The sequence below is a fragment of the Anser anser genome, assembly GCF_964211835.1.
Source record: "Anser anser genome assembly, chromosome: 1".
In the NCBI taxonomy this organism is placed as follows: domain Eukaryota; kingdom Metazoa; phylum Chordata; class Aves; order Anseriformes; family Anatidae; genus Anser; species Anser anser.
Genome location: NC_139720.1, coordinates 34183177 through 34255265, shown reverse-complemented (window position 1 = coordinate 34255265; position 72089 = coordinate 34183177). Strand labels below are relative to the sequence as shown.

General features: G+C 39.1%; 2 protein-coding genes across 6 annotated transcripts; one reads left to right on the top strand and one right to left on the bottom strand.

The window, feature by feature from the left end:
• Positions 1 to 39075: 39075 nt before the first annotated feature.
• On the bottom strand, positions 39076 to 45607 carry ATP23 (ATP23 metallopeptidase and ATP synthase assembly factor homolog). Of its 3 annotated transcripts, none has more exons than XM_083850022.1 (6): positions 45407 to 45607; positions 44967 to 45012; positions 44780 to 44861; positions 44350 to 44487; positions 42032 to 42115; positions 39076 to 39461 (listed from the first exon to the last, which is right to left on the bottom strand). In XM_083850022.1, exons 1-6 carry the CDS (start codon positions 45585 to 45587, stop codon positions 39258 to 39260), a joined length of 735 nt encoding a protein of 244 aa, XP_083706148.1. In that variant the 5' UTR covers positions 45588 to 45607; the 3' UTR covers positions 39076 to 39257. The 3 variants fall into 3 exon arrangements, with proteins under 3 accessions (XP_083706148.1, XP_083706150.1, XP_083706149.1); XM_083850024.1 differs by having other exon boundaries at positions 44967 to 45039; positions 45407 to 45602; XM_083850023.1 differs by having other exon boundaries at positions 44967 to 45065; positions 45407 to 45543.
• A 67-nt stretch (positions 45608 to 45674) lies between these two features.
• On the top strand, positions 45675 to 65733 carry RPAP3 (RNA polymerase II associated protein 3). 3 transcript variants are annotated; one of them, XM_083849991.1, is made up of 17 exons: positions 45675 to 45814; positions 47869 to 48027; positions 48794 to 48934; positions 49388 to 49510; positions 51717 to 51844; positions 52447 to 52568; positions 52937 to 53007; positions 53925 to 54056; positions 55313 to 55440; positions 56822 to 56943; positions 57391 to 57461; positions 57591 to 57713; positions 59606 to 59814; positions 61818 to 62013; positions 62664 to 62761; positions 63983 to 64083; positions 65219 to 65733. In XM_083849991.1, the coding sequence occupies exons 2-17, from the start codon at positions 47875 to 47877 to the stop codon at positions 65308 to 65310; spliced, it is 2010 nt and encodes a 669-aa protein (XP_083706117.1). In that variant the 5' UTR covers positions 45675 to 45814; positions 47869 to 47874; the 3' UTR covers positions 65311 to 65733. The 3 variants fall into 3 exon arrangements, with proteins under 3 accessions (XP_083706117.1, XP_083706115.1, XP_083706116.1); XM_083849989.1 differs by having other exon boundaries at positions 59603 to 59814; XM_083849990.1 differs by having other exon boundaries at positions 45800 to 46658; positions 59603 to 59814.
• The last annotated feature ends 6356 nt before the right edge of the window (positions 65734 to 72089 follow it).

The window sequence follows — 72089 nt, the reverse complement described above, 5'->3', positions numbered from 1 at the left end:
GTACTTATCTTTCATTTAGTGATTATCTTCAAATTAATTGAATAGTTTGTATGCTACTAACATAATGTGTTATAGTTATATAGCCATATCTATCCTTAAAATAATGAGTAGATTTTTAATTAGACCCTGAGCCAATACAAATTTCAGCAGATGGATAATCCTATTGTTAATTATCAAAGCACTTAACAAGTGAAATTAGTACCTTAATACTTATCCAGTAGAAATTTATGTACCTTTTACACTTGCTGTGATGTAACCAAATAGCACGGTCGAAGACTATGGCTTTATTTTTCAGTAGATTGGAGATGAATAAATGCCCAAAACAAAACAACAACCCCCCCCCCACACACACAAACAAACCAAAACAAAACAAAAAACACACCACAATCACTGTTTAACTGGCAGGATCTAATACTACAAAGTGCACTGAGGTGAAATACAGAAGACATATTAAACGAAAAACATCAGGTATATTTTTCCAACTGTGCCAAAAGGTAGAGTCTGGACTTTATAGTCATAATAGCACTTTTTCAGAGAACTAAGCTTTTTGAATAATATGTTTCATTAAATGCAATTAGTTCAATGACTCTCTAGTGAAACGTAAATATAATTCCACTGCAGCCCTGCTACCTTATTCCCTGTGCAATGGGAGTCAGGTTTTTTCACCTGTGATTCCCGAGTTCCCACTAGGAAAAGGTGTGGGAACAAAAACACAAGCATTTTCAGGTATCTGTATATAAACTAAATACCTGAAAGCTCAACTGCAAGTGCGATGAAAGCAAAGGCATGCTCTCTCTTCTTGCCCTTCTCACTTTCCCACAACACAAACACATTGGAAGAAGGAGCAGATATAGTCTTCACTACAGAATGAATATATAGTAGAAACATGATCTCGAGAACAGTTTTCATACATGAGTCCATGCGTCTCTTTATTGTCTTGTAGATCCAGCTTTACCTTATGTCCATAAGAATAAATATTCTGGTATTTGTTGGTGTACATTTATGTTATAATAGTACTGGAAACTAGAAATAGTTGATTTGGCTTTTGTCATTGTAAGCCACTCACTATTTCCTTTGTGTTCCTTTCCTTTTAATCAGGTTTGTTTTATAACACAAAACATTACTGGAATTAATATGAAATTCTGCCAGTTATTTCTCTACTTATTGTCTGTCAGATGAAACTAAAAGCCTTCTGAAGTAAGAGAACACACAAAAGACGACTGGAAAATACTTCTGGTGTTTGGGGTTAGTTTGTTGTTTTTGTTTTCTGATGGATTACTCTGCTATTAAGAGGAATGCTGTTTGCATATTGTTGGTCTCTAAGGATTGTTTCGTTACTTCTCCCATAAAAGGAAATAACTTTCATTAATCCTTACCTTATTTCCATTAGAATCTGTTCAGAGGAAACTGCATTTAAAATAACAAGGTATTAAGATCAGAAGTGAAGTTAATTTATTGCAGTTTTCATGAAAACACACAGAGAATTCCGTAGAAGTTGCATAGAAACATGATAAATGCTTTAATTCTTTATTCAAAATGATAGTAGAACACTTTAAAGTTCACAAAACCAAGGCAGATTATCACAGTGGAACAATATGTATCATGGCCTAGGGCTAAATGACAACTCTTTTGATAGCTGGATGCATGAGAAGAAAACATTTTTTCCAAGGATGTGAAAGCACATGTGACTAATGGAAGCTAATAAACAGGTTCTGCTGGGAACTGGCTGGAAACTGGAAATCCTCTTTTAATGGAAATTTCAATTACATTTTAAAAAACTATGCTGAAACAAGCAAACAAAAACTATCTTTTATTCTCTCTTCCTCCATGGTAAAGGGATTTTGAAGGTTTTACTAGTTGTTCAAAAGCCATACAGACCACAAAGGTTGGAGGCAAGGAGTAAGTTTTTTTCTAGAATTAGCAAAAAACTGGATGTCTTGTGGACCCTGTTTGTGTGTGCTTCCCTTCAGAGTATCCCAGGATCACTCAGCCCAGACAGCCTGTCTCCAGAAAGCATGGCAGCTATGGATTTGAGAAAAACTACCTGACTAAACAATATCTTATGGGGAAAAAAAAAAGGAATTTTGTACTTTATTTTTTTCCAATGTGTAGAAAATTAAATTTCCAACGCAAAGTCACTCTTACTCAAAGCCCATATTATCTCTGTTCTTGATATACTTCAAATGCTGAGTTTTACCTTATATACTGAAGATTCAGAATGATGACAATGCTCCTTTCCTAACAAAAGACATTTCTCATTGAATAAGCTCACCCTTGCTGGCTCCTTTATATAATCTGTGAGCGTTTAACCGGTCAAGTTAGTTAGGATCCGCTGTGAAAAAACACATCTTAAAATATCTGATCCAAATTTAAATTACATATATACTAAATCTTTGCTGAGATCTGGCATAGATTCAGGAATAAATGTGAACATCAATTCCAGCTACTGACTGCATTGCAACAACATTTAGATGATTTCAGTGTTGGTATTACATGACACTTCCAAGTATCAAGAGGTTAAGGAAATATTTATGTTCTCTAAATCACCTTGACATCCAGTGCTCATTTATAGTCTTGTATTTCCTGTATCTTCCAATATTTCTTGTCTTCTGTGCAAAACCCCAACTGTCCACCTCCTGGAATTTACACCACCTCAGAAGGCCTCTAGCATAACCTCCTGCTAAAAGCAGAGTCACATCTGAGCTCAGACCAGGTTGCTGAGGGCTTTTCCATTTGGGTCTTGAAAACCTCCAGGGAAGGAGATTGCACAACCTCTCAGGGCAGCCTCTTCTACTGTCTGACTCTCTCCATACTGTTTTTTTTTTCTACTTACATCAAGTCAGAATCTTCTCTGTTACAATTTACAATCCCTGTCTCTCATCCACCTGCCATATGAAGAGATTTTTCCATCTTATCAATAACCTCCTCTTAGTTCACAGAACGGCTGAGGCTGGCAGGCCCTCAGGAGCCCACCTGCTCCAGCCCCTGCCCAAGCAGGGACACCCAGAGCGGGCTGCCCAGGACCACGTCCAGGTGGCTTTTGAAGAACTCCAAGGAGGAGACCCCACAGCCTCTCTGGGCAGGCTGTGCCAGTGCTCATACACATGGATAAGATCTCGCCTGAGCTTCCCCTTGTTGGAAGACTGCTCCTACACCCCTCCCAGACTTCCCTTCTCAGGTTGTTGTGGCTTAACCTGGCAGGCAGCTAAGCACCACACAGCTGTTTGTTACTCCCGCCCCCCGTGGGATGGGGGAGAGAATCGGTGAAAAAAAAGGAAAAAGCTTGTGGGTTGAGATAAAGACAGTTTAATAGGATAGAAAAAGGAAGATTAATAATGATAATAATAGTAGTAGCAATACTACTACTAATAGTATGTACAAAGCAAGTGATGCACAATGCAATTGCTCACCACCTGCCCACTCCTGCCAGCCACCCCACATAATTGTTCAGCATGACTCCACATGGTATGGAATATCTCTTTGGCCAATTGGGGTCAGCTGTCCTGGTTCTGTGGCTTCCCAGCTGCTTGTGACCCCCAGCATCCTTGCTGACAGGGTGGTATGAGAAGCTGAAATGTCCCTGACATGTAAGCACAGCTCAGCAAAAATTAAAACATCAGTATGATATCAACATTATTCTCACCCTAAATCCAAAACACAGCACGCTACCAGCTACTATGAGGAAAAGTAACTCTACTCTAGATGAAACCAGGACACCAGTTTTCATGAGTCCTCGTATTTAGTAACTCTCCTACCAGACTTTTAACATCAACTACCTAATATAAAAATATTTTATTAATTCCACTGGCATCATAATGAGCCATCTGCTTTTCATAAATCCTTCAGATTTTACTGGATTATTTTTCCTGTAAAGTATTAGGAATAAGGAAAACCAAACAAGTATACCTCTAGGCTATTTTTTGTGCCAGAAGTTGTAAAATATGATGTGACAATGACAAAGAAAGAAATATCTGTGGGTTTGTTTCAATGATGTAAACATCATTTTCTCTTAGTAGACTTGTACACTATTTTTAGCATGAGAATATTTTTGTTTGTCACTATACTTCTGGTATTTGCTTCCACTAGGCAGATTCCAAGCATGAAATTTGGGTCCTTTAGATGCAAGCAGGAGTTCTGCTACTGACAAAAGGGAATCTCACAGTTGACTCCATGTGAATTTTTCAAAACTGTTGCATGCTTTTGTTCTTTTATCTCCTTTTGTATATCAGAATGATTTTTTTATGTTATTTTATTGAAGAATTTGAAATCCCTGCAGGAAAGGCCATACTTTAAAACATTTAACTTGAAAAAATTACTATGCAGATAGAGTTTAAGTATTATTTACGTGACCAATTGGGTTAAGTTTTCATCAGCATTTGCTTGAGTTTCCATGTTTTTTCTTCCAGATGGGGAGTTACCAGGAATTCATACTGTATTTCTTGAAATAGTTGCAAAAGATGTTGTGCCAATGTGAATTGTACTGATAGGAATTCTGGGGAATGGTGCTGCTGAATGGCATAGGAGACGCTGGTTTTGAAACAGAGTATGTGTGCACACAATGTGAGTACATTCTTAATTTGCAATCATTGTATAAAATACATAACTTTGGGGAAAGAAAACCTAGATGTGTACTTTAAGTGAAATAGGGCTGACCTAAATCACAATGCTTAATATAATGGAAGACACAGTATACTGCCATATCAATGAACTATTTTTCCAGATAATTAAAGTACTCCTTACAAGGAAATCCACTATTCTATTCTTCAAGGCCTTATTTTGAAAATCTTATTTCCTTAGTTATATTCTGTTACTTTTTTTCTTGTTCTTTTTACATTTTTTTTTGAGTAAAGCCGAATGTTTATCAAGAATAATTTATATTTCCTAGGTGTCAGCTGCATTACAAAGCTGATACTGAATCTTTCTTGCCACTTGATATGCAGTCATTCCTCTTCTCATTATTACATTGCTACCCTATCTGACTTGTTTATTGTCCATTCAAGTAATTTATAAAGATAAGAAATTGCAAAAGTCATTTGGATGCCTGCAGACATCCCACACGGTAAAGCCTCAAATGGATGCAGTCTTTTTCCTGTCAAATAAACTCATGCTATATGCTCACTGTTTCTTTTGCAATCCTTGATTTTATTTAGCCTCTAATTTATGGATGAGTCACTTGTGAAGATCTTCATCAATCAGCCAGTTATTCCATCATTGGTGATGTCCTTCTCTTCAAATGAGTATCTTCAGGCAAATAAAAATAAAATAAATCTGCAATTGCATCAGATCATAAAAAAAGAGACAATAAATAGGTAAAGTTTAAAATGTGGTTAAGATAGTTTCAGTAGATGACCTAAAACCAAATGAGACAGACTTAATACAATGAACACACAACACAAATCATACCAGATCAAAGCTTATTAATGCCTCTGGGAACTGTGCTGGCCTCATTCTGCTTCCTGTTAAAACTTCCCATAATAAACTCCCCACTATCAACTGGTAATGCTTGTCAATGCTGCTTGCAAACTGAAGACCAATAAGAATGGGCCAAGCCTGAAAAAGATCCTTAAAGATGAGCTGAAATAGTTTGGCACGTCAGTAGATCCACACACAGCTTTGCTGTCTTAGAACAGGCTTTGCAGGACATAGCAAAACAATAATGAGTAACTGCTACCCTGCTAATTAGAAGTCAAGCTGGAGTTTAGAGCTCTAATCAGATTGTAAATAAGGAAAGAGACATGCAGAAGAGCCACCAATAGCTCTTGTGGTGACACTTGTACAGATGGTTTGGGCACTGAGCATGGCATACTTATACATATTTATGTGCATATTATCTTGATGTGAAGAATAAAATATTGCCTACACTTCAGTTTACCTGTGAGATATTATCTTGCCCAGAGGCTGTAGTGGGTTTACGTGGCAAGGTTTTGGTAGCAGGGGGCCATAGGGGTGGCTTCTGTGAGAAGGATCTAGAAGCTGCCCTGTGTTTGCTAAGGGCCCCACTGCTGACCAGAGCTGAGCCAATAAGTGAGGTTGTTTTGCACCTCTGTGAGAGTATATTTAAGACAGGGAAAAAAAAACACTGCGCCACACAGCAGCTGGGAGAGTGAGAGGAGTGAGGAACAGCCTTGCAGGCGCCAAGGTCAGTGAAGAAGGAGGGGGAGAGGTGCTCCGGGTGCTGGAGCGGAAGTCCCCTGCGGCCTGTGGTGAGGACCATGGTGAAGCAGGCTGTCCCCCTGCAGCCCATGGAGTACCACGGTGGAGCAGGGTTCCACACTGCAGCCCGTGAAGGAGACCACGGTGGAGCAGGTGGACCTGCACCGACGGAGGCTGCGGCCTGTGGAAGACCCCTGCCGGAGCAGATTCCGGGCAGGACCTGTAGCCCGTGGAGAGGAGCCCACGCAGGAGCAGGTGACCTGGCAGGAGCTGCTGCCCGTGGGGGATCCAGGTTGGAGCAGTTTGCTCCTGAGGGATGGACCCTGTGGTACGGACCCATATCTGGAGCAGTTCTTGAAGAGCTAATGCCTGTGGGCAGCCCACGCCGGATCAGTTCAGCAAGGACTGCATCCCGTGGGAGGGACCCCACGTGGCACAGGGGACGAGAGTGACTGAGAAGGAGCGGTGGAGAAGCGCTATAGACTGACCATAACCCCCATTCCCCCGTTCCCCTGCGCTTCTCGGGGGGAGGAGGTGGAAGATGGGGGGGAAGGTGCTCTTGGTTTCTTTCCTTTGTTTCTCACTTCTCTAGCTTGTTAGTAACAAGCAATAAATCTTACTATCTCCCTATGCTGGGTCTGTTTTGCCCGTTACAATAATTACTGCGTGATCTCCCTGTCCTTATCTCAACCCTTGAGCCCTTTTCATCGTATTTTCTCCCCATTCCTCTTTGAGGAGAGGGAGTGAGAGAGTGGTTGTGGTGGAGCTTGGCCACCCACCCGAGTAAAACCACCACAGAGGCAAAGAACGAAATCGGGGGATGCTGCTAGAGAAGATGATGAACAGAGATCTCTCTGTGGAATCTCCTAGTCAATGACTAGCAACCAGGCTATTCCATGTGAAGAAGTTACTGGCCTAATACCCAGCTATACTGGAGAATGTATTTTACGTGCTGGTTTAGAGAATGTGTGAAGGGGAGCATCAGACATAATTGTTCAAAACAAACCTCTGACAGAAAGAGGAGAGGCACGGGTTTTCTCTTTCAGTCCATTCATGGACCTAACCTGGATCTGCTGGGGCTGCAGAAAGAAACCAGGATGAGGAGACGGATGAGGAGTTCTACAGGCAGCTGGCAGAAGTTGCAAAATCATCAGCGCTTGTTCTTGTGGGGGACTTCAACTTCCCAGACATATCCTGGAAGCACAACACAGCCCAGAGAAAGCAGTCTAGGAGGTTTCTGGAGAGCGTGGAAGATAGCTTCCTGATGCAGCTGGTTAGAGAGCCTACCAGGGGAGGTGCCCCACTAGACCTTCGGTTCACAAACAGAGAAGGACTGGTGGGAGATGTGGTGGTTGGGAGCTGTCTTGGGCAGAGTGACCACGAAATGGTAGAGTTCTCTATTCTTGGCGAAGTCAGGAAGGGGACCAGTAAAACTGCTGTCTTGGACTTCCGGAGGGCTGACTTTGAGCTGTTCAGGACACTGTTTGGCAGAGTCCCTTGGGAGGTGGTTCTGAAGGGCAGAGGAGTCCAGGAAGGCTGGGCACTCTTCAAGAAGGAAATCTTAATGGCTCAGGAGCGGTCTGTCCCCACGTGCCCAAAGACGAGCCGGCGCAGAAGAAGACTGGCCTGGCTGAACAGAGAGTTGTGGCTCGGACTTAGGAGAAAAAAGAGGGTTTATAATCTTTGGAAAAGAGGGCGCGCCATTCAGTAGGACTATAAGGATGTTGCGAGGCTGTCCAGGGACAAAATTAGAAAGGCCAAAGCTCATCTGGAGCTCAATCTGGCTACTGCCGTTAAAGATAACAAAAAATGTTTTTACAAATACGTCAACACAAAAAGGAGGACTAAGGAGAATCTCCATCCTTTACTGCATGCGGGGGGAAACTTAGTTACAAAAGATGAGGAAAAGGCTGAGGTGCTTAATGTCTTCTTTGCCTCAGTCTTTAGCGGCAAAACCAGTTGTTCTCTGGATACCCAGTCCCTGAGCTGGTGGAAGGGGATGGGGAGCAGGATGTGGCCCTCACTATCCATGAGGAAATGGTTGGTGACCTGCTACAGCACTTAACATGTACGCAAGTCAAAGGGGCCGGATGGGATCCACCCGAGGGTACTGAGAGAACCGGGGGAGGAGCTGGCCAAGCCCCTTTCTATCATGTATTGGCAGTCCTGGCTATCAGGGGAGGTCCCAGTCGACTGGTGGCTAGCAAACGTGACGCCCATCTACAAGAAGGGCCGAAGGGTAGACCCGGGGAACTATAGGCCTGTTAGTTTGCCCTCAGTGCCAGGGAAGCTCATTGAGCAGATTATCTTGAGTGTCATCACGCGGCACTTGCAGGGCAACCAGGCGATCAGGCCCAGTCAGCATGGGTTTATGAAAGGCAGGTCGTGCTTAACGAACCTGATCTCCTTCTATGACAAAGTGACACGCTTAGTGGATGAGGGAAAGGCTGCGGATGTGGTCTACCTTGACTTCAGTGAGGCTTTTGATACCATTTACCACAACATTCTCCTCAAAAAACTGGCTGCTTGTGGCTTGGACTGGCGTAAGCTTCATTGGGTTAAAAACTGGCTGGATGGCCGGGCCCAGAGAGTTGTGGTGAATGGAGTCAAATCCATTTGGAGGCCGGTCACTAGTGGAGTCCCCCAGGGCTCAGTACTGGGGCCAGTCCTCTTTAATATCTTTATCGATGATCTGGATGAGGGGATTGAGTGCACCCTCAGTAAGTTTTCAGATGACACCAAGTTAGGTGCGTGTGTCGATCTGCTCAAGGGTAGGAAGGCTCTGCAGGAGGATCTGGATAGGCTGGACCGATGGGCTGAGGTCAACTGCATGAAGTTCAACAAGGCCAAGTGCTGGCTCCTGCACGTGGGGCGCAACAACCCCAAGCAGCGCTACAGGCTGGGAGATGAGTGGTTGGAAAGCTGCCTGGCAGAGAAGGACCTGGGAGTACTGGTTGATAGTCGGCTGAATATGAGCCAGCAGTGTGCTCAGGTGGCCAAGAAGGCCAACAGCATCCTGGCTTGTATAAGAAACAGTGTGGCCAGCAGGTCTAGGGAAGTGATTGTCCCCCTGTACTCGGCTCTGGTGAGGCCGCACCTCGAGTACTGTGTTCAGTTTTGGGCCCCTCGCTACAAGAAGGACATGGACGTGCTCGAGAGAGTCCAGACAAGGGCAACGAAGCTGGTGAGGGGTCTGGAGAACAAGTCTTATGAGGAGCAGCTGAGGGAGCTGGGATTGTTCAGCCTGGAGAAGAGGAGGCTCAGGGGCCATCTTATCACTCTCTGTGTATGTACCTTAAAGGAGGCTGTAGCGAGGTGGGGCTTGGTCTATTCTCCCACGTGCCTGGTGACAGGACAAGGGGGAATGGGCTAAAGTTGCGCCAGGGGAGGTTTAGGTTGGATATTAGGAGGAACTTCTTTACTGAAAGGGTTGTTAGGCATTGGAATAGGCTGCCCAGGGAAGTGGTTGAGTCACCATCCCTGGAGGTCTTTAAGAGATGTTTAGATGTTGAGCTTAGTGATATGGTTTAGTTGAGGACTTGTTAGTGTTAGGTCAGAGGTTGGACTAGGTGATCTTGGAGGTCTCTTCCAACCTAGACGATTCTGTGATTCTGTGAAAGATGTGAAGGAAATTACACATTTTACTGTTTTAATTAACTTGTCAAGATGCCCTGTTCCAACTAAGACATTTTACCAACACATACTGGATTAACAGAATGGAGGAATTCTGGTACCAGCCCTGAACAAAAGCTCTTCTTGGTGACTGGGGAACCACAGTGAGACACCTTTACCATCCCACATGTACATCACTTACCAAGCACATGGCAACTCTGTAAGCAAAGAGTGATGCAATGAAATGTGGATGAAAGCAACCTGACAAGTGTTGATGACACTCGTGGAGGTCATATGCCTCTGAAGTACTAGGAAAGCCATCCCGCATAATGGACACATTTCCTAAGAGTACTTTCATGTCCCATTTCCCTAAAATTCTGCAATTCCATTTGATATGCAAGATGTCAGGGACAGAACCCACAAACAGTGTCTTTGTTCCTCAGGACATAGCATGACACATGGCACTAAGTGACCTTCAGTCCTGGAAGCAATACTTTCTCCTTCTCAAGATTATACACCACTCAGCAGATGCATGCAAAGAAATAGTAGTATACTGTTAAGTATTCAGGGGCTGGCTGTGTTTTCACAGCATTGGTTAGAACCAGGAGTCTTACAATGTTGCTCTGTTTCAGAGGGAATTCTGGAAAACACAGGAATTTATATTGGTAAGAGAAATTTAATGGAAGATCAGAAAATGGCACCTCACCCATATATTTCTGCAGAAAGCAGGTATCTCTTTTATACAGTACTACAATCTTTTATGGTTCTAAGACCCTTCTCTTTCCCCCATTTCCTCCCATCTGGTGACCAAGCACACATGGCACTGCTCACCAGACTGCTTCATTTCTATGCTGTGTCAGAACTCCTCCACCCTCAGTCTCTTTATCCAATGCAAACATTTAAATGCTTAATAATAGCTGGGGGAGAAAGAAGGGAATTTCCAATCAAAATTTAAGCTAAAGTCCTGGCTTCTTACCAACCACTCTAATTAATAATAAGGAAAAATATAAAAGATGGAATTTCTAAAGGCAGTATTTAAAGGAGTTAATATGTCTTTCCTAGCCAGCAATCATAGTGCCATATTAAGAGCCCAGACAGCTAAGAAAGTCACATAGAAGGGCAGATGAAATCTTATTAAAAAAAAATCATATTAATTTGCCATGTTAATGATGTGTATCTGAACAGTTTCTTCAGACTGGTAAGCCTGAGTCAGGGTTCTCTAAGTGTACAGAACATTTTTGTACATTTTTCTACAAAGACATTTTTTTGCAATATGCCACACTGCCTTTGGATAAGTGTATATGCATGTCAGAGTCCTCTGAAATGAAGGTTTATGTTCACAAGCCATAGGCCTAGGAAATCTTTTTTCATTTGTAGGAAGCTAGTCAGGAAAACCTGCCTGATAAGAGAGACATAGATTTACATTTCATGTGGGTCTCTTTGTTGTAACCATGATGGACCATTAAAATCTGCTTTTATAAGGATGGGCACTGAGAAACATGGTTTCCTTAAGTGTGTGTATGTGTGTGTGTGTGTGTGTATACACTAATAAATACTAATCCAGTCGCAGGCACCATAAACTGCTTCTTGCTGTAGCTTTATCTATCACCCTGTAACAGGTGGTCTTCAGTATTTGGAACTTATTTACATCTATTTGAAATTCTTGTTTGAAAGCAAAACTAGTGCTGAGGAAAGGGTTTTGCCTGAGTGCTGTTTTTATGCGGCCATCCCCAGCTAGCACACTTGCCTCCTGGCCTATAAACCAGTTTTGGAATATTATTCACAGCAACTAGCTAAAAAAGTCAGTTTTTACTTTATCATTCATTGTTTGGTTCTATTAATGGATTTTAAGCTCATTTTACAGCACATTTTCAACACACATATTTACTAGTCACTAGACAATAAGAATTGTTTAATAACATAATTAGTTCAGCTTCAATTTGCAAGACATATGACTTGAAACCATATGATTTCCAGGTTTTCAGAAATTATTTTAAATTCAGGCTGTAAAAACTCTATGCCATACTAAATGGCAAGGCTGGGAAAGAAGCCAAAGATGCAGTTTAACATTTTATGATTAAAAAAATAATAATCTTTTTCAAACTCTGTTCAAATCCTGTTTTAATAGACAAGTTTCTATGAAGATATTTTAGTATAAAATCTGTGAAGGCTAGTCAACACAGGATGAAAATGAAACAGAATCTGGTGAGTAATGTCCAGACTGTATCTTTCAAGGACCATCTGCTCTATGTATACAGTATGAGAAGGTTCAAAAGGCTCCAGCACTGGTGCAGCAACAGGAGGGACTCAGCAAAGCAAGTTATTGTAACCAGTGGGTTACTGAAAGATGCTTTGAAAGAGTTGAGTGAATTCAGCAGACATCTACAAAACCAGGACTTGCTGCATTTCATGTTCTGCCCTGAAGGGTGCATGTGAATCGCTTTCTCAGCTAAAGCCCCCTTAGACTGATTGCATGGACACACCCATTTCACCAATGCTTATTGCTCTTATTGTTCTGACTGCTTCTCACCTTCAGCTTCCCCCATCTAAATACTTTTAAAAAATTGTTTACATGAATAGCATCTATCTTAGGGAAATACTCAAAACCTAAGAGTGAATTTTTGGTTGTCAATGGGCAACTCCTCCAATGTTCCCTCAGGATGTACAGATAACAAAGTCAGTTTTCAGAGAGCATATTTCTCCTGTGCAAGAGGAAGTTCATCTGTTGAGAGGACAGCTTCAAAGTCAGTACTCATTTTAAGCAACTACTTGCCCAAAAGAAGCAACTACTCTGGATCTGTAGTATTAGAATGATGGTGCTCAACTTGCTCTGTGGGTATTTTCAGCACTCAAAAGAATTTAAAGGATGACCCCAATTACTTGTGTAGGAAGAAAGCACTGCTCTTTGATAGATACTCATTAATCAAACACATGGGGAAAAAAAATAATAAAAATGTAAATACATTTTGAAATACGTCTAATTTTTTAGTGCTAAACTTGAAGAAAATTATATGCATATTCAATAAGCACTATGTGCATAGATGTATCCTGACCAAAAGCCTGGTGAATTCAGTTGGTTCATCTGGAATACATCCAAAGTTTTTGATTTGAAAGTTGAGCAGAATTCTACCTATGAATTCATGATTTCCATCCATGACCATACTACTCAGCTGCAATTTTTCTGATTCCACTACATGGAACAGTTAACACGATAAAACTTAGTGTGAAAGAGTCTTGTTCTCAAGGAACAAAAGAATGTTTACTTCCAAAATGTTTAAGCAAGTTGATTTTATGTGCATGCTCACTCACTCATTTGCTCCTAGGTTTTATTCACTCACACACTCATATCCACATATGCACAAGCACAATGCATGTACTCCCAGGTAGTTAGCCCACAGAAGAGCAGGGGATGATGGCTGTAAAGAAATGTCTGGGGCTCTTCTTGATTGGCAACGATGAACTAGTCTTTGGACAGACCTTTCATTTCTTTCAGGAGCTGTCAGGTCTGATGGGGTCTTCCTTAGTTCAAATTTTTGCTTGTTCTTTAACTCTTGGAACATGTTGATTAGACCCATTGTCTGCTTTCCCTTGTTTGGAATGTAGGCCTGTAGTTTATTTTGATATTGGGGCAGAGGGAAAGGAAATTCTAAATGAGTTATGCTGCATACTTGGTGCCATCCTCCTGGTGTAAGGGTACAAGGCCTCCTGTTGGCAAGACTTCTGTACTGGGATCTTGTCAGAGTGCAAGGCCTGTGATTTTGACATAAGCATCTCACTCCTCGACCTTATTGCTGGGAATGGGGTGCTGGCAATCGGGGCCTGGGGCCATATCAACACAGGCCATTCATTCAACCTTTCTAATCTTTCCTTCTGGTGCTTGCACGCACTTTCCAACTCCCATTTACACTTCATTCATGCTAATCTTAATATATCTCTTAGAAATCTCTGCAGCTTAATAAAAGTTGTCAAATATGACATAAAAAAGGGAGGTTTTATCATGTACTTAAATTCTTTGAAATGCTGACCAACAGCTAAAATAGGAGTTTCTTGGTGGTTAATGGTGCATTTCTAATTCTTAGTATCTTGCTATAGCTGTACTTATTTTATTTATTTCATATCTTGCTAGATCCTGCTTTTCAGTTCCAATTTAATTTAATAAATATCTTGTTTATTTAAGGTTGATCTCCCATGTTAGAATTTTACTTTTTAACTCATGCTAAACTCTTACCTTTTATAATCTGAAACACTGATTTATAACGCACTTTTCAGGAGTAAACACATTTTGAGTTTCCAACTCCATTTTCTTTTCTCCTAATTATTAACAGTGTAGGGGCAACACTATCAGAATGTGTGTAATCTGTTGTTAGGTGCTTTGAGTTTGCTTATGATTATAGGACACACCAAATCGCTTGGTAAATTTGCATGTTAAAGAACAGTACTGATACAAGTCTTGTTGATCAATAAGCTTCTCTTAAGTGTCAGTAAACTTTTCTGAATCACATAAACTTACAGTTTAAGAATTAAATAAACTAAAATCTTCCTTTACTCTTTCTGTAACAGAAAATTGAAAAATCTGTGTTAGGTAGACTTCAAACATGATATTTTCTGTCTTGCTTCCCTCAGCTCCAGACAACCTAACTTATCCTCTTTAATTTTTGCAAGTGTGGCAAAAATCTTCATTAAATTTCTCTCTTTTTTTCCCCAGTTTTAGACAGGAATTGCTTATCACTTTCTTACTTTATTTGCTGAGCAGAATGGAACAAACATACCTGACTTTATGCATAAAAATTCTGAAAATGCACTTTGTGATAAAGTGTGTTATGTTATTAAGAATTGTAAAAGTATTACTGCACATCAGTTTCATTATGTAGCTTATTTTAAATGGGGCAGAATATTTTAATAGTCCAAGAAAAGACATATTTTATAATCCAAAACTGGAGATATATCTGTAATTTTTTCCATAAAATATGCATGAATGATTTTCAGCTCCATTTAACTAAAGTGTTTTGGAAAGTCTTTGCAATAGCAAATGCAAAAAATCTCAGGCAAGATGGGAAGTAATATGTTAGTGTGATTAAGAGTAACTTTTCATTTTGCCATTCAAATTTTGGACCAAGTATTTCTTTAGATAATAGAAACAGTATTGCTTTGGAATGTGACAGAGTGATCAACAGGTATAAAATTGCAAACTGTAAGAAAATAAAAATGATGTTCAAACATCATAAATGACTCAAAAGTCATTTATTAATAGAAAAAAAAAAAAGAGAGAAGTATATCCACCCTTGAATTGACTATAGAGCCTCCAGGAACTATCAGTTGTTGTACAAGTGGATGCAAAAGAGAGTGTTGGTGTCCTGATCAAAGATCTACTGAACACTGAGTGAAAGATAACACAAGACACTAAGGCAAAGCAGGGATTAATGGGTAGTGCCTCGTGCAGATGAGAGTAGTCTATGGTATGCAAAGGTCTCAAAATCCATAAGGTATCAGCACCTGCAAGAGTGCATTGCCTTCTGCCCTCCTCTCACACACCTACTATACAAACTACATCACACTTTTCCTTTGATGTTATCCAGACACAAAGAAGCAGTGCTGAGGATGGCAGAGTTGACCACATGCTTTTTGAAATACAGGGAACAAGCCTGGTTCCAAAAATTGCACAAAGAGCTACAAATGTAAATAATTGATGAGACCCACCAAAGCACCTTACAGATGCTAATAGTAACTAATCTAGCTGAAACAGGGGAAGTTGTTACACCAGAAGCTGACGGTTAGGATCTCAAGCTGCAAGCAGAATTTCCAATTGCACAGTCATCCCACTTAACTCAGGAATGAGTGTCTCCAGTGTTTGCTATGATCACTAACTAGAGCTAATCACCTCCATGGAGCTCTTCATCATACCTAAAATCTTAATCTGTTAGGGCCGGGGCTCTTGGAGGAGAGATTATTTTTACAATAGACCATGGATAAAAAATAACAGTCCCAGGCAGAGTTCCCAGTTCTGCTCCATCCCTAATGAATTTGTGTAGTGGTTTCACACTGACGGGCAGCTAAACTCTACCGCACCACTCTTTCACTCCCCCTCCTCAAAGGAACAGGGTGAGGAAATATGATGATACAGGGCTCAAGAATTGAGATAAGGATGGGAAGATCACTCAACAATTACCCTCATAGGCCAAACAGACTTAGGGAGATTAATATAATTTATTACCTATCACCAGCAGCCTAGAGAAGTGAGAACTAAAAGCAAACTAAAAACGCCTTCCCTCCAATGACCCTCCCCTACCTCCTACCCCCAGCAGCACAGGGGAACAGAATGGGAAATGGGGGCTGTGGTCAGTCCCCAATGCTTCTTCAGTCCGTGCTGCTCCTTCACGGTCCCTCTCTGCCCCTGCTCCACGTGGGGTCCCTCCCACGGGATGCCGTCCTTCCCAAACTGATCCTGCGGGGGCTGCCCACAGGCAGCAGCTCTTCAAGAACTGCTCCCACATGGCTCCGTACCACGGGGTCCATCCCCCAGGAGCAAACTGCTCCAGCACGGGTCCCCCACGGGCGGCAGCTCCCCCCAGACCCCTGCTCCTGCGTGGGCTCCTCTCCACGGGCTGCAGCTCCGGCCCGGGGCCTGCTCCTGCGGGGGCTCTCCATGGGCCGCAGCCTCCTCCAGGCCACATCCACCTGCTCCAGCGGGGGCTCCTCCACGGGCTGCAGCGTGGAGATCTGCTCCGTGTGGGACCCATGGGCTGCAGGGGGACAGCCTGCTCCACCAGGGGCCTCTCCACAGGCCGCAGGGGAGCTTCTGCTGTGTGCCTGGAGCACCTCCTGCCCTCCTGCTGCACTGACCTTGCGGGCTGCAGGGCTGCTTCTCTCTCCCAGCTGCTGTTGCACAGCAGTTTTTTCCCCTTTCTCCAACCTGCTCTCCCAGAGTCCCAGCCAGCGTCGCTCACTGGCTTGGCTCTCGCCAATGGTGGGTCCCTTTTTGGAGCCGTCTGAAGCAGGCTCTACTCTGACATGGGGCAGCTGCTGGGCTCTGCTCACAGAGGCTAGCCCTGCATCACTCCTCCAGCCACCATTGCTCCCCAAAACAGCCTCAAGACTTGCAAGGTTTAGTCCTCTGTATTTCAAACAGCAATGTTTTTGCTATCAAATGTTGTGTAGCTGCCTCACAAAATTTCTACATCTTAAAACGTTGTCAATATATAGATTTTTGTCAATGTTTGAAAGGCTACCTTGATATATTCTGTTTTCAGATGTTATAACAAGAAATGAAGAAACACCATGAGAAGCCTAACATTACACTTCACATGATTGGTAGTATTGAAGTGAAAACACAATTATACTGTCATCTTACTTCATTTTAAAAACCTGAGCAATACTATTCATGGAAAAGTGGGACTGAAAATACAGCAAGCTGAAATCCAGATAGTAGAAGAAATATAACACATGCAGTGGCAATGCACTATTTATTACATGCTAAATTGCCTCATTAACATGACTTTTTTTCTGACCTTGAAATATCACAGTAAATACAGAAAGGTAGTTCTGCCTCAATGTTTGCTTGATTTTTGTGTTTTATGTGGAAAATGACAAGATATCTGTGATATCTGGCCATTTTAAGTGTCTCTGTTGCAACTCCTTGTCAAGAACATACATTCAGCTTAATCTTCAGATAAGTAATGTGTGAAAGAAAGGTGAACTAAACAATACTTGAGCAAATACAGACTAGACATTGATCTAAAATTCAATTTCCTAGGATGAGAAAAATATCTGAGGATTAAAAGACTATACATTTGGCATGCATTTTGCATGTGTCACCTCTGCGCATAACAGGTTTTAAGATCCAAAAAGCGAAAGTCACCACTACCCTGAACATAGACCTAACATTTGCTTTCTTGTATAAGTGGCAGATCAAGGTAGTATGTATCACAACACCTGTTTGTTCCCCCCCCCCCCCAAAAAAAAAAATCAGAACACTTGTTTCTTTTTATACTTCTACTATAAATGGTGGTTTAGTTCCATTCTATCCACTATTTAATTGGTACAGTGCTAGCCACCTTGGATTCAGAATTTAGCTATTTTAGTGTATATAAATCAGGTGACTAAGAATTATGTCAACAATGCTAAATATTACAGTGTTATGACCATAAAGGAATGAATGGAATAAAATTATGGAAATATTTTGCAGCTAGTAATTAATTTTATTATTATGGATGATGGTGTTGGTGGGTGATACTTTCTTTTTTTCTTTCCACTCAGTAGTCAGTTAGTAGTCTTGAAGAGCACTTGGCTGATTTCCCCATGTTACTCTCCTCCAAAGGCAAAATTAACTTCAAGAAGTAAGATACAGTGCATGACAACAACTGGGATAGAGCCAAGGTGTGAATGTTCTAGGCATATTGCCTGGATATATTCAGATTTCAAGAAGCTGGTGTCAGCTTCACTGAGTGTTTCGGCAGATGCTTATACTGTGTTAACAATTTACTCAGACCAGAATCCTGTGGTAGACACTGACCTAGCATTGTTTGTTTGTTTGTTTGTTTGTTTCCCAATAAAAACTATTAACAAAAACTTGTTTCATATATATATACAAAAAACAAAAACAAAAACAAAACACACAACGCTTGTTCAAAGTCTTGCAGCATCAGTATTACAAGATAAAGCTTCAATCCAACTCCCATTTGATATTCTAAGGACCTTATGTGGGTATGCATATTTTTGTATCTGTGTGGGAGAGAGAGAAGGAGAAAGAAAAGGAGAGAGAAAGAGTGTGTGTGTTTGCAGCTGCATATAAAATAAAAGGTACATAGAAGATAGTAAAGGGCAGTTTAAAAAACAGTGACATTGAGCTGTTGATTTGAAACTGAAATAAATATAAAATATAAATATCTCTTTGATACCACAGGAGTACGAATATTTTATTCTAGACCAAAAAGACACATACAGCAATGCCAGTAACAAGACATTTCATTTACATGTGAATTATATTCTCTCTCTACCCCAAGAGATTTTTTTTTTCCCGCCTGAGGAGTATATTTGAAGATAGCATAGGAATGCAGTTTGCAAATGATATTTTTGAAGATTTTTTTCACAGTGAGATTGAAAGGTATTAAAGTCATTAATTATCCACAGATTAAGATATGGATTTATAGAGGATATAAAAATCAATTTGTTGAGAGAATGTGAGGTAAAGGCTGTAGGATATTTATTTATTTATTTATTTATTTTTAGGAGGGGAGTTATCTTACATATTATTCTAACATATGAGAGCTGTGATTATTTTCTAATATGAGATTAGTATACTGTTAGTATAGTTTCTAAACTGAATTATTGGGCTTCACTGAAGTCCTTGAGAATTTTTATTGCTAACTTGAATAAGGTCATCACTTCACCTTTGACTTTTCTCACTGATACATCTGATCTACAAAGTTCTAACAAGTGATACCCTTTTCAATTATTATTTATGTTAATATGTTAATTAATAGAATATAACAGTGTAATATTGTTCATATTGTTCTCTTCCCCTCATCTCCTCTATGACATTCAAAAACTTTTGTTTCATCATACTACTGTGCTGGTTTTACCCAGCTGGGCAGCTGAGCTCCACCACAACTGCTCTCTCACTCCCCCTCCTCAAAGGGAAAGGGGGAGAAAATGTGATGGAAAGGGCTCAGGGGTTGAGATAAGGACAGCGAGACCACTCAGCAATTATCATCATGGGCAAAACAGACTCAGCATAAGGAGATCAATGTAATTTATTACCTCTCACTAACAAGCTAGAGAAGTGAGGAAAAAAAAAAAAAGTCCTTAAAAAAAAATAATAAAAATGTATATGTCCTCCTCCAAGGGCTGCAGCGTGGAACCCTGCTCCCCCATGGTACTCCATGGGCTGCAGGGGGACAGCCTGCTTCACCAGGGGCCTCTCCACAGGCCGCAGGGGAACTGCTGCTCCTTGCCTGGAGCACCTCCTGCCCTCCTTCTTCACTGACCTGGGGGTCTGCTGGGCTGGTTCTCTCACGTTTTCTCACTCCTCTCTCCCAGCTGCTGCTGTGCGGCATTTTTTTTCCCTTTCTCCAACCTGCCCTCCCAGAGGCCCACCCAGCATTGCTCACTGGCTCGGCTTTGGCCAGCAGCGGGTCCCTTTTTGGAGCCGTCTGGAGCTGGCTCTGATCTGACATGGGGCAGCTGCTGGGTTCTGCTCACTGAGGTCACCCCTGCAGTCGCTCACATAAACCTTGCCACGTAAACCCAATACAACTACACGTACTGTAACACATGAGCATCTTTCTTTTTTTCTGTCTTATTGTGCTCTGCTGAAGCCCCTGAGTTTTGTATAATATTTCTTGGATCTAAGAAGGGATAAGGTGGTAATAAACTCTTAATATGTCATCATAACAATGAATGTAAATTGGGGATTTGTGAGGTCACCTGATATTTGCATGAAGTAGAAATATTAACATACTCCTAAAAGTAATAGTAAAAATATTTGAAAATGGTGAGGATATTTATCATTTTGCTTTATCTGTAAAGAGATCTTAAAGCATTTTGTAACCACCATATCTTTGTTCAAATCTCACACTCTGTGAAATTGTATTTATAAAGGTTCCATGTGGTGTATGAATGGCTGAGCCTAAGTGAGAATTTAAGTGTGAATTCTTGAAAATTGACTAATCAAACCCCACAACACTTGCTTGCCTTTTGGCAGAAAAAGATCAGCTTGCTCTTTGATTATGTTACCATATGCAACGTACATGCATAACTGCATGCATACACATATATGTACATCTATTCGTCTATCGACAGTTTCTTCTTGTAAGATAAATTTAACTTTTCCTCTCTCCAAGTCCACTTATCTAATTATCACACTATAATGAAGTAATGCTGTTGAATGAATTTTTCATGCCAACAGTACGTTTTAAAATATCTTGGGATGTGTTTTCCTCGTAACTAGTTTTTATAAATTGAGATTTAGAGAATCCTTAACTGAATAGTAGAAATGTTTTGCCATATTACCTAAATTGTATAAATCCCATCTTATTTCTTTGTAAATTTTATAAGTAAAATAATAGGCCTATAGCAACACTCCAAGAAATCAGACAAAAGTGTTTCTTTATTTCACTAAATAAACTTCCAGTTTAGAAAAGAAGAGCTGTTTCTGCAGGTATAACTTTCTTTTTACTAATAATGAACACTTCACAGCACATTTCATCTACAGTTTAAAAGGCAGTTAAGCATGATTATGCTCTCCTTTTGGTGAGAAGTGCAGAGAGGACACCATAACCATTGCCAGCCTGCAGAGCCAGGCCATATCACTGACAAGGCTGTCTTAGCTTACAGTGTTCCTCACACCTTAGTTATTAAACAGTCTGCCTCCCAGAAATCAATTTTTGGAGGGCAAAATATATAGAGTGCCTGCCAGTATATGAGAGGATTGTTTATATTGATCTTTCTTGCAACACAGTTTTCCTTTAAGAAAAAAAAAAAAAAAAAAAAAGAGAAGATGATCAGTCAGTGAGTGCCAGTGGATTTTCTTTAAGGGGAGTTCCAAGGTAAGCAAGATCTCAGAATCATGTCCTAATTCACCTGATAAGTTCAATGAAGTAACACTCATCACCCACTTACTGTAGTGGTACAAAAGGAGATGTAAATTTTGCTTCAGAAACGAGCTAAGTACAGGCTAAATACAACACAAGCTGTGTTGTTTTGTGTGTTGAGCTTAAAGCTTTGAGACCATCAAATGAGCTGTGTTCATATCTAAATGTTCCATACCGCACTTTAACATGGCTTAAACCACTGTAAATGGCAGTTAATGGTTCATTATGAACAATCTAATTAATTTGTGCTTTTTATCTCAATAGTAAATTACTGATGAATATTTTGGATAGTCTTTTAAAAGAAAAAGGGATTTAATATGTATGAACAAATACAAATTCCAAGTGAGTATTTCTTTTTGTATTTCTTTTATCCATAACTTCATGTCATGAAGAAAGAAACTGATGGGAGTACTTTACTCATCACTGACAAATTTACTCATCCAAATGCTGAATGAACAATGCATGATCAGAAGATATTACTGACAAGGACTAAAGTAATAACCACTTTCTATATCCACATGACACTAAACGAAGTGTTCATTTACTCAAGATATTATATTCATAAATGGTGAAGCTGAAAGGTCTGTAAAGCAAAGACTGGTTGCCAACGAATTTTTTGTGCCCTTTACACTACACAACAACAGATTTACACCTCCCCATATTTCCCATGAACATTTTACTATCTGCTCCCTTCATCACAATACTCACAGCTTCTTCATCTTCAACCATTGGCTTCAAAATTTATTGTGTGCAACTTGTGGACCTCATGGTACAGCCTTTTTCCATGTAGATCTATAGGTATCTTTCAGATAAGTGTATGGTGATAAAATGTGGTGTTGCCATCAGAAACCTGATAATATCAGATACCATCAGATCCTATACCACAAATAAAAGTATGAATATGCTGGGACATCATGAGTACTATGTGGGCCCTCTGTGCAGCTAAGCAGCTCGTGTGTAGTTAGTCTAGTTAAGGACAGTTTTATCAGGTCCACAATGTGTGAGCAGATGGCTCTGCAGCCCCTACATAGTGATCAATACATTCACAATGCACAGTCCATACCCAAGGACAGTAGATTGGACTAACCAAGCATGCAAAATATAGTTGACCTGAACACAGACAGCTGTCGTTTGTCCTGCTACTGTTTTGAGTGGGCTGCTGGGCACCCAGAAATCCCAGAGAAAATGGCTAAAGATGGTAGGATAACAGGCAGTGAGACATAAAAGCAATCACCTACTGCCAAAGGCAGTAGCCTTAGCAGGTGCATATTCCCTCATCATCTTCTGAGGAAATTTAGATAGGATAACTGTAAAGTTACAGGCAGGACAGACTATAAAATTGCAGTGCAATAATTACTGTGTGATACAAACTCTTATATTTAGTCATTGTCTTAAGCTACAGTAGTTCTCATTATAGAGTCAAAAAGTAGTTAGATTAAAGCAAGTAGTATAAACATTGTCATTAATTCTGTTCTATGGCAAAATTCTTACACAGCCTGTCACTAAAGATCTTCATGGCTGTCTAAAGAGAGGAGTTTGGACTGTAATGTCTCTCACAAGTATTTTTCTCATGCTCTCCATGCTTAGCGTTTCACCTTTTCAGATTGATTTTATCATTTTATTTAGTGTTCATCCTTAGAGAGGTCCTAGCAACAACCACCTGGTATAGTATGGCTATAAAATATTTCTCAACATTTGTTGTGTTAGGTTAACCATTAAGATCATTATGACACTTCCTATTTTCGTTATCACAAGCAGAACTGGGATGGCAAACCCTGTAACATGCTAGCATATAGGTACAGATTAATATATTCTCCAAATAAATGACACATTGAAATGCAATAGAGTACACACAAAATATGGTAATATACTAAAAGATGCAGTATCTATTTTTTAAACCATGCAAATTGCATGTTTGTCTCAAAAGGCTACAAACAGATGGAGTGTTGTGTTCAGCACATTTCTTCAGAGTTTCTAAATCTGCCTGATGGGAATTCCATTACCTGCACCAGCTGTACAGGTGACCTCTTTGACTTCTACTTGCCAGACTCTGAATATATGACGAAGTGCTGGCTTGTTTTTAAAATAAAGTATATGCAAATATGGACATATCTGACATGTTGCTGTAGTGCCTATTTAAAATGTATGCTCTCTGGTTTAACCCTTGCACCCATAATTATAAAGTGTTTCAAACTGTCTATGCAATAAAATGTTTGTATGTCTTTCTTTTTGGTTAGTATACTTTTTTTTTTTTCCTTAATCAGAATTTATTAAGAATTCTAATCTAAGAATGGTTATTGGTTGTAGATCTAATTATTGCAGAAAAAAAAAAAACGTATTGGAAAAAGTCCCTGTAATTATGATAATACAGCTAACATTTTTATACATTAATTTCTACCCCTTTTTTCCCGGTGTTATGCTTACCCTCCCTCTGTTTCTCCACGATCTGAGGTCAATGGTTTCAGCCTGGTTGCAGTGGTAGGTGTTAGGGTGAGTGTCAGTATCCGGAGTTTTTTTGCCAGGAGAATGATGCTAATGCTGATGTTTTTTTCCTCCTCGCTCTATGATATACGTGCAGTATTTATCACTTATTCTAACTGTTACCCTTAAAAGCAGTTTTGTGCAGCTCCAGGTCTGCATTTCTTTAGCAGAACAAGGGTATGTTGTTTATTGCCATGGGGTCTCCAGTGCCAGTCTGTGCCCATCTTTATCACCCTGTGCCTGTACCTTAATGCGCTGCACCCTTCCCCTCTACTTCTCAATGCTCTTGCTATCCTACCCGTCTGTATTTCTCTATACTACATCATTATGGCAGTCATAAATACCTCACTATACATGAAATTACTGCTTATTGTTTTTATTTCAGTAAAACTATCATTGTACAAAGATAAAGAAAAGTAAAACACTAGCTACAACCTCCTGATCTTTAGAATTGTTGTTAAAGCTAATCCAAGCAAAACACGAACAGTTCACACAGGACAAGCCTGACAACTCTGTTCGGAGGCCTTGAAAGCTCAGTTCAAAACCTATAGCCAGATACTAGCAGTATCAATACGGCATTACAGGTCAACAGGGTCACAGAGTTGTGCATGTTTTGTAATTATAACACTATCTCAAGAAAAACCACCAGAGTTTATTTTCATTTTGTATCATGGCAGTTGTCTCAGATCACTGTGCATTGTATCAAATTCCTCTGCTGAACTGTCTGGCAAACTTGCATGCTTTAGATTTTAACAGAGCTCTTCTAATCAGTGTGCAAAACGTATCCCGACCTAACAAACCCTGTTGCTGCCAAGAGTCCTCTTCTATCTCCAATATGCAGTCTGTAGGAGAACTGCCTCCCTGCTGCTGCATCAGCTGGGACGAGAAATTAGCACAGGAATGTGAAGACAGGTATTCCAGGCAACCTTAGAAAAGAATTGAGAAGGAACTGATGTAGCTGTTACATATCAGAGAGAGAATTCATAAGTGTAGAATTATCAACACATTTACCTTCATTTTGACAAATCACATCACTGAGATAAGTGTAGAGTTAATTTAAATACCGGGTGCCTAATAATCTTCATGAAATTTCTAGATGAAATGTCAGATTTATTGTCTGAAACAAGCTCTACAGATCTATCCAAGATCTGAAACATAATAGATTTCCTCTGGCTAACACTAACTCTCTTTTTTATATTTCTCAGTACTGGTGAATTTAATAAAAGTATCAGGTAATAATAATTCCAATCTAGACTTACAAGGATCAGGTAACTACTTCTGGAAAGTATTCTATAGGCTTTGCAGAAACAGTTCAGTTTACAATGGTATAGCAAATGCAACAGGATGCTATGTTTGCAGACCATAAAAAAATTGAGTAAAAAACTAAGATTGCTACTATGAATTTGAAATATCAAGCCAATCTTGAGCCTAGCATCATCTAGAAAAGTGATTGTAACATTTTTATTACCAAGACTAGAAATAGCAGGTTTTCCACACTTCCTACAGTTTGACATCTGAAAGTGAAAACCATAAGTCTTTAATTTACTTTGAACAATATATTTATTTTCCACTAGAAAACAGCTGTAATGTGCAAGAATTTATCTGCCTTTAAAAGTAGCTTTCACCAATGGCAGTTTAATCCCTTCTTAGATGGCAAACACTGAAGGTACCTGTAAAACAAATTGCATTTTTCACACATAACAAGGCAACTCAGTATAATGGAACCCAGGTGTTAGACTAATTTCTAATTTAACCATAAATGAAGAAAAGAGAAATATTAATCCTCAATGCAAGTTGTTGTGGTATTATAGAATCCATCATAATGAAGAAATGACCCCACTTTGCACAAAGGTTACCTGTACAAATGGTATGGTATTGACAAAAATGTTAATGAGTATGTGTGGCAGCAGGTAAGCAAGAGTTGGCAGAAGGAAGCTATTGTGATAGGCAGATAATTACAATGGAAGTCATGTCTTCAGTAATGACTAGGATTCACATCACATATCTTTTCAGTCACAGTACAATTTTGCTAGCTCTGTTTATGGTAATCTATGGGATTATTTGACAGCAAGGTGACACTGTGACTTTGGAACAAATTTCTTTCACAGACAGCACAATTACTGATATTGTGACATTCAATTAGCTGTATCTCTGCTGTATAATTTTGATTTTAGAAAATATACAAACATGAGGTACGTTTTTCATTAGTACATGAAGTTCTTTGGTTTTCCATTTGGATTTCATCACGCTACAAGCTTGATCTTACTAATGCTTAGGAATTGGGAGAAATTTAACAGCTCTGCATCTTTAACCATTCAGCTGCAGGATTGATAAAGAAAAAGGAAAAAACGATGCATTTTAAATATATACTTTTCTAAAAGGGAAGTAATGTCGATTTCCAGACAAAGCTTATCTGTGTTGTGAACTCTAGTAAATAACAATAAATACGCATTATGCTTTTTAAAAGGGAATTCTCTGTCAGTAGTTATTAAAACATATGCCAGGCCAAATCCCCAGCTAATCTATGTACCTCAAACTTACAAAATAACTAGGAATAGAAAAATGTTAAGGTGAAGAATCAAAACTGTGCCACCCATTCTCCCCTTAATGGAAGCAACATGGGTAGGACAAGACTGACAGCAGATGTGGTGAATAGCTCCAGAAGTTCCACCATATCTTTTGCCCATGGGAATAAGCTAGGTCTTACTGTGAGTATTTCATTACAAGACCAGAGTCCACAGCACCCTGTCATTACTTGCATGTAAGTAAATAGCACTCTACTATTACAAGTCATAAAAGATGTGCTTTGGCAAACAGACAGCAACTTTCAAAAAAAAAAACAGTTTTCTGTTTGAAATTCATCAAGAAATGCCTTATGCAAAAAAAAAAAAAAAACCTTTCATTACTGGGTTGTTCATGAACACTTTTTGCTTGTGTTTCATGGGCATGCTTTGGTGCCTGAACTTGTGTGATGGTCCACCAAAAGCACATTTTGTTATTTAGTTCTTTCAGTTCTGTCTTTGGCTAACCTAATCTTCCATAACTACCTCACCAAAAATCTCTCTTGCTTCCTTACGGTATATCTTCACAAATATAGCATCATAAATAAGATTTTTATTTTGCAAACAAAAATAAAATAAAATAAGAATGGGTATGAATATATCAGAGGCAAAAATTTGCTTAGAATACAAAAAAATTCTACAAATACAGTATTTTACTATCCACATAGCTTGTCATAGTAGTGATTTTTTTTTCTTTGCTGTAGGTTTCACAGTCTAAAGTTTATGTTGTTTGCCTTCTTTATAACTCTGAATCTTTATGACATGTCCATTATTTAAGACATAGGATCCAAGCATTAATCAACAAGCAGCATTAAGGTACAAGTAACTTCTAATCTGCATGATATCTGCATCTTTCCTTCCACTAAATTTGTGTAAAAATTTATACTGAAAATGGATTAGAAAAGTTCGCTTAGGTAACTTATTTATAGTCATGATATGGAAAAAATAAATTGCTATCAGTATCCTATTATTTCCACTTCTGTTCAGTAATTTGTGACTTGAATGAATAAAACCTAAGGCTGAGATGGGATGAAGATGCTGCTAAGATTTGTTGGAGCCGTGAGAACATTATGCCATTTCTCTCCAAGGAGACAGGCTGCAATCATAATGATCTTACATTTGTAGAGGGTTTTTCAAGCCAAAGAACCCCCAAATGCTTTTAAAAAGTGACAGATGATATATAAAAATCTTTCCATTCACCCCTGAAGTTCAGCAGCCTCTGTTGCGAAAGGTTTTTAAGACTGTACAGTAATGTCTCCTTCACTTTAGGACAAGATATGACTGCTATAAGCAGGAAGAGTCTCAGCAGGCTGACAATAGTGCTTCAAATGGAAATGTGGAGACCACTGAAGTTGATATACTACTTAGGAAGTGTGGCACATTGATTAAATGACCTTCCTTTTGTGTTTTGAGAGGACTGTACATCCAATAACTCACTGAGTGAGTCCAAGTGCACTTGATGCACTTAGAGCACAGTTCTTCAAGGTGCTGAGCACAGTGGTTCACAAGACAACAAATGGTAAGTCTGTAAATATGACATGATTAAAGGTAAGTAAGTGCCTGAGTGCTCTGCTGCTCAGAACTTGCAGAGCTCTAGGAGTCTGTGTCCCTGAGAGCCTGGCGTTCGTGTCTTGAAACCAGGACTCCTGAAGGAGAGGAACAGAAAGAGTGACTGGTGTGGAGAACAGTTCGACTTAGTGCCGCTGGCAGGCATAGGCCTTGGGCAAGGGGGAATTTCGGCAGCTTGCTTCTGCTTATCTGTTATACAGACTTTGTGGGTGGAGGTCTGCGAGCTTGGTGAGAGAGGTTGCCAAAGGAAAGAGAACTGTGGTGGCGGTATGGCCCTGTTTATGTATATGCCCCTGAAGGCAGCAGTGCCTGGAGTGAAATCTTTTGCTTGATTATTTGTAAAACGAATATTAAAATTACACACACACACCAAATATGATAATGAGCTTAATGAAGTACATGCTAAACATATGTGACTATTGTACTCGACTCAAATCATGCTAAACGTCATCCCAGGGAGGGGCGGACAGATAAGGTTAGGATATAAAGGAAAAGAGGAAAGTGTAGAAAGAGAGAGTGTTAGGAAAAAGCATTACACTCAGGAAAAGGAAGACTGGGGGGAGAATAAAAAGATATTGGAGACCTGGAAGAGGCAGTCAATGGGCTGTGCTCCATTCTCCACCACCAGGACAGGGAAACCTTCTTGGTAAGCTCTGCACCTTCGCCCTTTGGTGAGGAATACTCAGGGTAGTATTTTGCTATTATCATATATTAGCACCATTGCAGGAAGTGTTATTTATCAATGGCGATTCAGAATCCATTTTTATCTGTTGCTTTATTAAAAACTTTTACCTTTGCAAAACTGTCTCAGTGAAAGTCCTTGGCAGGGCTCTGAAACAGACATATTTTACTCTGATAATGTGACAGAGGTGTCAGTATTTTTTGCTTGCTTGGTTCACAAAGACAGAAGGAGGTAGTTCCCCTCAAAATCCTTTCTCTCACCTATTCCATAAGAATTTGCTTTATGGGGTTACAGCTGAAGAGGACAAAAAGCGTTCTGTTAAAATAAATAAATAAGTAAATAAAAGGACTAAAACATACAGGAAGAAATTTAGACAATACCTACATCTCAAAAAAAAATATCTATGTAGATGTTAACCTAACTGTAGAGATACTTATTTCAATATACTCCTCCAGAGCTCTACCAAAGATTGTACAAGAGGGAGGTCTACTGTAAGCACTGCTTTAAGAGGCATCTCAGGTGGAGACAAATGTACTTAAAGACTGATATTTGCTGCAGCCACAGCTGCTGAAGGTATGTGTTTATGGAGAAAGCAGCAGAAATCTAAGGAGACTCTCATGAGATGAGAAGCATGTCTTAGGGTCTCAAAGAAGCAAGAGAGAGAGCTGCCAGAGGGAAGGGTGATTTTGGTAAGGAAGTCTGTTGCCCTAGTCTTCTCCTAAAGTTCACGCACAGGTTCCTCAGCCATCTTTGGACAACCTCAGACTGTTGATACTCAGACACCACTACCTCTGGGACCAAATCTGCTGCGTGTTACATCTGTGTTTGGGTTAGAGTTAGGTTCCTTATGTTAAACATGTCTTGAAAGGTGACAGTTATGTGTTTCAAAAAGCATACAGAAAGGCCAGCATGGCAAAACAAAGCAACCTAAAACTGAAGTAGAAGGCACATTAAAAAAAAAAAAAAAAAAAGATGTTAGATAACTCATTTACATAGCAGATGGCTAGGTTCAAGTACCTGCTTACCTAAGGGTAATGGACTTTCATCTTCCACTTCTCCAGGGGATGCCCCAGCCAACAGGTTACAGCCTAATGAGGCTATGCCATACTGCAATTCATTATTGACTGACCCAAGGCAAGGGGAAGGACTTTCTGCAGTTTATCCTGAGAAGGATAGATCTGCCTTTTTTTTTTTTTTTTTCTTTTTGAACATCAGCTGCAGTATGGTGAGTACTTCAGTTTTCCATAGTAGATCCACATTATCAATAAGTTTTCAAACTATTGAAGAGAAAATCCCAAAGGTTCAGTCAAGCCAGCTAGCTGTCCCCAGGAAAGCCTGTCTGAGTGAACCCAACAGAAAGGGAGGCTTAATGTGACTTCAAACCCTTCAAACTCTAGAAAATGTTTTGATGTTGCAACCACAAGCAAAGGATTTTATGGCAAATGATCACTAGTCCTGAGTATATCAGCAATAGTTTTCTGGTATTTAGGTGCTGAAAGGAGCAAAATGTCATGTAAAGATCAAGTTACAAAAGTCTAAATGTCACAGGAGGGATTATTGCAGTAGCACTGCACATGTAGTAGGTGCTGTACTTCAAGGTGATACACAGTGTGCAAGTTACATTTCTGGCCTCTCTGAGACATGTTAGTGGGTGACAAGAAAATGTCTTCAGATTTTCTACCCAAGCTAGGCAATCAAAAATGATTGTGAGTAGTATGATTTCTAAAAACCTTCCCTTGACAAGGACTCAGCTACTCTGCATCCTGGATTCACTGACTGAACATAGGAAGGCTTCCTGAGCCCTTATTTCTGAAATATGCAGCATTTCTTTCTTTTTAAGCAAAAGTTAGAGAGTATTTGAACCCAAATTTCTCACTGCTCAAGAATGTCCTGACTATGTCACTATTGGTACTTGGAAAACAAGGAAGGGACACCCTTGGTATGATTTTGCATAGAGTCAGTAAAAGTGTATAGGAGCCAGAAAAAAAGTAGATATAATAGCCAGTCCTCTTCAGTTAGTGGCTGACAGACAAATTCACTCCACCGGAGGCATTCAAAGATCAGAAGGAAAGGGTTGTTATGTTAAAGCTGTCCTTTTACCTCTGCTCTTAGCCAGCAGTCAGAAAAAGCAATTGAGATGAAAATGTGTCCCTGTGAGCTTCTTTTCTTGTATGCCCAGCCCTATATGTAATTAGTCTCCTCTTTAAATCAGATGTCAGGCAGCAGGAATGATAGCTGAGGGTAATACACATTCTCTGATACCCAGGAATGCTTCTCAGATCCCACAGATGAATATTCAGCCCTGCCACAAGCTTAGTCCAGTATCAGCATAAGGCCAAACTGGTAATCCTTAATCCCTGCCCTTGTTTCTTTGCTGAAGAAACATATTCCCAAATGGATTCCCAAATGGATTCCAGCAGTGTCGAACCAGCAGAGAGCAAAGCCAAGCAGACCATCAACCAGCACCAACAATGGCTCAGCAAGGAAGGCAGAAGCATAAGGGCAGAAGAGGGAATAAAGACAGTCCAGGTCTAAGTGATCAGAGATAAATCCACTGTTGGGATTAGGAGATGGAAATCAACAGAGGCTATTGGGATGAGATACCCCTCATGCTCACACATATAACGTAGCGGATAGGTTCACCAAATATCATTTCCTTTCCATTCTCCTGTGTGCACTGGAGATGCACAGTGGGAGCAGAAGGAGGTAACTCGTAGCAGGAAGAGAAGAAAAAAACACACGCATGGGAGGAAGTTGAGGAGGGAAGTGGGGTGAGCGTAATGTGTTCATTGAGAAGAAACTTTCTCGAACAAGGAGAAAACAGGAGGACGAAAACAGAGATGAAGGAAAACCAGTCAAATGTGAAGTGTTTTGGGGAGAGAAAAAGGTGTCCCTCTTGCTGAGGCAGCTCCACTTTGCCCTGGGAGGGAGAAAGGGGAAACCAAACTTTTGGGTACCAAAGGCCGCTGCTCCCCCTGCAGCCATCGCTCTGCCCAGCTTGTCACCCAGCACGGATTTGTTTACAGCCTTTTCCCCAGCTGATGCCTGAAAGTGGGGAACATGGTTATAAATCCAGCAAATCCTTCAATGTTTTTTACTTAACATTCAGTGGAGCAGGAGATGAAACCAAGATCTCTCTTCATTTATTTGTTCCTTAAACACTAGCACACAGAGTCCTTTGTGCATGCCCTTCCTCTCTTCCTTTTCCTTCTTGCCATCTTCTTTTCAAGCAAAGTGAGAATAATGGTTTCACTCTCTCAAACTCTGAATGGATTTCTCATGTCCCATTTAAAAACTATGTTACAGAAAACTATTGAATAAAAAAGATGATAGAAAGCTTAGTTTTCTAGTTTTCTTTTTAATCAGGCTTACAGACAAGGTACAGAAGGAATGCTTGTTAGTGAATTTGGGTGGAGTTCTGGTGGATAATAAACTCAGTGCTGAACTCCTCAGCTCTAGCAAGAACTTCCTGCACGTGCCCTGAAAACTTATGGACACCTCAATTGCATTTTATATCATGGTTGGATTTTCCTTCTTGCTTATGATTTCTGTTTTTGTCCCTTATAATTGCTAAAATTCTCCAATGCAGTTTTGCAAAACTACAGTCAACACATGCAGGCTACAGTTCTAATTCTGGCACGTGTCCATGCAGCTGAGGAGCAGGTACTAAAAACTAAAAATACGTCTGCCCAAGGAAGTATTCGGTGAGATATGTCATGGCTAGCACTTCTTCTCCAGGAAAAAACAAACAAACAAACAAACAAAAAAACCATTTTTTTAAAAAATTACTCTCCTTTGTAATATTATGTCTCTTTACTATTTGGATAATGTCTCTTTTTATTTATTTATTTTTATTTTTTATTTTTTCCCAGTTAGCACTGAAAAGCAGCTTCAGACAGAGACAGGGCATAAGCAGAAAGAACCAGCACTTCTAATGCTTTAGAAGACTTGGATGCTCAGCTGGCGTTTGATACTTCCACAAACAGAGGTATCGGGATGGCACTGGACTTGTGGAATTAATGCAGAACCAGAAAAAGTACAGCTTTGAGTCAAAGCTTCCAAATATTTCATAAATAAGAGAACAAAATTAAAATATAATGGGAATTCAGGCATGAAAAATAATGAATTGAGACAATGTGATTTGTATGGTTCTGATTACTGATGATGGGTCTTCACAGCTTGAATTTTAGGTCTGCAACATGCACCACAGCATTTATCTAACTGCCCCTGCAAACATAGCCACAATCCAAAGCATCACAGATAGCAAAATTATTTCCATATATGTCTTGAGGTGATCTTCTAAAGGAAGGATATATTCTGTAGAAGGAGAAACTGTGATTGAAATATCTATACTTTTTAATCTACTTTAACATTAGAGTAATGCAAATTTGATTAAAACAGAGATTTCCACAAAAACCGATCTGCACACTGAGCAACGGCAGTGTATGGTCTGCAGGTGGCTTTCTGCAGGAACACGTTCTTCCACGCTCCTTCAGCTCCCTCTGCTGGCTAGTCCATCCCCTATTTTTCATAATTGTAAATGAGCTTTTACTCATTTTTTTAAAAAACTCTGTTTAGATGAGAAAAAATGATGCAGATTAAAATTGCACCTAAAGCAATGAAATGATTGCTGAATTGATAAACAGCATGCAAAAAGTTTCTTATAATTACTGTCCCTCATTTTCTTGGGGAATGACAAGAAGCCCATCAGACTCTTCTGATTGCTTTCCGGTAACTCGGTGTAACTGTAATCTATCTGCTGCTTAAGCTGACATATCCCGGTTATGCAATTTTATATCATACTGATCATTTATTTAAATAATTATGCCTTCATATAGCTAAGTGTACTCTTTATTACCAATGTCTCTTTCAGGCATTTCTGGAATACTTTCTTCCCCAGATTTTTATGGTGTTCATCTATCAAAAATGCTAAAGAAAAGAAGCTGCAGTTTGTATTCTTGTATTCCTGTCTTTATTGCTGTTTTTTCATTTCTAGACAGACTTGACAGAGCTTGTACCAGATAGCTTATACCAGATTTACAGATAACTGTAAATATTCAACCATTGTGTTGGACAAAAAGCAATATAAATACAAAACACTCAAACACACACACACATTCATTGAAATAGACCTTTGCTTAATAAGGTATAATGAAGGGAAGGAAATATCTGGCAGAATATACGTTAGAAGTATTATGAAAAACTCAGTATCATACTGACTAAAACGGGGATCTGAAAAACAGTAAAGGTTAAGGGAATATTAACATACAAGATTATGCTGTTCCAAGGCATCTCTGATCTGCAGGGGATTTTAGAAAACCCAGAAGGTCTAGCTAGATTATATCAAAGATGGGAAGCTTAGAATTCAATGTGCAATTTTCTCCATAGGTATGTAGGGTATTATACCCATTTTTTTCTGTTTGGATATTCAGCTGTGTGATTATGTCAGTCACTGATGGAATTACCTTGAGAAAATAAGATTATGAAATCTCCATGTGAAATTCTGCAAAACTATTGAAAATACAGGTTTGGGGAATCTTGGGCAAGACGTTACTTTCTCCAGGACAACTAGGATGACTTTCTGAGGGATATGCATTAATGCTTAGCCCCAGAAGCAATGCTACCTGTGGGTGTGTATTATGCTACGCCTGGGAATAGGTGTAATTCACACATAATTCACCACGAACAGAACAACTCAGGCAACTCAGGCTCGATCAAATCTCCCAGGCACTGTTTGGATGTGTTGCTTTGTCCTTTGTGAGGGCAGTGCTTACATATAAATTTTTCCACAGTGTTTTATTGCTGTTCAGGAAATGGTGGCAGATCACTGGCCCTGCTCAGGGGGCAGGGGAAGTGGCTAACTTTGCCATCATCTTCTTCATGCAGCTCGTTCTTGAGTGACAGATGAGGAGAGGGCCCACTGGGCTCGAGGCTAATTACATGACTGAATCCTTTTTAATGAGGAATCACAGAATTACATTCAGATCCAAAGGATGTGAGTCTTGTGCCCCACAGCAGCCAGATCTAGCAGTTACGTATTGCCTGAAAAAGCTTCATACTCTGACAATAGCCACAGCAGTGAAAGAGAAAACATTAAAGGTCATGCCAATGAGTTTCATCCCTGCAACAAGAAGGAACATCATTTAACATGAAATTCTCCGGCTGTTCTGTGATTACCAACTGCAGCTCCTTCTAGGTCTGCCTTTCCCAGCACCGTGCTGTTCCAGTGGTTACTCCTTGCCCAGGAAGCCTAACTCCTTGCTAAAACCCCAGTGTGCAGGGTAGCTCTTACTGCTGAGGCATAATTACCTGCTTCAGAGCCAATACCAGAGCTCATTTCTGAGGGACAGACTCACCCAGCCTTGCCAGTCACAGCTCAGTTCAGCGCTGGTTATATCACACAGGCATCTCGATTTAGAGCAGCAATAGCAGCCAGAAAACATAAAGCTGTGCACTGGTGACTGAACAGCATGAAATGGGGTCCAGCTGCTCATCTGCTTAAATCAAAGCAAGCAACAGCTCTATTATGTGCATTTAATTAGGTCCTTATATATTATATCATACCGTTTATCCTACTGTTTATGGTTGCCTCTCAAGCACTTCTGCTCTGCTCCCACACGAAGTATGCATGCAGATGCCAGCCATTAACAGCTCTGTTTGTTCTCCTCGTGCTACGTATTGTTATATCTGAACGTCTTCCTCCATTTAGTGTCACGGGTGCCTGGTGTAGACTTTAGCTGGTCTTTTAGTAGATTATAGACAGTCTTGTTCCTAGCCCAGCGTCTAGATGCATCCCTTTCTACACACTGTTCAGCATCTCATTCTTTCAGTAGAACAGCTACAGTAACTACAATACCTATTTTTTAAGCCTTCAGAGTACTGCTTCAGCCTCCATACTGCAGAATAAAGAAATAAAGTCATCCCTATCAAATTAATCAAGGAAAAATTTCTTTCTGATCCCAGATTTGGTGATTACTTTAACCTTGACCATGTGAGTAAAATATGCCCAAGTGGCAATAAAAGGATTGAAGATCTCGAACCCATCAGCTTGTCCTAACTCACATACTTGTTAACATGAGTAATGAGTATTACTGCAGCCTCCCTGGTGCTGCAGGGGAGGACAATGAAGAACTGGATACCAAAGTTATATATTTTGCAGGGTTGAGAGGAAGAAAAGGTCAAAGGGTAGTTGTTTCCTTTACAAATTTTGCCAACGACAAGCAGAAATCCTAAAATATAGGATTGGTGCATCAGAAATAAGATACAAATAAATGTGAAAATGAAAAAAACAAAAACAACAACAACAACAAAAAAAAAAAAAAAAAAAACCAACCACAGTTTTACTTCAGCCTTTTTTGAATATTCAAGAACTTGATGTTTCTCATTCTGGGCTCAACCCTTTCCCTAAATTTTCCATCCTCAGTATAAATAACGCACGTTCCTTGTCCTTTATCCTATTTAAAACACCTTTAATCTCCAGCTTCTAATTTCCTAATTAAATTTGCACTGTCCATTTCATAACTATTTGACCTTCTACCATGACTTACATTCCCTCCCCCGATATATTTATGGAGTCATCACTTCCACTCTCACACAGTTTTTCTTGCTTTCATTCCAGACATTGTTGGGAGAGAGAAATGAAGAAAACAAAATGCACAGGGCCAAAGAAATAATGAGTAGAGCCACAAAATTGTGACTCCCTGGTGGAAACATTCTCCTGGGAGTAGGAGAGTGAGAACCTGGGCTGTGGGACCAGGTCTCCCAGGGCTGCTTTTACATTTTACATTAAACGGAAAACAAACAAAATGTCTGTATGTATGCAGCTATTCTTCCAAGTAATGAAGGCTGAGTTCTGGGCTCAAGGTGCAAATTTGCATGGCGATATTATATGTTGTCTGAGCACATCCAGGAAGCAGGTGGCATTCTACCACTATTTCCATATAGTTTTAACTCAACAAACAGCAGGACAGAGAGTTGCTTTTCTTTTGCTTTGTTTTGTTTTGCCTGACTGAATTCAGCGTGAACAAAATATGATTGGCAAATTCTTGTGCTCAGGGCCCAAGTTCCAGGTATTTTATCTATCGCTGTACATAGAGAGGTAAATTAAACATGCCTTGAATGATTTTCTGACAGTTAAGGCAATTCACATTGATATTTTACAACTTTTTAAATCTCCAGAGGATATGCATGCAAACTGTCTGGCAAAAATGTTCCCCAGTTTGTGTTGTCTCTTTAACCGTGTCTAGGACTTATACGTAGAAGTGACTGGATTGCCTGTCACCAAAGGAATGCCTTAGTCTCTAAGTCCATGGGTTAATTTCACACACCGAGTGTTAGCCCAACCTCTACATCTTGGCTGGATTTCAGATCCATCCCTTTCTGGTATCTTTTATAGGCTAATTTAGACCCCGCTTGCATGTACATTTGATAGAACAATAGAATCATGGAACAGCTTGGGTGGGAAGGGACCTTAAAGACCACCCAGTTCCAACCCCCCTGCCATGGGCAGGGATGGCACCCACTACCACTAGATCAGGTTGCCCAGGGCCCCATCCAGCCTGGCCTTGAACACCTCCAGGGTTGGGGCATCCACAGCTTCTTTGGGCAACCTGATCCAGTGCCTCACCACCCTCACAGAAAAGAACTTCCTCCTAGCATCTAATCTAAATCTCTCTCCCTTTATTTTAAAACCATTCCCCCTTTTCTACCACTATCTGCCATGTAAAATAGTGCTCACCATCTTTTTATAAGCCCCCTTTAAGTACTGAAAAGCTGCAATTAGGTCTCCCCAGAGCCTTCTTTACTCTACGTTGAACATCCCCTGCTCCCTCAGACTTTCTTCATAGGACAGGTGCTCCAGCCTCTGATCATTTTTTTGGCCCTCCTCTAGACCCACTCTAACAGGTCCAATTGGTATGGAATATCCCTTTGGTTGGTTTAGGTCAGCTGCCCTAGCAATGTCCCCTTCCCATCTCTTGTCCAGCCCCAGCCTGCTAGCTCTTGGCAGGGGGATTGGAGGGAGTCTTGATGCTGTGCCAGCACAACTCAGCAATAGACAAAACACTGGTGTGATACCAGTACTGTTCTACCTACAGGTACAGAGCACAGCACTGTATGGCTGCTGCACGGAAAGTTAACTCCATCCCAGCCAGACCCAGTATACAAGGAGAGACTGAGAGCTAGGACTGTTGTCTGGAGGCAGACCTTATCAACGTGCATAAATATCTGATGGGGCAAGGGTGGAAGCAAAGACTGAGCCAGTCTTCTCATGGGTGCCAAGGAAAGGACAAGAGGAAATGGGCACAAACAGAAATACTGGAAATTCCATCTAGACACTTAGTATGTTTGTATGTATCTGCATGTGGGATCAAACGCTGAACCAGATTACTGAGAGGTTGTAAGAGTCTTCAACCTTGCAGATATTCAAACTCAACTAGACTTGCTCCTGAAAAACCTGCTCTAGTTGACCCTATTCTGTGCAATGTGGTTGAAATCGCCTCCAGAGGTCACTTCCAACATCAGCAAATTCTGCACAGGAGAACTGACACCACCAGTAAAGAAAAATCCACTCAGACCTTGAGGTCCCATTAAGTTTGTTTGGCATTCAGTATGAAACAATAAAAATCAGAGGACTATTTGCTCCTTTGTGGATCTAGGTATGCCATTTGAGTCTTAACCCGGTAACTGTTATAGCAGCTATACCTACAAACCCTTTGACTGAGGAGCCACATGTCCGTTTTGTCAGTGAACTGTACCTGTGGTAGAATCATACATTCAAGAAAAAGAGGAAAATGAGGCTTTCTTGTGTCCAAGACAATCATTATAATACTTTGTATTTGGGAATAACAGACAGTTTCTCTAAGACTTATTACGGAGTTGGCAGCTTCTCCCTTCCCTCAGAGGAAGAGTTGAACTTCCAGTCTTTTTCCTACACTGTCAGGCAGGTAAGTTCCATACGCTATTTGTGCAAGACTCAGTCTGGTGGACACTCTGACAATGCTTATCCAGCCTGTAGGTTTGATCCTGTAAGCAGGAGAATTGTCAGTCAAGTTTCTAACAAGCAAAAGGGCTTTATGTACCTGTACAGTTAACATTAGATGAGGTGGAATTCAGAGGTGCTCAAAGACTGACTTCAGAGACAAGTGGGGCAGTTCACTACATTTGGGAATTAGCCCCAGTTGTTAAATACAGGTCCAGGAGCTTTTAAAATGGGCTGATGAAGATAATCAAATTTATGACTATGTATCAAAGATGGTGGAAATTTAAAGATTTTATGAAAAGATTTGTTCAATAACAACAAAATTTTTAGAAACCAATTCCTAGTCAGACCTAACAGAATTAAATGTGCATTGAAATGTACAGATCATTATCTGCTAAGTCATTTGGTGTAATAAACGAGCTTGTTGGAATAACAGGTGAAGAAACACAGTTTTTAGTCAAGTTCATTTACTTCATTTACCTCGATGGAAATTGGCTCCATGAAAAAGTTTACAAAATGAACTGATGCATTTGAAAGAATTGCCCCTTTCCACCACCATTGTGGGGGTAGATTGTAATTCCAGATACTATAGAACAACCAGCTATTAAGATAGTTTTTCACATTTTTTTCCTCTACAAATTAGCATTGTAGCGATCTCTGTTCAGAAAGTCTTTATAAGCACGTCTTGCATCTGCTTTACTGTGCGGGATTCTTCCAAATGGTTCCAGATCATTGAAGCAGGCATCAAATACTTCATCCACAGCTTTTTCCGCAGTCTCTCTGCTAACTTTTCGAACAGCCAGAATGGAACGAATTGCTCTGTCTCGTACACAAGTCTAAAGTGGGGATTAGAAAAAGAAAATGTCGTTATTTGAAAAAGATAGAATAAACCCATTTTTTTCCCTTTTAAAAAAGATTTTGTCAAGTATCAACTCCTACTACATGTGCAATAATTTTGGGTCACAGAAGAGTAAAATAACATCTACAATAAGCATTAAAAGACATTTCTGTTCAAATTTGTTTTAAGTATGTGTTTTAGTTTTCCATTGAATACATAAACCTCCAGGTAAGAAAAGGATATTCCTCTCAACAGGAAAAAAAATAAAACTTGAGATTTGTTGTGGGTACCAAATATTTGTACAACTCGACTTGCACACAAGAGAAAATATGTCAAAAAGAAACATACATAAATCCCAGTTAGTACTTTTCCAATTGAAATGCTGTAAAACATAAAGGAATGACTCCTCTAATAGTCTTTATTTTGATACCTCTCTTTATGACTACTTTTGCTTACGCAGTTTGTCTACTAAAAGATAAAAACAACGTTAGCACCTCCAGCTACAAGCTGACTGCTGCTCTAGAATAAACAAAAACAATTATTTGGGGCTCAACCTGTAGTCTTCACTACAGATAAAAAGAAGCAACTCCTCCAAGATACACATGGTGTGACTGGTACCCTCTGTTCTTGACACCTGGTAATATGGTTAGCATAACCAACGGTAAGGCACACATGCACAATATGCAAGTGTGCTGGCCACAAATCACTCTTCCCCCTTTCTCCCCACCTCTCTGCTGCCAAGGTATGGGGGCACCCATTCGCAGGGTTATTAAGGCCATTAGCATTATTAAGACCCAGGTACTGGGTCGTCAGCATGTGGTTCCACACATGAGGTAACTGCACAAGCACATGCAGCATTGGGAACCGGGACACACAGAACAGGAAACTGTCTACAAGATCATGCAACAGTGAGCACTAAGTGGAAGCCAGACCAGCACTGCTGCTGGACAGCAAAACCCGTGAGTCCTCTGGTACCTCCACTGTCATCTTCCTGGAGGACTGAGTGAGTGGCTCATGTTCTTTTGGGTCAAGTCTGAGTCTGGGTTATAATTAGTACACTGCTTATTAATCAGAATTTGAACCGATCTGCAGAGGGTCCAGGAGACTGACAAGTCCGTGTAACTAAGAATTCTAGAAATTCTATGTAACTGTAAGCTACACTAAGTAGCAGAAATTGTAGATAATAACCTATGCTGATTGTGAACATATTATGCAACAATAAAGTGCAAAAATAATATCTAATTATAACCAAAACCCCATGGCCAGTTGTCATTCTTTCAAGGATCTCTAAAACAACCTGCCTGTCCTCTGTAGTGTTGGGTGACAAATGGCTATTTAGACCGCTTGTAATCCAGTTTTCAAACGCTTAAGAGTTTTACTGCCTTAGAGTATTCTTGCTACGTTTCTCGCAAACCCTGTTTTTGTTTGGTTCTTATTGACCATCCATTGTCAGTGGTAATGCTATAGGACATGACTAAGTACTCTGGCATTTCACTTCAACAAAAATAATAAAGGTCTTTAGAAAAAATAATAAAAAAACACTATGAACCATTAAAGGTTAATTAAGCAAAGGTTGATTGAGTAGCAGGTCCATGGCTTATTCACAAGCAATGGTTCTGTCACACTACTGCTCTGCAAAAACGGAATTGCTGGGGAACACGGAAGAGATGAACAGTAACAAACTGATGATAATAAATATCAAAAACCATCAAGAAGGAATGCTATTACAGACACACTTTTCAGATATAAGTGATTATGAAAATTATGAAATTAAATTATAGACTAAAGTTACAGGAGGGGCCTGTACCCTGAGTCTGTAAAACAACAGAAGGAGCTAATAGTGTAAAGGAAATATGAAGGTGGGAGTAAGGAGGAGGAATAGGCAAAAATAATGCAGAAAATTCAATATTAGGAGGCTTCTGCTTTTCAGTGAAGTATTCAGTCAGCTGCTACAACTGCAGGACAGAACAGGAACCTCAATGCAGTTTCCTGGCCAAACCAGACAAGATCAGGCTCCTTACACATTTCCACGCCGCCCCCCCCCCCCCCCCCCCCGTTAAGAATATACTCCTGTCAGAGCAATGTGAGGAAGATGCAGATTACTCAGCAGCAATCAATGTTTCATGCAGCTGCAGTTCTGTTCTCTTCTCATTAGTAGAGAGATTTAAGAAAGAATCCAGCAATGGTAAATACATATAGAAAAACTGAGTGAGAGGAGCCAAGAAAGAGGCAGTAGGGAAAAAGACAAACATCCTCAACAGCAAAGTAACAAAATGTACAAACTGGACCTAGTACACATCCGAACAAAAACATAAGAAAGAAAAGGTGAGGGGCCTTGAGGAAATTGAGACGTAAAGCAAACAAGAGCTCAGTGGGGCTTAGTAACATCAGAACAAAATGAAGTGGGAGAAATGCAGGGCAGATAAAAGTTGTACAACAGTATTATGGATTCTCAGACATCTACTTCTTTCTGCAATGAAAATATCGCAGAAAGCGTAAAAGGCAGAGATCAAATATGTAAAGAAGGCTCATAACAAATCAGTAGACGTTAATATCTACGGTCTTTACCTGATGGTGTGCTTTCAATCCAAATTTAAACCTGGCTATTTCATTCATCAGCGTACAGTCTCCACTGAGATTAGCAGCTCGAATCTATTGAGGGAAAAAAACACAATGAAATACAAGATCAGAGAAACATGTGGAAATACAAAGTTAAAAAAATAAATAAAGATAACTTTTTTTCTCAGTATCTTTCTGTTGGCTGCTGATAAAGAATATTCCCATTCCACTTGTACTTACTACGTACATAATACCCTTTTTAACCACCCACTCAACCCCAATGAACACGAAGTGTTACTGTTCAACCTGTAGGCCAGTAGGTGCCTACAGGGCCAAAGGCTCACATATTCTCAATGCTTAAATGAAGGAGCAGAAAAGATAATACTTATATATATGGAATATTAAAAAAACATACAAATAAAGATTCTCCTAAAACCATCTAGATTAAAAACTGATACAAGAGTCTGGAAGAAACACAGGTACTTTTCAAAGAGAACCACCTGCGATACCCAGAAGAGCAGTAATCCAGCAATTATAGAGAATGGCTTTACTGATACCATAATAATTAAAAAAGTGAGATAACTTTTTATCTATAAAAAATATAAAGACGATACATGATGATGTGAAACTTTTCCAGAGCAAATATGAATAAAATACATTTTTATGAAATCTGATCTGTTCTGTATCAAACTTGTCATGTCAATCCTCTTAAAACCTATTTATAGATGAAACCAGGGCATATGTTAAGCCTGGAATCAAATATGTTCTCAAAAAAATACACACCAACTCTGTAAAACACAGATTCACAGATTCACAGATTTCTCTAGGTTGGAAGAGACCTCAAGATCATCGAGTCCAACCTCCGACCTAACACTAAGTACTCCACTAAACCATATCCCTAAGCTCTACATCTAAACGTCTTTTAAAGACCTCCAGGGATGGTGACTCCACCACCTCCCTGGGCAGCCCGTTCCAATGCTTAATAACCCTTTCGGTAAAGAAGTACTTCCTAACATCCAACCTAAAACTCCCCTGTCGCAACTTTAGCCCATTCCCCCTCGTCCTGTCACTAGGCACGTGGGAGAATAGACCAACCCCCACCTCTCTACAGCCTCCTTTCAGGTAACTGTAGAGAGCAATGAGGTCGCCCCTGAGCCTCCTCTTCTCCAGGCTGAACAAGCCCAGCTCCCTCAGCCGCTCCTCGTAAGACTTGTTCTCCAGACCCCTCACAAGCTTGGTCGCCCTTCTCTGGACTCGCTCGAGCACGTCCATGTCCTTCCTGTAGCGAGGGGCCCAAAACTGAACACAGTACTCGAGGTGCGGCCTCACCAGAGCCGAGTACAGGGGCACAATCACTTCCCTCGACCTGCTGGCCACACTGCTTCTTATACAGGCCAGGATGCCGTTGGCCTTCTTGGCCACCTGAGCACACTGCTGGCTCATATTCAGCCGACTATCCACCAATACTCCCAGGTCCTTCTCGGCCAGGCAGCTTTCCAGCCACTCATCTCCCAGCCTGTAGCTCTGCTTGGGGTTGTTGCAACCTTTATATCATTTTATTTATTTATTTATTTATTTATTTATTTATTATATTTATTTTTATTCCTTTATATCATTTTATTTTTAAAAAGTATAGTTAAGCCATCTAATTCACACACTGACAGAAATGTAGTTTCACAATATTAATCATAATGCAAAACTTTTCTGTGGTCAAACAACAGGAATTACATCAGAAATCAGCTACAGGCACATGAATACACGTGTTGTGTACATAACAGAAATCCTTACTAGCCTGTGTTCACTGTTTAATTTCACCTCCTAATGCATCAAATTTCTGAGGCCTTTCAACGTGCATATCCCCACATCCTCTGAAATGGACATGGAGTCATAACTAAAAGTATTATTAACAACATCACAATCAAAAAAAATGTGAGAAGACGAGGTTATTGTTAACAGAAAAGTATAAACAAAAACCTACTCAACAAACAGATTGTAGGAGAGAAAAGGAACACTATAAATATTCAATTAAGATGTGAATGTGTTCTAATCTCCAACTATTCTCATTTGGTAATAACCACTTCTTGTTATGCTTCCACGCACAGGGACCACATTCTACTTAGTAAGACACTGACATATTACTATTTGTGAAAACAAAATATTTGTTCTCTGATTGAAACTGTTTAAGTTGATCAGACAGAAAGGACAAAGCGTGTTAAGAGAATTAATCAAATGAAGTTTGTATAACAGGATACCTAATTAAACATGAAGCATCCCTAATAACCAGCAGCAATGAATTCAATGACAATGTTAGGAGCATTTTAACTTACCTCTGAACAGGCTAAGTGTTTGACGTTTTTAAACCAGTCAACATGTGCACGGCAGTGATCAAAAGCGTGTATCAATTCATGCGCAACCACCCGGTTCATATGGGATTGCTGGCGAATATTGTTCTGACACAGAACAATCTGTAGAAGAGATACAGGTAGTCTTTTCACCAAGTTTCTTAGAGACCCAATGCAGAACACCTACAGCAATTAGACTCTTTAGATCAATGTTTTTTAATATCAGGAGCCCCACCATTCTTCAATGTACCAGTAGTGCCAGTTCAATACGATAGGACACCTTTCACATATCTTATTTTCATGACTAACTCAGGTATCAGAATGAATAAATCCAGTTCTTTTTTTTCATCTGGGAACAGAACACTCAAAAAACTGTAGCCTTCTGTAAGATGACAGTATCTGGTTCGGTGCCTACCTGAGATGTGGCAGAATCAAAACCTCCACTGACACAGCCATCGCAGTTTTCGCAAGAAAAGTGCCGGTCATTGAAGACAGTGCTGAAAGGTTCAAATGAACAAAGTTTGGGAGAAAGTTGAGGAAACCTGCTAACTCCGTGTCATACAGATGTTACTACACAAAAGAGGATGAATTAGTTTACATACCAACCAGATTGCTTCATAGCCGCAAGAAGCAGTTGAGCATATGGATCTAGAAAAACATTGCCGCAATCAATTTCTCTAGAGAAAAGTTTTGAAAGTCATCTATAATTAAAATACGGTGACAGTCAGGAAAGGAAAGAAGCGCTATGTATGCAAACTCATGCTTGCTAGTATTCAACCTGAACGTGATACAAATGCTCCAACCACCCCCCTACCACCAATGTCACCCACTGAACCACGTCCCCAAGCACCACGTCCAGCCTTTCCTTGAACACCCCCAGGGACGGTGACGCCACCACCTCCCTGGGCAGCCCGTTCCAACGCCTGGCTGCTCTTCCTGACAAGAAATGTCTCCTCATTCCCAGCCTGAACCTCCCCCTGGCGCAGCCTGAGGCCGCTCCCTCCGGTCTACCCCCAACCGGCGGCACGTTCAGGGCCCTTACTCGTCTCCAGGCTCATCCGCAGCATCAGCTGGCAGCGGTTGTGGAAGGTGAAGAGGCTGCGCACCAGGAAGCTCTGCGGCTTCTTCTTGCGGTCCGGGAAGAGCCGGTACCCGAGGTCATCCTCCTCCTCCTCCTCCTCCTCTCCCCGGCCCGGCGGCGGAGCGCCCCCCTCTGCCGCCATGGCCGCCCCCCCCCCCCCTTCCCGGCCACCGTCCCCGGCGGCAGGGTAAAGGCGCATGCGCCGCACTCCCCTGCTCTTCCTCCTCCCCCTCCCGCTGCGGGGCCGCCGCGGGGCGGGCTCCGGCCGGCAGCGTGCCCGCGCGGTGCATCGTGGGAGGAGGCCGGGCCGCGCGGCGACGGCGGCCGGCGGCGGCCGAAAGAGGCGGGGCGGGGAGCGGCGCGGCGCAGGTGGGACGCGGCCGGGGCGGGGGGGGGGGCGGCTGGCGGGGGTCTCCCCGTGGTGGCGGCCGCTCGGTGCCTGCCGCCGAGTGGTGCCCGCGGGGGGGGTCAGTGAGGGGCCCTGGGCGGTGGGGTTCAGAATCCGGGCATAATGTGGAGCGCAGGAGGCTCCCGCTGAGCACCAGGCAGCACTGCTGTGCCGGGAGGTGCCTGAGCCCTGCCACAGGCTGCCCAGAGAGGCTGTGGGGTCTCCTCCTGGGGGATCCTCAGAACCCACCTGGACGTGGCCCCGGGCGGCCCGCTCTGGGTGTCCCTGCTTGGGCAGGGGCTGGGGCAGGTGGGCTCCTGAGGGCCTGCCAGCCTCAGCCGTGCCGGCCTTACGTTATCCGTTAGTCTGAGACCCTTCAGAAGCCCAGAAAATAGCAAGGTTTAACGTACGATTAGATTTTTAGATGTGAAAGAATGTTATTTTAGTCACTGGTAACGGAGAAAAAGCATCTTCCTCTAGGTAGCGCTGCCCGCAGAGCCTGGTGTGCCCGCGCCAGGTGTGGTAGGGTTCCCCAGAACTGCCTGAGCGCTGTGGAGACAGTTCATACACAGCAACAGTAGGTGGAAAAGCTAAAACACCCGTTATACTTGAAAATATATTCAAAAACGCATATTTTTGGCATCATCTGAAGTTTCTTTCCACTCAGTTTAAAATAGACCAAATAAACAGAAGAGATTAGGACAAGTATATTGCTAAGGCTAAGCGTGTTACCATCTGTGCACGTATTAGTGAGCAGCACAACTGATGCATCAGCGTATGTGCTCGGCTGCGTACTCCTGAGGATGGAAAACTATTTCTGTTCAGGTAGCATTAAATCATTGCTAACTACGTGGTATGTCTTAGGCATCTTTTATGAGACTGCTAGCTATAATTATGGGCAGTGCATTGTGTTGCAGAAGTCATTACCTTGGGCCCGTACATTCTTATATTTCCATGCTATTATGTTATTGACTTCCACAGTTGTGTGTGTGTATATATGAATATATATAAACAAATGAAAATAACTTTATTCCTTTTTCTGTCATAATAACTTTGCGTGCAGTATCTCCATAAATAGCTTCTGTTCACATGTGAGGATTGCAAAGGATCCTGAGGCTCTTTCAGTCAAGAAGTTACTAGCAACTATTCATAGTGCTTTTGATAAAGTTTGTATGTAGTTTCATCATGAACTAATGAATCATGGTTGTTTTCAACGCATGTTTGCTTCATCCTTTCACTTATCACTTTTTTTTTTGTTGCTGTGTGCTGTTGGTCCATTTATATTAAACTACAACCAATGATTTTTTAAGGTTACTTGTTACTCATGATTTGTCGTATCTGTGATAATAAAATGCCTTTCACTTAAATGAAAATGAAGATGACAAAATTCACGAAGACATCTAAGCATTAAAAGCTATTAAACAATATTTTCAGGACTTAAAGGGCTGTGGGTGTGTAGAAAGCGCACATTCAAATAATATACCAAGTTACCATTCATTAGTCTTCATCTATATTATGTATTACCCTCATGCATTTACTCCTTCCTGTCCTAAAAATGCATGCATATCTAAGCATACGTAATTTCTAAGGGCAGAAACTGCTTTGGGGGTTGGTTTGTCAGAAGCCTTGTATATCTTAATCTGTAGTTGAGACTTAACGTGGAGTTTTCTTCATTCTGTCTTCTGGGAAATACTACAGAAATTGCTTTAAACTATGATAATCTTAGTTATCCATTATCACCTTCAGGAGTTCCATTGACTTGTTAAGTCCTATAACTTACACTAAATTAGAGCATGGCTTATTATCTGTTCTGATATATTTTATCTAAATTATGTCTTCTCTTTGTTTCCCTCCCACCCCCAAGACATTTAACTTGTGTTTCTTTATAGTCTCTTGCTATCTAATGTTTTTACTGCAATATATTAGAAGCCTGTCTTGCATGTAAGTCAGGTTTCTTCATTTTGAAGGAGCTAGCTTCCTTCAGTATGTACTTTCAAATTCTCTTTAGGAAGTTTTTTTCCTTGAAATTTGGCAGGTTACAATGACTGCACCAAATAAAGCACTGGAGCTACAGCTGCAGATAAAGCAAAATGCCGAAGAGCTGCAGGATTTTATGAGAGAACTGGAGAGTTGGGAAAAGGATATTAAGGAAGTTGATTCTGAATTAAGGAAACAAAGTGGTGTTCCAGAAGAGGTAAAAATTGATGGACTTAGATTTTTATTAACTCAGCTATTCATTATATGGTAGTGTTTTTAATAACTTCTTGATCAGTTCTTTCTCACCCCCCATGTCTAATGAAGAGTCAAGCTACAGAAAGATACTCATTTTGCAGATGGCTTATTTCAGAGAGTCCAGTTAACTTCAGCAAAATTACATGTGTTAGCTTATAATATTTGGGTAGATTGTACGATCCCAGCAGACTTGTTCCTTATCTGAAGTAGATCAAGGATTCCACTGCAAAACTGTTCCACCAACAGAGCTTTGGGGTTGTAGCTTCTGGAGGTCATGAATGCTTGGTGACAATAAATGTTTAATCAGTTCCAGGTAGACCTAGGAGAATATTTCTATCTGTAGCATCACTGTTTTTTATTTATTGTGGCCTTTTAATATATTAATGCTATTTTTTCAGTGATACTCTGTAGAAAGTTGTGTTCTAAAACTTAACTTTATATCATGTATATAATACTTGTTAGTACTATATATTGAAAGATTTATGCTTGTCTTTAGTGGTTTTGCAGAAATTCCTGAGAACAACTTGCTTAATGGATTTCTAAAGTTAAACTAGGCAGCAGATATAGATATTATAGAAATAGAAATATTTCTATATATTTCTATTCATATTTAGAAATATAAATCTATAGATATTATAGAAATATTATTAGAAATAAATACTGTAGAATATTCAGCACAAGTGAATATTGTGTGTCTGTTTTGTAATAAATTACTTATTTCAATCTAGAATTTACCACCAATTCGAAACAAGGCTTTCAAGAAAAAGAAGAAGAGCAAAAGTAAAGTCCCATCAAAGACAACCACTGAGGAAAACAAGAAAAACAAAATCAAGTCTTATGATTATGAAGCATGGGGAAAACTTGATGTGGTGAGTCAGGATATTTTCTTATTAACTTAGTTTTCTCCCTGGGTGCTTCTGTTTTGAAATCAGATTTACTTACTGTGCTGGATACTGTATGAACGTAGAAAGTAGCTTTTTCCCCAAAAGGGGTTAACTGTTTAAAATGTGGAATAATGAGAAATAAATACTGTAGCTTCCTATTGATTGTGTTTTCATCCAGCAGATTTCTTTTCACTTAAAGTCAAATGCAATCTTTTATCAATAGGCCTGTTAAAAGGTGATAAATCTTGTAGAATACAAGACTAAATATGGCTGTCAGTATTAGAAGATAAGTCTTGTTTGTGAAATTTAGAACGCAGAATGAAGAGGACTTGAGCAGTAGAGGTTTTTAAACAGACGACTCATTTTCTTAGTCTTACTTGATTTATTTTGTATTGTTAAGTTATAATGAAGATAATAAATTATTTTGTCTGTTTTCAGGATAAAATACTGGAAGAACTTGACAAAGATGACAGTACTCATGATTCTGTGTCTCCAGAATCAGACTCTGAAGAAGACGGAATTCGTATAGATGCAGAAAAGGCTCTTGCAGAGAAGGAAAAGGTAATAGCATTATAAATGTTTATTATCTACAAAATAGTAACTTGGATGTAGGAGCATTTGTGATTTGTTTTAAAAGATTGTCTGCTGAGATAAGAGTTCTGCTGGAATGTGCCTACTCTTCAGATTTTTTTAATGTCTGTGTTCCTGACCATTATTCCAACATATAAAATTCTGACTGCATCTCTGTTTCTCCTCATCACTGATTGCAGCAAAGGCTGTCATTCTACTTAATGTGCGCTTGTAATGATCAATGTATTGGTGGATTTTTTTTTTCTTCATTAAAAAATTGGACTGCTCTATAGAATTGCTGTATGGACCAAATATGCTTACTGGAGCACAAGGTATAAATGCCCCAAGTGAAATCCCCAAGAATTTAAGATAACTCTCTTTGTGAGGCCACTATCTCTCTGAATGATGGAGAAACTCATATGTCTCCACTGGCTTGGTAATAGGAAGTTGGTACCAGTTAAGTTGTACCCTATTTTGCAAATAAAATACAATGAGACCTATCTTATGATTCACCTTTTTAATGGGCGTAGCAAGGATTTCTTTGGATAAAAAGTACAAATTCTTTGGTTGCTTTCAACAAGATGTTGATCAAACTTTGCCTTTGGGCAAGATTATAAGTATACAAAACAGCTCTTCTCATCGTGATTGTTCAAATCTGGGAGGAAGAAATAATAGATGCCGGTCATCTGGACAACATTTAAGATGTGTGGCAAACAATTTGCCACCTCTGATAGCATTTCTGGAAGGAAAACTGAATAAATTCTGGTCTTTAGGTTTTCTTGGTATACAGGATGCTTATTAGGCATGTCGTGCTCATCATCAAGGGCCTGTTGGAACTAGTTACAGACACATAGTAGATCTTGGACTCAGCAGTGTTTCTTTGCAAGAAAAATGAACGAATTCCCTAAGGTTCCCACATCATGTTTTTGTCCTACGTGACAGATTCAAGCAGCAGAGACATGTAGTCAAGCCAGGATAATAACTTCAGCCCTAATAATTTCCTCTTCAGAGTGAAAGTAATAATTTATTGCCTTGTGTCTTTTAGATGCTTTCTTGCATATATCTCTTTATCTAAGACAGGAATACCCCAAAATCAAACAGGAGCAGTACCAACAGTACCAAATGACCAAGTAACACTCCTTGTTGGCATAGGAAAATAACAAAAACATGCTTTGGTGTTTTGTGACTAGTGAAAGCTTTACCTGTTTGTTCTGTGTTAATGCTGCTTTGGTTTCTAGTGTTACGAAGAGTTTCATTTGTATGAGAGTTCCTTCCTCCCAGTCTTGAGCCTGCTAGGAGCCCAATATAATATTAGAAGGTTCTGTTAAATCCTGTTGCATGCTGAATCCTTCATATCTGTGACCTGATACCGTTGTGGAAGTCTTTTCAGGACTTTCCCCAAATAGTTAGTAACTAGGAGAAATCTGAATTGGAATAATACTAGGTGGAATGAATAATGAGCATCAGATCACCTGAGCTACATCAACGTGTGAGGTAGATAGTCTAAGATAGTTATGTAGAAATTTATGAGGTTCTGAGAAAGTGTATTTAAAAACAACCATCTGATACCATCTGCCAGTCCATACTCTTCTTCAGTAGAATTTCTTAGTGGTTTTGTTTTGTTTTTAAATTGTCTGCATGCAGGACATCTGCCTACTTTCCCTACTGCTGTGAAATTCCCAGATGTATAATCTGCATTCTACACAGAGGAGAAATTGAGATATCTGTGACTGTTATCATTTTGGCAGCAGTGAAGGAGATGAGGGTATTTGAGATAAAAGTTGTGTCCAAAAAGAGATGCAAATTAGACTATTTACCTAGGAAAGGGAGGATGCCAAATCTAATCTCTAAAACATGAAAAAAAAAAAAAAAAAACAAAAAACTTCAGTAAATTTCTGTGGCAGTTCAAGCAGCTTTGTATGTGTTGCTTCTATGTTTGTAGAAATGACCTACACATACTGAAAATTAGCATAATAAGAACAATTTACTGTATAAATGATGGTAAATATTTAGGATAGAATATTTAGTATTTTAGTTACAAGAAGTTTCACAGTAAAGCAGTAATTTGTGAGAGATGTTAAAAAAACATTTGAGCATTCTAAAATACAAGCTTTGATTACTGATTTTTGGTTAAAAAAGAACAAAAATGTATCTACACAGTAATTTGTTAAAATTACTATTTTCTTCCTATTTACAGGGTAACAACTACTTTAAACAAGGAAACTTTGATGAAGCTATAAAATGCTACACTAGAGGGATGCATTACGATCCGTACAATCCAGTATTGCCCACAAACAGAGCATCTGCTTTTTATAGAATGAAAAAGTAAGACCTGTATTGTTAAATCCTTAATACTTTTTTCTTTGACATGCTACCTTCAGTTTTCTTAATGTGTGTGTGTTTTTAACTTTCGATTATGTTACGTATCATACTGTAGTATGTAGGTCTATGTAAGGCTGGTTTCAAACTTGCTTTGCAGTTTCAAAGTATAATAGGAATTGCTGTGACAAGGAATCTGGTAGTCTCTGTCATCTGTTTTCCTTCTGTCCTTTCATGCTTGAAGTTCGCCACCTTCTGTGTTACAGCACAAGACTTCAAAAAAAGGAAAAAGAGAAGTTTACCATCCAATTTGCCTTTCTGGTTCTATGATCTCTGTTTTTAAGGCTTTAATTTCTTTTGGGGGAAGAAAGGGTATGGGGGAGTTGGTTATTCTTTTTGTTGCAGTAGAGATTGCTGACATCTGTTTTCCTTTCCTTTCCTCATGTGTTCTGAATCAAGAGTTGTTTAAACACTTGTTCCTATACCCCTTGTGAAGCCTGAAAAATTTTCACTTTAGGAAGGACCTATAAAGTTTTAGAGTAACTTGCTGAGGTTTTGGCTTTTGTTTTCTAGATGTGTTCAAACTAACTCACTCTTTTTTTTAATAGGTTTTCTGTTGCAGAATCTGATTGTAATTTAGCACTTGCTTTAGATAAAAATTACATAAAGGCTTATTCCAGAAGAGGGGCTGCTCGCTTTGCTTTGAAAAATCTTCAAGGTGCTAAAGAAGGTGGGTTGTCTTTAATCATTCCTTAAAAAACGTTCACACTGTTTACCTGTGGGCTTGCCTAAAGCTTGTGTGATTGGTGTATTTGGCATAGGAATTTAATTTTCATATTCTGTAAACAAAAATAATGAAATACCATATTGCATATTCTTCTGTGAAGGTGAAATTCAAGCAACAAGCCTAAATGATTACCCTAGGTGTCCACAGTTAAAGAATAATTTAGTATTAAATATCGTAATGTGTTGTTTGTAATATCATGATTTTCAGGTAACTACAGAAAAGGGTTATCTCCAAAAGAATGCTCTTATTTTATACTGCGGTTACAGGCCTGTAATTCATACCTAAAACGTTGTTTTCTGATCTTCTCATAGATTATGAAAAAGTTTTAGAGTTGGATGCAAACAACTTTGAAGCAAAAAATGAACTGAAGAAAATTAATCAGGTAATAAGGTTGATAAGCCCCAACATAAATTAATACATCCTGTTTAGTTTGTATCAACTTATAACAAGAACTGAATTCAACACAATCTCATAGGCTTTTTCTGGCACTTGAAGTTCTCTGAAGTCAAAATCTGTAATTTAATGTCTTCTAGTTTTGGAGAGTATGCATACATCAGTGTAATGGTGGGTTGGCAGGTTATGACTGGATGTGTACACCAGCCTCTCTGGCTTTATCTTCTTCCATCAAGTGTTTTTTCAATTTCTTGTGTTAATTTTTTTTTTTAAGTCACATCTAGTATTTTGGTACAAGGTAGCAGTACATCTGAGAAAACCGATATATTCTCTTGGTAGCAGAGTAAAGCGAAACTACTAGCCTGCTTGTGGTTCCACTGCTTGCTGTGCTATGCCAGACCAGAAAGTCAGTTTAAGCTTAGCAGAACAGAAACTCTGCTGCAAGTCTGACCTTTTTCATGACAGGGAAAGAATGCTTATTATTATGTCCTTACTAAAATGTAAGAGTATCTAGCATTACCTCTTCAACTGTAGCTTTGAAAATGCTTGATAAAGCTTATTTTCAAATGAAGACCCCAAGTCTTTGATAATTGAAGAAACTGAAAGTAACTGAAGAATCTGTGAATCAGGATTATATAGACAGTTTTCATGGATCATTTTACACTGTGCTGCAAAAATTACATATTTTCTATTTCCCAAGTAATATTCTGACTCGCAGTCCCTCACAGAAATATGTTCTTGAGAACAGCTTAGAATGATCTCTTCAATTTGTGTTCAGCTTACGGTAGGAACATTTCTGTTAAAATGCTTGGCAGATTTTTACTTCTTAAAAGTTTAGAATTTATTGTAACTTCTGTTCTGAAAATGTGTGAGGGAAATACCTACTGAGAAACAACATCTTTGCAGGCTCTATCATCAAAAGAAAGTTCAGGACAGAAGGAGTCTGAAAATGCAGTTAAACCAGAATTAACAGACAAAGAGAAGAGGTGCATTGAAGACGAGCAGCTCAAGCAAAAGGCTGTTACAGAAAAAGATCTCGTAAGTTGCAACTTCCAATGGAAGAGGAGAACTAGCAAGCTAGAGCATTGTCTTGTGCTGTTAGCTATGCAAAAAGCTCAGATTAAACTTGATTCTGTCCTGAACATCATAAATAGTGTGTGCTTGATATACCCTTAATTGCTGTTTCAAGCTCTATTGGTGGTGGTGGGCAGGGGGAGCAGGGTTCAGTTCTGTTTGGAATCTTCCGGGGGAATAATTATACAAGGTTGCTTTTAGAGCCTGATTTGTACATGATAATTGGTACATCTCACATATATGATAAGATAAAACCAGAACTATATTTTACAAATAGCCCATTTGTCCAGTATTATGTGCATCTTGACTCTTGTCCAACTAGGGTTGTAGACTATCTATTTTTTTCAAACCACTGATGACATGGTGAAACATAGTTATAAGAAGAACTTCAAGGAGTACAGGCAACAATGACAATTAACATTATTTCTGGGTATATTATCTTGACTCATAGTTGGCTTGTTGATTTCTGTCCTTCCCCACCACTGCCATTAAGAAATAACTTTACCTACTAAACTATAATTTTCTTACTATTCTCTTATCTGCTTAACTTCTGACTTTTTATCAGTTTTCAGTTTTCCTTTACTGGTTGTAAGAGGTTAGTATGAAAAGAATGAAAGGATACATTAGGTAGGTAAAAGGAACAAAAAGGGGCCACAGTAATAAAATGCTATTAGTTTTGGCTACAGAGCTATTAACTTTGGGTACAGTGTGGCTTATAGTGCACATCAAGAGTAAAGAAATAATATAGTTTTGTCATCTTCTCTGCTACTACTTTCCTCATTGGCAAAAAAAAAAAAAGCAAAGGCTGCAATTTGGACTCAACAGGAACAGTGTTGCCAGGAACAGCCCCACAGTCATTCAACTCTGCTGTCAACAACACACTGTACTAGTCTAAAATTTCTTTACTGTGGCACCTTTTTGTTCCTTTTGCCTACTTTATCTATCCTTTCATTCTTTTCCTACCAATCACCTTAAACTGTACAGATAGCATTTTTTTTTTTTAATCCTTGAAGTACTGGAGAAAAATTAAGAGATTTTTGTGGTCTGCCTTCAAAAAGCTTAGATACAAAAAAAAAAAAGTCATAAATACCTATCTTGAAATGTGTGTTCTTTGTGATCCATCTTCTTGATATTGTGACCTTGTCTACTAAAAAGTAAAAACAGCTAATTGCACTAGGTTTTTCTCAACATTACCTTTTTTCCTAACCTAAATATAACAGGGTAATGGTTACTTCAAAGAAGGGAAGTATGAGGCTGCAATAGAATGTTATACACGTGGTATAGCAGCAGATGGCACCAATGCACTTCTGCCAGCAAACAGAGCCATGGCTTATCTCAAGATTCAAAAGTAAGTAGGATTGCATGTACTATACTGTTTCTTTATTTCTAATATAAGAAATTCTTTATCTGGTTCTGAACTAGAAGGAAGGATGATCCAGTGGGTTTTCACCCAAGTTTCATTAGTCACTTGTTCTAATTTTTTCTAGGATTCAGTATAGAATAAATCATACAATATGGGAGTTAAAACCAACTGAATATGTGGGATCTTACAACGTATTTCATAGGAAAGAAGTTCTGAGAGAATAAAATAACACCAGTTTGAAATTATAGTGAAACCGAAGTGAATTTTTTTTGAAGTTTGACTTTTCATTCTTTCACATGTGTAAAATTCTACATATTTACCTCTTTCAAAGGACCTACCCCTTTGTCTTTTTTGATTGTAAAAACAGTCAGCTACTGAAGTGTTGCCCAGTATGAAAAAGTGGATTGCAACTACTAAATTGAAAAGGATTGGGTAGGAGCTTTCGCTTCTAAAAAAAGTCATCTATAAAAATATTTCTCTAATGATGTGTACATGTAATTTCTTTAATTTTCATTAAACTTTTCTCACATAGTCCAGTAACCAGTAGGAAATGCATACTTTCTACCAAATGAGCAAAATTCCATATGACCATTTTTGTAGTCTTTGAATTTTGCTTTTTTTTTTGTTTTGACTCGCTCTTGGTATGGGAGTTTAAACCTTTTAAATTGATGATAGTATGAGAAGCAGAGAGCTGAACGTTTTATCAGTCACCTTTTCTAATGTGTTGTGGCTGACCATGTACAGACAATGCACTGATCTCAAATTATGCAATTATAAAGTAGGCTGCATGGGTACTATTTCTGTTGAAGCCATAGAGGATACCATAATGCGAGTAATGTCAGAGAATCAGAGGAAGTGATACTGTACTTGAATGGCCACAAAGAAAACAGAGTGTGAGATAAATCGGTGTGTTGTTTACACTTCAAAGAGGACCCAAACATGAAATGCAAGAAAAGCTCATTGGTATTCTCATCAATTTTATAGGTTTGTGAGAGCTGCAAAAAGTACTGTTTCTGTAAATTTAATGATAAATTGAAGGAGGAGAGAAGAGGAATGAACAAAAATACTTTAATATGCACACAGTAGAGTCATGATCAAACATAACTGGAATGACGAAATTTGATCTTACAGTGAAAGCAAATGACCTTAATACAAGAGTATGCTGACTTGTTCTTAATGATATCAGAAATCATATGCTCACTTTTATTTTATATTTTTTATTCTATGTTTTGGCTCAGTGGTAGATATTTATCTGTATATAGGTAATTAAGGTCTTCATATTTTAACTTTTGTGTAGATTTGCCTTTTAAGTTGAAACTACTTATTTTGAAACAGATTATTAATTTTGTATTATTCTTTTGCTGAGATATGAAGAGGCAGAAAACGACTGTACGCAAGCTCTGCTGTTAGATGCCTCCTATTCTAAAGCTTTTGCCAGAAGAGGGGCTGCAAGAGTTGCTCTTGGAAAGCTAACAGAAGCTATGCAAGGTATGACTCTGAATTAGTATGTGTGATGGGTAGAAGGATGTAAGTAGAAAATAAGTAGATAAGTAAAAGGAGGTCCTGATTTTTGTTTTTAATCTTCAAATAGCAATTAAATAATGTGCTAACTAACTGAGGTTTCAGTGCAAAAGTTAAGATGAATGGGCTTTGTTTTTCATTGAATATGTATAAAACCTTTTATATTGATATTCATATGATAGCAAGACAGGTTTGTGTGAAATTACAACAATTGCTACTTAATAGTAATAGCTTGAAAAATTAATTTAAAACTAGATTAGGATAGATATTAGGATGACTTACCTGTCTTTAATTATTTTATAGCTATGAAAACAGATGGGAGGTATAAAGATTTGCCATTGGAAAAATTGAATTCACAAATTTCAATTTGTAACTTGAAATGCGTACATTTTCCATATGTTGTCTTTCATTCAGATTTTGAAGCTGTTCTGAAGCTGGAACCTGGAAATAAACAAGCAATAAATGAACTCACTAAAATAAGAAATGTATGTACACCAATGATTTTTTATGTAAACCTACAGTAATAGTTTTTTCATTCTTTATTATGTACATTTTAGCAATTATTTCTGAAACTTACAGTCTTTCTGGGAAAATTACTTTTTTTTTTTTTCCAGGAATTAGCTGAGAAAGAACAGTTAGCTCAAGAATATAAAGAATATCCTGCAGTATTGATAAAAGAAGCAGAAATAAAGAATATAGTGAAACTCATTGATGATCCATTACTCCTGAAATCAACGGTGAGTTTTTTTAAAAAACTTTGTGAACTGCTATCTATAATGATGGAAAAAGTAGAGTTTAAGTTACAATCCGCTTCTTGCGTCTTCTGATAGATATATCCTGCATGTGGAAATATCAAAAGTTCAGAGATTCACTTTTGTGATATTTTTTCAAGAATGTAACTTCTGCGTTTCTGCGTGTGTTCAACAGTATCCATAGTGTAAACAGTGCTATACAGGAAACATAGTATATGTATGTATCAATAGTATGAAATGAGGAGACAACTCCACAACCCTCTCCTGAGTCCTAACATTATAGTTGAGAGTAAATGGGTGACAGGTCAGTCTCTCATGTTTGACTGCAGACTTGAGAAAGCTCTGGGTAACGGTCCCCTTTCTTGTATCAGCTGTTTCCAGTTCCTATAGCAACTACTGTAGTAACAAGGCATGTTGCATACCTATTTCATATGTTGGTATCACTCAGGGCTACTGCAATAGCTTTGAGCGTACAGTTTCATCCATGTATGCTGGGAAATAGCTGGATTATTTTTTTTCAAGAAGCAACATTTTTGAAGTCTGAATTATCATTCTGACTATAACCACTGATGGGTTACATATGATAAAATATGATGATACAGAGTATGCATTCTTGTGTAAATACAAAGTGTGTTCAAAATGTGTGGCTAGTTTTAGTAGGAAATATGTGATTATTTTGATACCTTTCTTTAAAGTATTATATGCTTTCTATAACCAGATACTATATTAAATACATATACTATTACTATCTTTAAAAACCTAAATTAATTTATTGTGAAGTAGCTGAAATAAGACAACTGATTATATTCAGTTTTCAGTTTGGCTGCTAAGTTGAGATACTACGTGGCTTTTTTTGTGTAATTCTGTAAAGGTAGAACAAGTACAGATTAAGTATCTGTGTTCTTTGTACTGCCCAAGGGAGAACTGTAACTGTGTCTCATATCCAGTAGGCACTCTTAGCACAATGATGAGATGGCATATTGTCAAAGCAAACCATATATTGTCTGTTCGTACCAACCATACAGGGCTTTTGGGGCATAATTTAAAGCAGCTTGCAAATTGTTTTGAAGACTTGCAGAGGGATTATGTTAGAGCTGGGCAGAGAAATCTGCCATCTCTAAAAGTTTAAATTGTTGAATATGTTTAGTTTAACCATGTATATTTGCATTGATATTCGTAGAGCAATTTAGATTCTATTCATGTTCAGCAAAGAATTCCAAAGTTCCACTAACTGGTGCCTCATAAGACCTAGGAAGGTGGTGGTAGGTGATGATCAGAAATAATGGTGATCATGCAGAGATGAAACAAACAAGCTGAAGCATTTTAATTACTCAGCATGTTCTCCAGTGGTAGGATTAATTACCTTGTGTTGTATGTAACTTGGTCAGCCAGGAGGCCTGAGTTACAAATATTTATCATCTCAAAATATGAAGTTGAGAGATAAGGCACATGTTTATGGGTACTTCTTTGTTTAGCTAAATTACAAAGCTTGATCAGGTCATTGGTCAAAATACATGGTACCCTTGCCCACTCAAGCTTTTTAGATGGGGGGAAAACCCTCAAAAAATTTTTGTTTGTTTTTTTTATTTACTGGAAAAACAGAATACAGATTCTGAGATACTGTAGGGGTACGCTGGTTTATGACAAATTGGGCAAATGATCATATAAGACTTCCCATAGAATGTCATGAAGCTTCCTTTTTTTGCCATTTGTCTTTACTGAAAGTGTCTTCTGTGTGTTCCAACAAACATGAAACTGGTTATGATGAGATTGTTTCAGTGTAAATATACACTGTATTGGCACTAGATAAACCGCCGCTGTTTATAATTAAACAAAGGCTTACATGCATGACATCAGGTTTGTGTTCTGTTTAGAAGCCTTTGCGAACAATACCCATTGAAGAAGTTGATGATGACATGCCAAATAGCGATTTCCCCAGCACTACTTCTTTCGTTAATAACTGTACAAATCTGACAAGTATTGAAGCAACAGAGAATCTGGATCAGGATGATCACTTAACTACAATGGACATTCCAAAAGCAAAGCAATTGAAAATAGAAGAAATCACTGATACCTCACCATTAAAGTAAGTATAAAAATTCTGATCCTCTTTTAGAAAGGTAGATGTAGTTGAAATATAATCTTCATTCTCAAATTTCTACATGTGATGAGATATATAACATAATTTGGGGAATTTGAATTAAAAAAAATGTGCAAAGAAACATGCAGTTCTTACACGTCTGTCTCTTTGATCAAGTAGTGGTAGAAACAAGTATGGTTTATTAGTGTCATATGGAAAACTCGTAGTTGCTCTTACATTTCAGAAAGGAAGAAACTTGAAATATTTTCCCATATGCTATGTTCTCTTCCTTGTGCACTGTATCTTTCCTTTCTGTGGCTTGTATTTTAATATTTTAGAGTAGATTCTTAAGCAGAATTCAAACATTCTTTGGACACCAGTTACGTGAGAGAAAAGGAACAGGTCACAACTCTGTCACGAGAGTGTCACAACTCTCCTGAGCAGATAGCTGATAACTTTAGGTTTGCTCAGGGTTCCTGAGTTCCACTATGTTAGCTGGATAAACTGAAGTGTGGCTGAAGTATAGAAGCAGCTAGCCCAGCTTTCTCCAACTAAGTGTCACAACTCTACTTGTTTTCTGCTTAGGAAAGGTGTGTATGCACCATTGTTAATCCCATTGTGTTAATAGTTGGTACCTTTTATGGAATCCTAATTGAAGACTTTGTGAGGACCGTTTCCACTTTCCTTTTTCAGCTCAGTCAGATGGATTTACTATGAGGTGTTGAAGAAAAAAGTAAATTTCTTAGTCATTTTATAATTTCTGAAAAAAAATGAATGGACTTAACTGACAAATTATAGGACAAAAATAGCTCCACTGTAACCAGTATTGAAATTGAAACAGTTCGCTCACTTGCCATGGGACTGTGGTTTAACCTCAGATGAACCTTCAGCGCAGTCAGATAATGACAGAACAAGGGGGAATTGTTTTAAAGTAAAAGAGGGGAGATTTAGGTTAGAGGCTTGGAGGAAATTCGTCACTCAGAGGGTGGTAAGGCGCTGAAACAGGTTGCCCAGAGAAACTGTGGATGCCCCATCCCTGGAGGTGTTCAAGGCCAGGCTGGCTGGGGCTTTGGGCAACCTGATCTAGTGGGTGGCATCCCTAGTGGGTGGCTGCCCATGGCAGCAGGGTTGGAACTGGATGGTCTTTAAGGTTTCTTCCAACCCAAACCATTCTATGATTCTATGAACCTGTCAGGCAGCTAAGCGCCACCCAGCCGCTTGTCCCCCTCCATGGGATGGGGAAGAAAATTGAAAAAGGTAAAACTCATAAGTTGAGATAAAGACAGTTTAATAAGACAGAAGAAAATAAAATAAAAACACAAGTGATGCTCACCACCAGCTGACCAGTGCCCATACAGTAGCCAAGCAATGTCTGCCTCCTTGACCAGTGCCCCCCAGTTTCATTGCTGAGAATGCCGCCCATTTGGGTTAGCTGTTCTGGTTGTGTCCCTTTCCATCTCCTTATGCCTTCTCACTGTCAGGTTAGCATGAGATGCAGAAATGTTCTTGACTCTGCAATTACTGATCAGCAACAACTAAAACTTCAGTGTGTTATCAACGTAATTTTCAACCTAAATGTGTTTTAGCATCATACAAACGACTGTGAGGAAAATAGACCCCATCCCAGCCAAACCCAGGACATGCGGTTATTGTTTTGCATTATAAAATTGCAGAAAATGTAGTATTTTTTGTAGCTGCATATGGTGGAAATCTGTACCATAAAATGCAGAAAGTTCTTTCTTTATTCCCAGGAAGAGAGAACTGCTGAGTGTATTTATAAGTACTTGTAGTTTTTCAGAAAGGATTAATCAAGTATCTTTTGTATGCTGCATTATTTTTTGATTTTTTTTGTTTGTTTATTTAGATACTTGGTTAAACTAAAATACATTAATGTGTAAAATTTTGATGGTATTTTAGATCTTTTAGGATTTGAAAGGTCTCCTGTTAGGTCTTAGTGCAAGATTTCCTTAAATGTTTTCTAGATTACATATTTTGAAATCTCTCTGCAGGCTTCCTGCTAGTGTGAAAGGAATTTCTTCAGTGTTGCATCCATCTTTCACTATGAACAAGCAGGCAGAAAAAGAAATCAAAACATCATATAGATCTGCTTCTCCAGTCCCTGCCATTCCTGCAAACTCTTTCCAGCTTGAATCTGATTTCAGGAAGCTGAAAGACTGCCCAGAAAAACTGTATTTGTACCTGAAGGTATGAAATGTAGTGTTGTCTGACAGTGCTTTGATAGCATCAACTTAGGTGAAAAGGGTAGCTATGTTAGATTGTCTTAGCAGTGTGAAATACTCCCTTTCTTTAATTGCCTTTACATAATTATAAGTAGTGTGATCTGCATCTGAATAGTTCTCCTCTTGTGTCTGACTTTTCACTTACCTCATGTAGAGTACAGTCCCTCTATAATCTGTCTTCTTTTAAGCATAGGCCCTAAGTCTGTAAACACGTGAATATGTCAGTAGCAAAGTGAAATTCTATTTTTTTCAAGTGAATGCTTCTAGGGTAATCAGACATAGCAAAATTCTTCTCTCTTTAAATTGAAAAAATACTTGAAACACATCAATCTACTTAATATCTGCTTCTGCTGATATGTGTGTGTGTATAAATATATATATATATATACACACATATATATTGCCAAAAATTGTTTAGAATTCTTTTTAAAAGAATGTAGCAATAATCTTCTCAAGAAAAAATTAAAACCAGACAGAAGTCATAAACAGTAATTTGTCTTTGTTTTCATGCACTTCCAGCATTGCCCAAAACATCTTAAATATTTATTTATAGTTCTTATGACTCAAATGTATTTCTTTTGCCTAAATAAAATACCTTTCTTAATTCTCCCAAAGCAAATAGAGCCTTCGTTTTATCCGAAACTGTTCCAGAAATCCTTAGATCCAGACTTGTTTAACCAGATACTGAAAATTCTACATGACTTCTACATTACGTAAGTTAAGCTCCTCTTTTGTTGTATGTTGCTTGTTGCTATTCCCCTCCTTCCCCTCACCTTTAGGCTTACAAAATTATTTAGAATATGTAGCATTACATGAGTCAGGGTACAATACTTGGAATGATTTAATTCTTCCTTATTAAGAAATTAAACATATCTTGAAAAGTCAGAAAAGTGAGGAAATAAATAGCCTCTACCTAGACCTAGTTACCTATTAGTAACATTCAGTTAGAATGAAATAATTTTCGTTCATGTTACTATGTATGTCCCATTATCCCATATGGTTGCACGATATTAACTTTGTCTATTATTAAGTTCCTGAAGCTAAGAAATGCATGAGGTTTAATTCTTCTATGCCATGCCTATTGTGATACACTCTGAATTCTTAACTATCTGCTAGAATTTTACAGTAGATTGTAGTAAACGTATAGGAGCTAGAAGCTCTAATATGAAAGCAGTGACAATTTGTTCTGAAATTTCTATTTGTGCTACCATTTGATTCTTAAAGATCATTTACCTGTTGGAGGCAGTTTGTTACTTACATGGATTACGCTGCGAGCATGCATTCAAAATGCTGATAAGTCCTTGTTTTATGGAGAAAGGTAAATGTAAATGAATACTAGGCTTTTTCTCAGTTTCTGTAAATACACATCATTTGTGTGAGGAGGTATGGTCCTATATTTGTGGTATGACTTACAAAGGCTAGGAAGCTTAAATTGTTTGCAGTAAGGTAAAAGACATTTGTTCTGGAGGGTGACAGAAAAAGTTATGAAAGAAAAACACTTCTAGTTATTAGTATTTGTAGTAAAGATGGTGCCTGCTTACTACTGCCTCTTGTCCAGAAGAATGTAAAATGAACAAAATCTGGGATTTTGGCCTATACAGATAAAAACGTTAGTAGCTGTAATGAGGTGCTTGTTATGGCAAGGTGAAAGCATTAAATCATTTAATAGCTATTCTGTACATTAACAGCAATCATTTTGCATCAGTCCATTTTTTGTACTTCTCTGCTCTTGATCTGTATTAAAAGGATGCTTGGATAAATATTTGTGTTTTTGATTCTCTGCTAAGTCAGTGGAAGAATGAACAAGAAAGATGAGAATGGGAAAAGGAGTTCCATTGGTCCTTTCATTTCCTGAAGTCTTTAATATTGCTTGCAGCTATTGAATCTTTCTAATCAACAGTAGTTATTTTTATGTTTCTAATAATCTTCTCCAGGAAAGAGGAGCCATCACTCATCCTTGAAGTCCTCCAGAGGCTATCTGAATTAAAAAGATTTGATATGGCAGTAATGTTTATGTCAGGCTCAGAGAAAAAAAGTAAGTAGTTCAGTACCATCTTCTAAAACTTGGTTTGTTGATACTGTATTTTGCAAGAAAGGTGCAAAAGAGTGCTACTCTTGTTTATTCCATAAAATAATAATTTAAGATTAGTTACTTGTCTATTTCAATGATTTTTGATTGCTTTAGAAGCCAATATGAAAATGTTATTTTTCTTAATCTTTTGGTCATTTATAAAAACTTGAAAAAATACAGCTAAATCCTTCTGGTTTTGTCAGTAATACCACCACATTTTTATTCTGATAAAATAACTTCTCATTACCATTTCAGCTTGTAGCTGGCAATGCTACAAATTTATGAATTTGTATGAAGGCTTATATCTCAGGTCAAGGTATACCAATTACAGTTTTCACAGCTATGACCACTTCAGCATTTTCACAACTATGACCATTTCAGCAATTATGATTTTAGTGTTGGCAAAAAGAAGGCAAGTGTTTCTAAACCTCTGATCCTGTTTGCCTCTGCCCTGTTCTTGAGGCGTCACTTAGATTAGTTTGCAATCCAGGCTGACACTGGCTTGAATTCCAGGTTTATAAAACTGTGGTTTTCATGTCAAACATTTCTTGATTTACTACACCGGACAGACTATGTAACAGTGAGACACTCACGAGCTAAACTTTTCTTTAGGAACAAGTAATGTTAGAGAGTAAATCTACAACTGAGTTTCACTAATAACCATTATAATTTGAAAATTTTGTTATGTGAATCTCCTTAAAATAAAATTACTTGTTTGACTTACTGAAGTGCAAGTCAGTTCCACTCAGGAATTGCCTTCACACCATAACCTGATGTAAGTTTTATCTGCAATCTGGCATTAACTTTTATCTCCCGCATTTAATGGTGTAGTGCCAAGATAGTAAACAAAATAAAATCTGTCTGTTTACGTTGTCAGTATTGTATATACATTTAAGGAAATGTTGTTAGGCAATTCAGGAGCATCAAAACAGAGGGCTTCACTTTGCTACTTTTCTTTATCCTCTGAGTAATTCTAAAAACTTGCTCATATTTCAGCTGTACAACGCTGAAAACCCTTACAGAGGAAAGAGTTGGACTAATTTACATTCTGACTGTTAATTGCAAAAATAATGGTTTCTGTTGGGATTTTCTTTTACAGTTACACAGGTATTGTTCAGTCATGTGAAACACATAGGATTGAAAGATACTCAGGTTGAAGAATTGGAGAAGAAGTACGGCATTTTCTCTTAGTGAGTTCACTGACATTACGCATGTAAATTGCTCTGTTTCCACACTTGTGTCATTTGGAAATCAGCTGAAGAGGCCTATAAGGACTGGAGTTCTGTTGCTTTTGTATAAGTGATGAAATTCTTAAACTTGATTCACTGAATGGCAAGTAGCTGGAGAAAGAATGACCGGGTTCTGCTGGCATGTTTGCTTTCCAGCACCTGAGACAATACAGATCTACATACTTCAGTGGAATCAGTTTGCCTAAAAAAACAATTGGATGGATTGGCATTCAGGATTACGACTACAGATGGAGATCTCTATTAGAAAGAAAAAGTATATTTATAAACATCTTTTTTTGGTAAGAATCAAACGGTGTATATTACAAACTTGCATGTTTTGTTCTTTCTTTTTTTTTAGAAAATAAACTAAACTTTGAGTTGAAAATACCAAATATGTCAGTTTTTTAACTCCAGTGCCTAAATCACTCTTCTCCAAGACAGACCACGCCATAACACATAATATGCAGAGAACCTGAGTTACAATGAACAAAAAATTCCAGAATTCCTTTACTTCAGCTTATCCAAAAGCATTAACAGCTGAGATATTCCTGTAAACCTCAACTGTAACTGCAGAATAGAAGAAAGTCAAATACTATGAAATTAAAAAGTATAGAGAAAAACACTTTTGTCTTTGGAGAGTACTTTTACAATAATCTTACCAAATTTATTTTTAGGGTCTTTTTTTCCTATCCACGTACAGTTCTTAAGAAGTGTCAGAAAGCTGAGCAGAATATCTTTCCAGTATAAAGAAGACAAAGGCATGAAATCACATCATTTTCTTAGATATGAAATAGCATCAGGCAAATGCGTAATAAACTGTTCACATGACCAGAAGAAGGAAGTAACAGCACTTATAAATACACTTTAAGACATAATTGTATTATTCAAGTAATGGCTGCCAAAAATTGGTCTGTGTTGTAGACTTGACCAGTATTTTTCATCCTGTTGATACATTCTGTCAGCTTATTTTCATTCAAACCTTGTGCTTTCCTAATACTTCTCTGCCTGTGGAAGCCTTCTGACATTACTGCTTTTGTTTGGTATAGTTGTGGTCTTTTCCAGAGGAATAATTAAACATAGCATTAAAAAGAGAGTTCAAACTTCAAAGAGGGATCAATGGGAGAAGGTATGAATATTACATGCTGTGTAGTTGGTGTTAGAAAACTAATTTTAATACATTCACAGCTGTGTAACGTTTCAGATATAATCCAGGGAAGAAACATAACCGAGCTACATTCTCAGGCTGGCTCGAAGTAGCTGACATGAATAGAGCAGTGGATTCCTAATGTAGCTCTGAATTAGCCCTGGAACAGAATTAGCACTAGGACAACAGCCAGTGTTGTTAGGGAAATGAATGAGCCTTTATATAATGCTGTTTGCAGCTTACCTACCACGTGAACTGTTATTACTAGGTGTGTCCCAAGTTACTAGATAACTGGCTTCCCCCCACACACACACTCCCTGTTGTAAATCACTTTTGATAATGTATCAGAGATACTTCTGTAGCTAATAGGTGTTTGTTTTTTTTAAAAAAGTAGTTACCAAAGTAATTTTATACACCTTTGTAGATATAAAATAGCCTCTAATGGACTGTTATTTTTGTTGTGTAATCTGTTCAGTGACCCAAGAACACAGATGTATACCTGACTAGGTTATACTCAGAGCATTTGGTATGTTCTCAGAAGCTGCTGCTTAAAGGCTGTTGGAGAAAAACAGGTGATTCAAATGCAGATCAGTAAAAGCAAGATGATAACAGAAAGATATGAAAACTGTAGGTCAGGAGTCGCTTAACTCTACCTCATCCAGTCTGCTGTGCTTTTAATGAAAACAAACTGCAACGTTTGGTTTCTGGTCCCACTCCTACTTTTATATAGTTTCATCTTCAGGATTTGTACATGAGGAAGAAGAAGGCTGGTTGAAAGGAAGCTGTTCACACATGTAGAATTTGTTGGGGTGGATGGGTGGACCTGGTTCATGCCACTACTGAATTTAGGCCACCAAGATTTACCTTGCGTGTTGCACTCTACCCTAGCTTTCTGCTTATATCTCTAAATGCAAGATCTGATTGTTGCTTTTCCATGCATAGAAAGCATGCAAGATGAACACGTTAAGAGAGCTGCAAGCTTCACTTCCTCCAGGAGATGGCAGTATTTTTCCCTTCTAAATTGCTATAGGTATTACTAAGTCTCTGAACTGAAGAGTTTAATGAAAAATGGAAGAAATTCAAAAATCTGAAGTAAATCAAGTAAATAATTATTTTTGGAGGGAGCAAGATTTTATTATTTTTTAATTCAACACCCTCTTAGTGGCTGTATTTCTGTCATATGGGGGGGGGGGAAGTCTAAGGTCAACAGTTTATAGAAACTTAACCATGGAATAGCTATGTCCCAGTGCTATGCTTGAATGCTGTGGCATTTAAGGCGTTAAAAATTGAGGTCATATTTATTGCCTTGGCTGATTCAGACTTAACTTTTGAATCTCATTGTGTGAGGTGAGTCTATACAGCTGATCATTTGTTTTTCTTCTCAGTATTAAATGTTACAGTTTTCTAGACCACTTGCTATTATCATTTTTACTCTGAATATTGTCGTCCAAGATCTGGAAGATATCCAAGTTCATTATTTTCTATTTATCACCTAGGTGAAGAGCAAGAATGTCAGTGGAACTGATTCTAGGACATTTCTGCAAAACATTCTTACAGCTCTCTGTTTTCACAGTAGACTGTTTTTTTAATTCTTTCTGATAATTCTAGCTATCTGCATTCATACGGTAGTATTTTCATGTGAGCCATGTTTCTCTGTCTTGTTTATAAGGATGTCCTGTGATAATCAGACATCAAGATACTTCATCTACTATTTGTCATTAGACTAATGTGAAAAAGAGGGTTTTAACATAACTTATTCTTGGCCAACTTACGTCAGTTACTGTGGAAGGCATAAATTAATATAGTCTGGATATTTGATCCAAAATATTTTTTTAGAATTAAGAATTAATGGTCTTGACTCTGGTCAAAAAGTCCTCACTGCTTCTCTTCTCCATTGCCTTTCTGTTTAAAAACAGATGATGTCAGTGTGCCAGTTCTCAAATATAGCTATTGCTACTGCTTTTGATGCTGCCTCAGCTAATTTTTAGCCTGTCTTATAGTGAAGTCTTTTGGGGCCTAGACAAGCTGCAAAAATCTAACTTCAGGAAACTTACATTTGTTCTTCTATGTTCTTTTCTTTTACTAGACCTTTTTTTGTCAATGATACAGTGGCTTGTAGTTGCCATCACTAGGGAAAACTGAAATGGAAACAGCCATCAAACTGTTCATTCATTTTCATTCGTCTTGCATAACTAACACTTCCCTTGATGGTGTTTTTGTTTTTTTATTTTTATGCAAATGCACTTACAGAGCAATCTCTTGTCTACTGCTTTTTATTTTTTCCTTTTTTTTTTTTGGTTCTGTTACTGTGCCTGTGTTTTCTTGTTGCTCTTAATTCTTAAATAATTTGTCCTAATTTCCATTACTTGAATGCTTTTCTCTTCTGAGATTGGTGAAGAGCTCTTTGTTGGTTAGGCTAGTCCCTTTTTACACTTGCTATCATTTCTTTCCATTGACATAATCTAAGCTTGTTATCTTGATATTTATTTGGGAACTGCTGGGTATCCTATGAGAGATATTTCCTCCCATGAAAACTTACTGAGCAGCGTTAAAACAGAAGAAGAGGCAGACTAAGTGTATAAAGTTTTTGAAGTTGTGCTCGGGTGCTGTGATGTCTAGGCAGCTTGAAATCACTTTACCATCACTATTAGAATTCAGGGTATTAAATATACATTCCCCTCTTCCTCTCCTGCTGTCCTATATGATGACAACTGTAACAAATGTTAGCAAAGAGGGGGACTATGTGAGTCTTCTGCCATTAAATTTCTTTCAGCAAATTAGTGCTTTTCTAAGAAGAGCAACAAGGGCCTTAATACAGCGCCGCATATTTGTTGATTCTCACTTCTCCTCAGGCAAAACTCACCCTGTAGATTTTTTCATAGCAGCTATCAATCACACTATTTTTCCTTCTCTGATCCTACAGAACCAATGGTGTTCTGAGCTGCACTTGAATAACTGCTGCCTTTGCATGATCTTCTGGGAACTTCCTTAACATGTATTTCTTAGGGTTATGTTATTCAAAGTACAGAGTTACCTTGCAAAAGTGATTGATGGGTCTTGATGATTATCCTTGAGAGAGCAGAAAACTAGCCTGACCCCTCAGGAACGCATCCTGTGTTTGAATCTAGTCTTCGTTTAACATTCGCAGATGCAAGTCTGCTAATGTAGTGGGTTTACGTGGCAAGGTTTTGGTATTTGGGGGGCTGCAGGGGTGTCCTGTGTCAGAAGAATCCAGAAGCTGCCCCATTGTTCCATAAGAGCTGGTTTCAGCTGGCTCCAAAGGGACCCACAGCTGGCCAGAGCTGAACCAATAAGTGATGTTGTTTGTGCCTCTGGGAGAGCAGATTTAAGAAAAGGAAAAAAAAAATGCCGTACAACAGCAGCTTGGAGAGCAAGGAGTGAGAAAATGTGAGAGAACCAGCCATACGGCCCCCAAGGTCAGTGCAGCAGGAGGGCAGGAGGTGCTCCAGGTACGCAGCAGCAGTTCCCCTGCGGCCTGTGGAGAGGCCCCTGGTGGAGCAGGCTGTCCCCCTGCAGCCCATGGGTCCCACACGGAGCAGATCTCCACGCTGCAGCCCGTGGAGGAGCCCCCGGTGGAGCAGGTGGATGTGGCCTGGAGGAGGCTGCGGCCCATGGAGAGCCCCCGCAGGAGCAGGCCCCGGGCCGGAGCTGCAGCCCGTGGAGAGGAGCCCACGCAGGAGCAGGGGGTCTGGGGGGAGCTGCCGCCCGTGGGGGACCCGTGCTGGAGCAGTTTGCTCCTGGGGGATGGACCCCGTGGTACGGAGCCGTGTGGGAGCAGTTCTTGAAGAGCTGCTGCCTGTGGGCAGCCCCCCCAGGCTCAGTTGGGGAAGGACGGCATCCTGTGGGAGGGACCCCGCGGGGAGCAGGGGCAGAGAGTGACCGTGAAGGAGCGGCAGAGATGAAGTTTCAGGGACTGACTACAGCCCCCATTCCCTGTTCCCCTGTGCTGCTCGGAGGGAGGAGGTGGAAGAGGGTGGATTGGGTGAAGGTATTTTTAGTTTCTTTCCTTTTTTTCTCGCTTCTCTACCTTGTTAGTAATAGGTAATAAATTTCTCTAATCTCCCTATGGTAGGTCTGTTTTGCCCATGATGATAGTTGTTGAGCAATCTCCTTGTCCTTCTCAACCCTTGACCCCTTTTCATCATATTTTCTCCCCCTTTCCCTTTGAAAAGGGGGAGTGAGAGAGCAGTTGTGGAGCTCAGCTGCCCACCTGAGTAAAACCACCACAGCTGAAGACCCTGGAATTACATTAGTGCTTAGTCTGGCCTTACCAGCTTTTCTGATTAGGAAAAGGGAAAATAAGAATTTTAGAATAAAAGGTGAAATTGTTTTTCGTTGTTGTAGTGTCTTTTGAGCATACTGTTCAGCCTGATTGCAGCGCTGAAGATGCATGTGTTTTTATACTTCTGTTCCCTTTTTGTCCTATTTCACCTAAACTCTCTGTATGAGATCTTTTTAGTTATGTGACACCTTGTTCTGAATCCCTCTCTCCAAATTTCAGTCTGTTTTCACTGCGTCCTTCCTGTTTTCAATCAGGTTCAAACATTCTTCTCCACTGCCTTTTCTTTCCTGCAATTAGTTGCAAACAGCTTAGCCCCTACAAGTATCATTTGAAGTCTCCTTTTAGTTTTCTAAAAATTTTGGCTCAAGTCTTGTTTCTGAAAGCTTTCAATAGCTCTGCTTACAGACTCCATTTTGTAGGAATCTCTCTCTAGTGTCTGGCTTTATAAAGTGAAGGAGGTACAGCACAGAAACTAAGGAAATTCCTTCTATTTATTTTTTTCTTGCTTCCTATTCAAGTGGTTGCCAAATTCAGTTGTGGTTGGATACACTGGAATCCTTTACTTTCTGCTAGTATTTAGAAAGCAATGTTTGCTTTTCAGACTTCTTTTTATCTTCAAGCTATTGTTCTCTTCCAGCAGCTGTTAAATTTATAAAGTTTAAGGTGACAGGGGAAAAGATAAATTTGATTTCTTGTCCATTTGTAACAAAAAACAAACAAACAAAACCTCTACCTGGGCTTTAAAGCAAGAAGTGAACCATTAGGCACAAATACTAATTATGATAACAAACAACTGAGTATGCAAAAGTCTTTGTCCTGATACCTGATGAGATAGGACAAATTGATATTCTGTATATATATTGTCAAATTCCTGCCTTGTAACTACGTTCTTGGACAGGTCTGCCCCAAGGATCTGAGCAGTAAATCAGTCTCTGTGAGGAAAACAGCCAAAAAGAAAATGTGTATATATAATATATATTGCAAGAATGACTGCTTGTACTCCAGGTTGCAAGGACATGTACACAGAGACAGCTTCCTCCCTAAAGAATCAATATTACTAAAGATTAGGAAAGGAACAACTGGAAATGGCTGGCTTGCCCAGCTGTGGTTCTGATGCAAGAATAGTACTTGTATTTCTTAAGTCAAAATCCAATGTCTTTGTGACCGTACCAGGCGTAGTACTCAGTTTGATAAGTGATGCTTCAACTTGATTTGTAATGAATTGCTATTACTTTTGGAAAAATCACACTTTCTCTTTAGAAAAGCATACTGCGGAGTTTTGGTTGGGAGGTGG

What these genes read in the sequence shown, in the direction of transcription:
- ATP23 (XM_083850024.1), bottom strand. Translation starts at nt 45,587, where the DNA reads ATGGCGGCAGAGGGGGGCGCTCCGCCGCCGGGCCGGGGAGAGGAGGAG. An exon ending in GCGGATGAGCCTGGAGACGA is followed by an intron (nt 45,040 to 45,406) that starts GTAAGGGCCCTG and finishes TTTTCTCTAGAG; the next exon opens with AAATTGATTGCGGCAATGTT. An exon ending in AACACTTAGCCTGTTCAGAG is followed by an intron (nt 42,116 to 44,349) that starts GTAAGTTAAAAT and finishes TTCCCTCAATAG; the next exon opens with ATTCGAGCTGCTAATCTCAG.
- RPAP3 (XM_083849989.1), top strand. Translation starts at nt 47,875, where the DNA reads ATGACTGCACCAAATAAAGCACTGGAGCTACAGCTGCAGATAAAGCAA. An exon ending in CATTACTCCTGAAATCAACG is followed by an intron (nt 57,714 to 59,602) that starts GTGAGTTTTTTT and finishes TGTTCTGTTTAG; the next exon opens with AAGCCTTTGCGAACAATACC. An exon ending in ACTGATACCTCACCATTAAA is followed by an intron (nt 59,815 to 61,817) that starts GTAAGTATAAAA and finishes ATCTCTCTGCAG; the next exon opens with GCTTCCTGCTAGTGTGAAAG.